The sequence below is a fragment of the Diabrotica undecimpunctata genome, chromosome 2, assembly GCF_040954645.1.
Source record: "Diabrotica undecimpunctata isolate CICGRU chromosome 2, icDiaUnde3, whole genome shotgun sequence".
In the NCBI taxonomy this organism is placed as follows: domain Eukaryota; kingdom Metazoa; phylum Arthropoda; class Insecta; order Coleoptera; family Chrysomelidae; genus Diabrotica; species Diabrotica undecimpunctata.
In genome coordinates this window covers 153,876,030-153,948,118 of record NC_092804.1, presented here as the reverse complement: position 1 = coordinate 153,948,118, position 72,089 = coordinate 153,876,030, and the positions used below count along the sequence as shown (strand labels likewise).

The 72,089-nt window shown below is 32.6% G+C and overlaps 2 protein-coding genes across 2 annotated transcripts in view; both read left to right on the top strand.

Annotated features, from left to right (window-relative positions):
- Positions 1-23,841, top strand: part of ENGase (cytosolic endo-beta-N-acetylglucosaminidase) — a 31,890-nt gene extending 8,049 nt beyond the window's left edge. The window contains exons 3-9 of the mRNA XM_072523787.1: positions 6,735-6,919; positions 9,546-9,703; positions 9,897-10,197; positions 10,518-10,683; positions 11,176-11,379; positions 16,382-16,860; positions 23,561-23,841. Of these exons, the coding sequence (XP_072379888.1) occupies positions 6,735-6,919; positions 9,546-9,703; positions 9,897-10,197; positions 10,518-10,683; positions 11,176-11,379; positions 16,382-16,860; positions 23,561-23,690 (1,623 nt within the window). The 3' untranslated portion in view covers positions 23,691-23,841. The remainder of the gene's footprint in view (positions 1-6,734; positions 6,920-9,545; positions 9,704-9,896; positions 10,198-10,517; positions 10,684-11,175; positions 11,380-16,381; positions 16,861-23,560) is intronic.
- Positions 23,842-43,732: 19,891 nt separating this feature from the next.
- On the top strand, positions 43,733-71,689 carry LOC140433513 (uncharacterized). Its single transcript, XM_072521497.1, has 3 exons — positions 43,733-43,860; positions 68,048-68,345; positions 71,377-71,689. The coding sequence occupies exons 1-3, from the start codon at positions 43,849-43,851 to the stop codon at positions 71,571-71,573; spliced, it is 507 nt and encodes a 168-aa protein (XP_072377598.1). The 5' UTR covers positions 43,733-43,848; the 3' UTR covers positions 71,574-71,689.
- The last annotated feature ends 400 nt before the right edge of the window (positions 71,690-72,089 follow it).

Genomic DNA, 72,089 nt, shown 5'->3' with positions numbered 1-72,089 from the left:
GCCCCAGGATGACAAGCCCCACTAGAAACAGCTAAACCGCGTGTCGCATTTGAAGGTGGCAGTATTATGATTTGGGGTGGTATTATGACTGGTACACGGACGTCACTACTGGTTCTGGAGAGAAGAGTCACTGGTGCTGTATACATCAAGGAAGTTTTAAATACTGTCGTACGTCTACTCCGAGAGGAAGTAGGTGATGAATTTGTGTTTATGCATGACAACGCACCTCCTCATCGAACATCAGCAGTACAAAATTTTCTTGAAGAAGAAGGAATATCTATATTACAGTGGCGCTCGAATTCCCCCGTCATGAACATTATTGAACATGCTTGGGACATTTTTAAAACACGCATCAAGAAGCGAAACAATCCCCCTATTACACTTTGAGAACTTAAAGATGCTGCACGTGAAGAATGGAAGAGATTTCCGCAAGCACAGCTCAACCAGTTAATCGGCAGCATGCCAAATCGCCTACAGGCTTGCATACAGGCCAATGGAGGAAATACTTATTATTAGTGTTCTTAAAAATTATTTTTTTCTATACTAATTTATTTTTAAATGTAAGTTGTACATTGTAAGTTTTTCACTCCAAGAAAATAAATATTTTTTTTGCATATCGTTTATCTGGTTTTGAGATTTATTTAGTATTCTTGATAATTGAAACAAAATGATGTTTAACTATTCAGATGATTTTATATATAAAAATCAATAAAAAGATGAAATATTCCAATATTCCAAACTTTTGGACATATGTGTATATATAAATACATACATATATATATATATATATATATATATATATATATATATATATATAAATACATACATATATATATATATATATATATATATATATATATATATATATATGATTGAAATTATTGTAATCTTCGTGACATTATTTTATTTATATTACAAGTATCTATAGCGTGTTCCAAAGAAAATTTAACACCCCAGAAACTCATAAACCAAGAGTTTCTTCAAAATTAAAAAAACACGTCAATTTGTATTGGGAGAGGGACGAATTTTCATGCAAAATTCATGCCCTCGAATGTAACCTCCTACTGTCCCGCATCAACCACCCCTTTTTTTTAAATAGCAAATGTGCTCGAGTGGCACATCATTTGAAAGGTATTTTTTTTCTCTATCTGACACTCTATTTTTTTTAATTTTCGTAATAACTTTGAAGATAATTTTGGATTTAACTAATTTATTGGTTGAATATCAGCAATAACAAGAAAAACGTAAAATTTCACCAAATTAACTAATTAAATATGCTTAGTGACCTGCAATACAATAATTCAATCAACCTACAAATCGATATCAACACGCCACTGTGCTGAAGATATTTTTTTTTTGTAAAAATATCACTTATTCAAGTGATTTTTTTTTAAAGATAATGAATCCTAGTTATCTTCTTTAATGTTTACCATGTTACCATTGGGATACCGTGGGATATTATAGTAAAGAAAGAATAGAATTTCGCCATAGAACTAATCAATCTAATAACGTACTGCAAATATATTATCTTAACAGACTCACTTAGTGCCATACAAAGCATCCGACAACTGTATCGAAAAAATCCGCTTTAAAAAAAAATTAAAACAGTCCTTCTTCAGGCTTATATCAATCATAATGAGATAAATTTCATCTGGATCCCATCCCATATAGGAATAGAAGGCAACGAAACTGCTGACCATAGTGCGAAAGACGCGATAGTGGCTTATATAAAAAAATCAATCTTAAGTGCGTGGAAAAATAAATGGAATGTGTCGAACTCAAAAATAAAACAAGTGAAACCCAGCATAGAGACATGGAATGTATTACCTACATCAAGAAGTCAAGAAATAATAGTAACGGGCCTCAGACTCGGACATACTAGGTTAACGCATGATTACTTAATTAAAAAGTGCGAACCGCCGCGATGTGAAACGTGTAATACGACACTAACAATAATGCACATACTATGTGAATGTCCCCTCTACATCAATAACGAAGTAACAATAAGATACCAGGAGCACTTCTAGAAGCTCTAGGTGCAGACTGTAACTTTAACAATGCTCTGAATTTCTTGAAAGACATTAATAAGTACCACAATATTTAATAAACCAAATTGTAATGCAGTAATTGTACCTAATGTAATTTGGTCGATGCGATTTTCTAAATAAAAAAAAAGAATAGAATTAGTTAAGCTATACTATGGAAATAATCAGTGTGCTAAAGCTATGGCAAGGATCTTTACTACGAATCACCCAGAAAAAAACGTAAGTTACCAATAAGTTAAACATTTAACTGATAAGTTAAAAGCTACAGGTGACGTTAACAACACAAAGCACGAAGTAGATGGTCGAGTACGAAATGAAGCAGTTGAAGTGGCGGTATGGGGTTATTTACAAATGGATAATTGACAGTCTATCAAACAACTATCTCGTGCATCTGGTGTATCAGCATCTAGTGTTTATCGAATTATAAAATCCAATAAATTTCACCCTTATAAATCACGATTACTTCATTCATTAAACGAAGATGATCCTGATCGTCGGCTTCAATTTTGTGAAGAATTTAGTGAAATCATAAATAACAACCAACATAAGTTCTACAATACGTGTTTTTCCGACGAGTATACTTAGAGTATAATAGAGTCCGATAGAGTGGCCGGCCAGAATACCAGATCTTTCGCCTTTGGATTTTTTTTTGTGGGGAAACCTAAAATAAAAAATATATGCCACTCCGTCTGCAGATCTTGCAGAGTTGTCACAATGAATTGTGACAGAATGCCGATTATTGACACCGGGGGTACTTGCAAATGTACGAAAAGGCTTTGAAAATATACTGTATTATTGTATGGAGGTCGCAGGAGGTCATTTCGAACATTTAATTGGTTAATTTGTTGAAATTTTATGTTTTTTGTTGTTGCTAACCAATAAATTAGTTAAATCTAAAATTATCTTCAAAGTTATTACGAAAATTAAAAATAAATAATAATAGAGTGACGTGTAGAGAAAACAAAAAAAACCTTTTAAATAATGTGCCACTGGACCACACTTGCTATGCAATATTATTTACTTTTACAATTATTAGTTTTTTTATGAATTCTACTGTATGACTACTATAATGTTCATTGAAATAAAAGCGTTTTGTTTCTATCTGCAAAATCTCAATCTTATAAACGTTGATTTGAAAAACGAAAATTTTATGCGTCCAGCTCGCCCGACCTAGCGAAAAATACCCGTCTCGAAAGAGTTAAAAATTCATTTGGTAGAACGTTTGCAACATTTACCAGACATCTTTGAAAAATAAAAGAAAAGTTATTGGAACACCACTGGATTTAATTTGCTACAAAATCTTGTCATTTTTTAACCTCTACTTAAAACCTTACTTTTTGTGTATCCTATAAGCAATCAAGTAATCAAGTTTTGGTTTTATGATGTCACGTACACTGGTTAAAACAACTGATTTATTCTTATCTACACTAATGAGATGTTTTTGTTTCTTTTGAATAAAAGTAATACATATTATATCACAAGGAATTTTGATAAAGATTTGAAACAAAATGCACTTTTTCAGTTAAAAACAACACACGCTCAAAACACTTTATCTATGTTGTAGATTTTGTTTGTTAATTCGCACTGTTAAATCATCAAAATTTAAAACACTGTTTTACTACATGAATTTTCAACTTTTTGCGAATCGATTGTATTGACTACTGTTCGGGTCAAATTTTAAACTCTTAATAATGTGATTACTGATACTGGGTGATTTATTTTCATCTCACTGACACAAAAATTCACACAGTATAGATAAAGTCTTTGATAATTGCAAAATTTTAGTAATTTATTTTTTTATAATTGCCAAATCTGTTTGGGAAGTATATTGGCTATATTCCTATATACACACAACCAAAGTTATATCGAATCATCTGGTATTTCTTATTATTTCAAGCGAATTGAAAAAAAAAAATAACATACGAAGTCAAAGAATATTTATTTTAAAGCAATTTAATCAAGAATACATAAAAATTAACGACAGTAATATAATATATATAGTGTGTCCGTAAAGCATGGAATAAATTCGATATTTCCTAAATTAAAAGCCTTTTTAAAAAAATCTAAAACACGTCGATTTTTAAATTTAATGTTCTACATTTTACAATAAAATTTCATTATACAAGATGATACACATTACAGTGATGACGTCATCGGCTCTTTTTTTAAATGTAACACCCTATATTTTAGGACATTTTTAGATCGATAAAAATGAGCTGATTTCAAAAAAGTATAATACTCGGGTCTAATGGATATAATTTGAAAGATATGCGCTTAGAAAATAAATTATTTATTATCAATTGCAAAAAAGTAGCCTAATTCTAGTTTTTGGTAAACTGTAATTATTTTTAGTAACATTCAATAACAATTAAGTAGTACAATAATTGTATTAATTCGTGAATGTTCTGTATTATTACTTAGAATTAATTTTAAGTAGAAATGAATTTGGGTGTAAAGCAAAGAATTGAAATACTCATGATGATTGGGTATGGAGACAAATCGCAAACTCAGAAGGAAGTGTGTAATTATTTAATGATAAATATCCAGAAATACCCATCACGCAGTCAACAGTAAGTAAGATTGAAAAGAAATTTCGAGAAACTGGTACGGTTGAAAATGCACGTAAATCAGGTCGTCCCTCTGTAAATTATGTTACATTAGATGTTCTACTTGCTTTTGAAGAAGATGCGCACACTTCTGTTCGTAAGGTTAGTAGTGATCTCGATGTTTACAAAACAACGGTACACAAAGTACGTAAAAGTAAGTAAAGTAAGTAAAATGCACAGTTCTACAGGAATTAAACGAGGATGATCCAGATAAAAGAATACAATTTTGCGAAATAATGATGGATAACAGCCACCGAAACCCTCTCTTGGTTCAAAATATTATTTTTTCTGATGAGGTTACATTCAAATTTATATGACGAGGTCAACCGTCAGAATTGTAGATACTGGACAAAATAAAACTCCAACTGGATGCGGGAACATCATACACAATACCCGCAAAAGGTAAACGTATGGGCTGGCATTGTAAGAAATAAAATCATTAGACCTTACTATTTCGAAGGTAATTTAAACGGGCCAACATACTTTCAGTTTTTAAGTGGGTATCTCGTACCTACTTTAGTTAATTTATTCCCCAGTACAATTAATCTTGGAGGTTTTGATAAAAGTTTATGGTTTCGACAGGATGGTGCGCCTCCGCATTATGCTTTAGATGTTCGAAGGTACCTAAACGACATTTTTTCGAACAGGTGAATTGGAAGACGTGGACATATTGAATGGCCAGCGAGGTCGCCAGACCTCAATCCTTTAGAATATTTTATGTGGGGTCATTTAAAGAATGTTGTTCATAAAACGAAACCTGCAAATATTGGAGACTTAAAAACGAAAATGCGTAAAGAAATAAACAATATTTCTCAAGAAAGCATAAACAAGGTTCTATAAGAATTTGTACAACGTTTAGGTTACTGTCAAATACACAAGGGCTACAATTCGAACATTTAAGATTAAGTCAGGTATTAATTACTGGATTACTTTCAAGTTATTTATTATAATTTGTTTATAATTTATTAATATTATAAATCAATAAAAATTAATTTTCTAAACGCATATCTTTCAAATTATATCCGTTAGACCCCTAGTATTATACTTTTTTGGAATCAGCTCATTTTTACCGATCTAAAAATATCCTAAAATACATTTTCTCCCATTGCACCTCTTCAGAGCCTAACTACAGTTTCTAGAACGAAATCAAAATACCTATCAGCTGTCAAAGTTGGTTGAATAAAAATTAAAGAATTTTTTTTCTGATCATAATGCCTCCTCAAAAGATGACACTTTCTCCTTTATATTTGTGAACAGATCTGGTAAGATCCGTTTTTGCTTGACTTCTTCGCTCACTAAGTACACGAATTCGCCGATCATCTGATTTTTCACAAATCCTAGTTTCGACTGAAAATAGCACATTTTGATAATTTCTAATGTTCCAGTTTTGGTGTTAAAGACACCAATTTAAGCGATCAATTAAGCTGTCTGGATAACTCGGGAACCCGTAACTGTCTACTGCTGTATAGTCCTTTAGTACGAAGTCTTTTTCTTATCACTTTAACTGAAACACTTACACCTATAGCTTCCAAAAGTTGCCTTTGGAATTGTGGGTGAGAAATTGTTGGGTCTCTCCTAGCTAATTGGTCAATGAAACGATCGTGGCGAGCCATTGTTACTTTTTGGCCACTTTGTCTTAGTCTATTCTTAAGCGTTACTAATTCCTGATACCTAGCATAAATTTTTAACACAACGTCCTGTGTTACGCCTGCCACTGCCGCTATGTTCCATGCCACTGCCGCTATGCTATAAGACATACTTTCTTTTTGAATGCAAAAGTAAGTTTATTTATTTTCGTTTAATGTGCAACTAAAGCACATAATCTATAACGTGTAGGGCTCTGATTGTTTTATCGGTTTGTTAATTTTCAATAAAAACCTTTATTCTTCGCAACAATAACGTTTTTTCAAAAGAAATAAATATTGGCTTGAAATATATGGTGATTCCATATAAGTTCCATAAGTTTGGTTGTGTGTATTCCTATTGGTTATATTGGCTATTGTAGCCATACTCCTTTGTTGTGTTAGTTTGTGATATTTTATGTGTTGGTCTAGATATCATGATGTCCATGTTTTGTATTTAGGAACCACCTGCTTGGATTTCGAGGGTGCAACCTCTACAACCCAGATCATGTACTGTAGCCAAAAATTACAAAGAAGATTGCCATTCAGAACTAGATTACTTTTCTGTGAGGCCTAGGATAGATGCAAGATTAGTACCAAAAATGTTAGTGTGCCATGATTACAAAGGGGGATATCAAGCTGACAGGTAACACAACAATAAAATCATATTTAATTTTACCTTATTGTGGCTATTCGAAATTATTACAAGCCCGCAGAAACATAATATGGTTGCTATGTTGTGCAATAAAGTGATAACAAAATGATCAATTATAGTGTATTCATTTGTAACTATGGAGCATAGTGTATGATGATTTATTCCACTCTATTGTATGACTGTCCAGTATGATAAGATATTATAGGAAAAGTAATATACAAAAGTAATTTATAAGCTTAAACTTCTTCTTCTTGATGTGCCTATCTGTGACGAATGTTGGCGACCATCATGACAATCTTTATCTTATCTGCAGCAGCGCGGAAAAGCTGCACAGATGTTGTGTTGAACCAGGTTCTGAGGTTCTTTAACATAGTATTTCCATTTCATAATTATTCCATTTTTATCTAAAAGAGTTGTGTTGTGGTTTGTTTTTTGCAGCCCTGCTATTTCTTTAACCTTTTTATGCAGGTTGAATAGGTCGTATTTGTTCTGAAGATCTTCTATCTCTTTACATTTTTCCTCATAGTAAGTTTGTTTTGCCTCTTATTATTTTTCTGATTTCATTGTTAATGATTTTGTAATTGTGACTGTCTTTGTTCTTGGCTTGTCTTCTTTGATCCATCCTATTTCGTCGGTCATCCAGTTGTCTCTCTTTCTTATCGGTTCATTTAATATCTCTTTGCATGGAACGAGGGGGCAGTTTTTTGAATGTTTTCCATTGTTGGTTTATCTCGTAGATGTTAGTATATAATTTATCAAAGTTTTCGTATATTTTCTGTCGGAGTTTGTTTTTTATATCAGCTTCTTTCAGTTTTCTAACATCTAATTTTGGAGTTCTTTGGGGTTTTCTAATACGTTTAAGCTTAAGCGTGACATTGGCGGTTAGTGGGGTTATGGTCTGATGTGACATCTGCTCCTGGATATGTTTTAACTAATTTGATGGTGTTACGATATCTCTCTTTAATCATTATATAATCGGTTTGGTTTCTTACCCCTTTTTCCGGTTTATCTGCTGGTGAGCGCCATGTATATAACCGTTTCATAGGTAATTTAAAGAACGTGTTTGTGATTATTGGACGTTGTTTTTGGCAGAATTGTTTTAGACGATCTCCTCTATCGTTACGTTCCCCTAGTCCTTGATCTCCCATTATTGTTCCAGCTCTTCCCTTGTCGACTTTTGCATTGAAATCGCTCATAACTACCGTGATTTCCCTGTTCTTTGTCATTTTCAGGGCATCTTCAATTTGTTGGTAGAATATGTCTACTTCATCCTCTGTTGCATCCGTCATTGGCGGATATACTTGGATCAAATTTAGTTGTGTATGATGTCCTTATTTGTAGTAGCATCACTCTTTCTTAGATTAGGAAAAAACCCTCTATTGACTTGTTGACCTCTGTATCGACAATAATTGTTACTCCACGTCTATGCTGGTTGTCAATGTTTCTCGAGTAATATAAGGTACCGGTTTCTGTCGAAAGGTATCCTGAGTTTGGCCACCATGTTTCGCTTACACCTACTATATTTATATTCATTCTTCTCATTTCTTCAAGGATGTTATGCATTTTAAAAGTTTAGGTTGATACATGCTTTTGACGTTCCACGTACCTATTTTTGCTTTTGATAATTTTACTTTGTCTTGTTTCGATGTTTGACAATGTTTGACGGTTTCGCCGGTTAACCACCTGGTGTCTGTTCCTCCCCTGTCGGATCTTGGGCTCCGATTCCCATGATCAGTTTCTTTTTTTCTTTTAGTACTCATTGCCATGATGATTGTACTAGAGATATCCAATTGGATCTTTAATGCAGTGGTTTCTCCTTGCCTTCTGCATCCTTATGCCGTTGACCGTTTACTTAATTTGTTCGCCTTTGGTGTCAATTTCTTAGCGCCAGGATATAAGAGTGCCATTCCACTTACCAACTCATCCGCCCGAAGCCGTTGTTCAGTAAGTGTGGGATTGCTTATACCGGCAATCGCTCGGTGAAATGTTCGCCATATCTGGCTACCCTCACTTAGTTTAGCCTGCAGACCAATGCAGTTGCCCGGGGTGTGGCACGTGGAGCCATAAGTGAGAGTTAGTTGTCTTATGAGGACCAGTTATCAAGAACCATCTCCCGTCTATGACGCTCGATGTGGTCGTCCGATAAAAGGTGCTACCTCTATAACACAACTCTACAACCCGTCTTACCCCTTTAATTTTCACCCTTGTATCACCAACCCCTATTGTTTAATAGCCATATTAGTGTCACAGAGTTAGTTGCTATACTCCTCCGAAACGGCGTGACTGATTTTTATAAAATTTTCTATGTATATTAGATAGGTCTGATAATTGGTCGTAATATATTTTTCCTATTCCTAAGTGATAAGGGTGATCCAACCCAAACATTTTTTTAAATTTTTTATACACAATTTTTTATGTTTATTTTTTTATGATGTGGCATTAAAAATATATACCTCTCTTAATTTTTACCCGAATATTACTAACCTCTATTTTTAATTGCCATATTAGTGTCAAAGAGTTAGTTGCCATACTTCTTCAAAACGGCTTGACCGATTTTTATAAAATTTACTATCTATATTCGGTATACATATTTAAAAAATAACGTGAATAATTTTAGGTATCTTCATAATCCAGATGAGGCAATTGTAGGAAATGGATACACATTTTACAATTGGGCCCAGATTGATATTTTTGTATATTTTAGTCATCATTTTATAACAATTCCTCCACTTGGTTGGATCAACGCTGCTCACAAAAATGGCGTGAAGATTCTAGGTAAATTTTGTTATTCCAGTCTATGGTTAATTGCAGTTTAGTCCAGTTACAAATTCTATAAATAGGATATTACCTCCGAAATATTTAAAAATAGAATAGAAAAAAAAAACAATAGATTTAAGCGTTTTATAGGAAGTAATTATGTTTAAATATGTCAAATGTTACCAATACACAGTGGGGATTTTGTTTTTAGGCACTTTAATAACCGAATTTGATTCAGGGAAGGATATTTGTGATAAACATATATTTCGAGATTTGGAAACAATGAAAACGTTTGCTCAGTCTTTACAAAAAATAACGAAACTGTTCGGTTTTGACGGTTGGCTATTAAATATTGAAAATAAAGTTGAAAATATGGAAGCCTTAAAAGAATTTGTTCCTTATTTTACTCGACTGTTACATGAAGACAATCCTGGAAACGTAGTTATTTGGTACGACAGTGTTACCATTCAAGGAGAGTTGCTTTGGCAAAACGAACTCAATAAAGAAAATCAGTAAGTGTACACATTTTTTAAATATATATTTTTCTGATGGGATATTTGTGAGTAGATTTTGTAACAATAAAATTTAGTAAAAAAAGAAGTATATCCTGGTGTTTAATATGGGCTGAGGTGTTGTATATATCGTACGTACCAAAAATGATTAGCATTAACATGTAAATAATTTCCAAAAGCTCTGGTCTTCTTTTTCTAAAGGTACATATCTTCTAGTGATGTTGGCGACCACATTGACCGATCTTATTCTATTCTAGGGTATATAAGACTCTGATATGCTTATATATGAATTAAATGATTCAAACAAATGTTTATTTCAGGTATTTTTTTGATTCCTGTGACGGAATTTTTCTAAACTATACGTGGAACGAAAAAACCATTATGAATACCGTAGCAGCTGCTAAGTATAGAAATTTTGATGTATTTGTAGGTGTAGACGTTTTTGGGAGGAATATGTACGGGGGAGGAAAATTTAATACGTCCAAGGTAATTATCCCGAACTTAAAATTCAATAGGATTGTGAGGTTATAGTTTCAAAAGCATACACTGCGGCAAGATCTGCAACGAGTGCAGTTCATTGGTGGCGTGTAAATTTATTATAGTAACAATAATTATGCAATTTATTTTTTTATTTTAAATATTTTCAATAGCAATATTAAAATAATTCACATTAGATCAGATTAAATTAAATTAATTAACGTTTGACTATAACTTTCAGTTACTAAAAGGAAGAGTAGTATATACAAATTGATATTCGTTATCGACAAAAAACTTCTTTCAATAGAATGAATGAATTGGAATTATTGCCGTATTCACATTTTTAGATAAATTCACATATACCATAAATATTAAAAACTTTATTTAAAAAATCCCTTATAAGAGGTATAATAATATAAAAGTACGTTTTTTTATAACCCCATAACATTGTAAAAAATTATGTTTTATTTATATAAACAATTAAACGCTTTTTTGTTATAGGCTGTAGAAGTTGCAGTAAAAAACAATCTATCTGTAGCTCTCTTCGCACCAGGATGGACTCATGAAACTTTAGAAAAAGACGATATATTTTTTGAAGCGTTCTACAATCGGGATTTGGCATTTTGGCAAAGTCTCAGCTGTTTTATGTATACACATCCTATTACTAATTATTTTACTACGAATTTTTATATCGGACTGGATAAAGTAAGTAGAAGTTTACCAACATATCTATTATTTAATATTAATTCTTTTATGTATGCAGTCCATGTTTTTCTTTCCTTGGTATATCTTTTCTAAATTAAATAATATGTTTATATGGGATTAAGCCACAATTTATTGTAATGAAAATTACATTTTTAACTAACGTTTGACTTTTCAATTTCCACTCCGTAAATTGTTTTCAACAAAAAATTATTTTAAAAATTCTGCGAAAATGTATAACCAACAAGTTGTTGATAGGTTATGTTTTTCAAAATTGATGATTGACTTACTTACCTCGATCTTGTAGGCAACAGCCTGGTTTTGGTTGAAAAAAATCTGAGGGTGGTGTTTTTACCTTCGGAATATCAAATGCTGACTGTTTTGTGTGTTTTTTTTGGTAGTATTTGGTTGTGTAATGTGTGTTTACGTAGTTTATATATTTGTGTACTCTGGGTTGCAAATGTATAGTGTATACTTCTATATGAAATGTCTGCGACTTCCTTTAATCCCTTATTGTTGGTATGTTCTGTTGACTTCTTCTTTTAGTATTGACAACCAAAGCAAACAACTCAACAAGACAAACAAATTAATATGAATACTAGGGGGTAACTTTAATTCAGGATCAGATGAAACGGATATAATAAATAAAATAAAGTAATATGGAGCGACGGTATTACAAGCAAAACTGAACAACAAATCTTTAAGACAATAGAGGAGAGCTGTTCCCTGTATGGTTCAGAGATGTGAATGACAAATAAAAGAATGAAAAACAGAATAAATACTATGGAAATGGTGTTTTGGAGAAGAAGCTGGAGATTAACACTAATGGACAAAGTTAGAAATAAGCGAATTAGAGAACTAATGAACGCGAAGGAGACTCTAAATGACGAAGTAGAAAAACGAAAATTACTCTGATATGGACATACGCGAAGGATAGACGAGACAAGAGTGCCGCTAAAATTACAGTGGAACGGACAAATTAAAACAACAATAGCAAACATAATATGCTGTGCAAAGCCACGAATAAGTAAGTAAGTACTTATCCATGTGTCGACATCCTTCACATTGAGGAGTACATTGAGCTTTGATAAGTTTTATTGGGGCATTTTTTATAGACCTAATTTTATTCCCGGAATTTTATTTTGTCCGATTAGTTCATGATCTACATTAGAGTATTTGTGAATTGGACCATCATAATAATTTGTGGAGGAAGTTGCATGTTTGCTCTTTTCTGCATTTTTCTCGTTGCTTATAATTCTGGTATAGAAAATCTGTATAGCAACCTTTTTCATACCAGTCCTTTTTCTTAAATACGTTGGAAGTTTTTATAGTATTCCGTCATATTCCTCAGCCTTATTTTATCCCAGATAAGCATTGCCGCCATACCTCAAGTGTATCTGTATTTTCTATAAGAACTCGAATTGTCATCTAATGTTTGTTTCTTTTTTTTATACCACGAGCCTGCGAGAAAAAGAATTCGTAGATACAGAGCTCAAAATGTATATATACAGGGTGTTTCAAAAAGATATGTCATAAATTAAATCACGCATTCCAGGGACAAAAATAAATTGGTTGAATCCAACTTACCTTAGTACAAAAGTGTACACAAAAAAAATTACAGACCTTTGAAGTTACAAAATAAAAATTGTTTTTTTACACTATTTCATAAACTAATTGACATTTTGTAATAAAATGGACACGTTACTTTCTTGTTCTGAATGAATTTTTTGGCATCATTAGTTTAGCACATTATTTTTAAAACTTTTTTGCCTCTTATCACTTTTTTCAAAAAACAGTTTTTATTGAGTTACGGCGGTTTTCATAAACCTTTAAAAAATTACGTGCAACTAAATAAATGGCTTATAAATGAATTAACACGTACAAAAAATGTCTATAACCTCTATAAATACATTACAATAAATGTTTAAAATGACTCCCATTTTCTTCAATACACATTCGGTATCGTTTTAATAAGGAAAACCGAATGCGCTGAAAAATCATATTTTTTTGACGAAATTGATTTGCAGCTTCAATTATTCTAACCCTCAATTGTTGTTCGTCCTCTATTGTTACAGAATACACTTTCTCTTTCATAAACCTCCAAAAGCAAAAGTCCATGGGGTTAAGACCTGGACTTCTGGGTGGCCAAGAAATAGGTGCGTCACGACCCCTTCCAATCCACTTACCAGGACTCTGCCTGCAAAGGTATTCCCGGACTTCATTACTGTAATGCGGTGGAGCGCCATCTTGTACAAACCACATATTTTGCCTTATTGCAATATCACTTCTTCCAAATACTCTCGTAAATCGTTTGCCAAGGACTGCAAATAATTATCACCATTTAAATTGTCGGGAAGAAATACTGGGCCTATTAGATTGTTATCCACAATTTCTGCCTAAACATTAACTTTGATAGTCTTTTGGTGATGAGTCGTTTTTTTGGCGTGAGGATTTTCGTCGGCCCAAATGTGCTCGTTATGATGTTTTTTTATTCCATTTCTACTGAAGGTAGCCTCGTCGGTAAACAAAATATTTCTAATAAAATTAACATTTCGAGTATTCTCCATTAACAACCAATCGCAAAATCCAATTCTTTTAGGATAATCTTTAACCAATAACTCTTGAACCGTTAAGTGATAGGGTTTAAGCAGCTGATCCTTTAAACGCCTCCAAACCCTTACGCGAGGAAAATTTAGTTGAGCAGCTATTACCCTTTTACTTGTTCCAGGGACTTCTTCAATGATTTCTAAAATGTCTTCATCAGTTGCATCCATTATTCTTCTTCTTCTCATGGCGCTGTCTTCTTCTCCTGAGGTCTTTCAGCGACGAGTTCTGGCGTCTTCCTACTGATCTTTTGCCCTGTACTTTTCCTTCCAGTATAAATTGAAGTAATTCGTATCTTTCGCCTCTCAACACATGCCCCAAGTATTGCATTTTCCTCTATTTGATTATTCTTAGTAATTCTTTTTGTTTACACATGCGACGAAGTACCTCAACATTAGAAACTCTTTGTACCCATGGAATTCTCAATATTCGTCTGTATATACAGAGGCATACATCTCAAAGGCATCCATTCTTTTTTCTATTTCAGAGTCCATTGTCCAACTTTCACAGCCATACAGTAAGACAGAAAAATCGTAACATCTGATCATTCGGATTCTAAGCTGCAGACTAAGGTTTGATCTTGTAAAAAATGTTTTCATGCTCATGAATGCTTTCCTTGCTTGTTCGATTCTTGATAGGATTTCTTTTTTTGGATTCATCCATTAGTGGACGACCACTATTGCCAGCAACTTGCGGTTAGAATGTACCCGTTTCCCGTAAACGACGATCAATGGTCAGAAATAATCGTCTATCGGGTGTATTTCGATTGGGGTATTTTACTGCATAACGCCTTCCGGCTGCTGCACTATTTCCTTGACATTCACCTACGATATTCCCGATAGTTTATTGAAATCATAATTTGATCTGATCCAACTTACCCAAAGTTAAACGCATATCTGCCATTTACTGAAATGTGTAGGCCATTGTCATATCAAAATTTTTAATATTAATCTTATTCACACAATAAGTGATGGCTTTAAATTATTGACTATTATTGATGGAACTGTTTGTAATTATTGTATCCGTAGAAACTAATTGTAATTTTATGGCCAACTAGGAGAAACTAGTTTTTCGAAAAAGTGATGAGACAAAAAAGTTTGAAAGATAATGTGTTAAACTAATGATGCCACAAAATTCATTTGATTTGAACGTACTCAAAAGCTTGGGGGGGATTTATTACTGCACGTCCCCCTTAAAATTTTTCTGTGCGCTTAGATTTTGTTGTTTCTTTTGTATAAAAAATGCTTTCAGAGCAAGAAAGTAACGTGTCCATTTTTATTACAAAATGTCAAGTTGTTTAGGAGATAATGCAAAAAAACAATTTTTATTTTGTAACTTCAAAGGGCTGTAACTTTTTTTGTGTACACTTATGTACTAAGGTAAGTTGGATTCAATCAATTTATTTTTGTCCCCGGAATGCGTGATTTAATTTATGACATACCTTTTTGAAACACCCTGTATATTTAGGGATTCTACAGTATTCACTGCCTTCCCTCGCTCAACCGTTTCCATCTATCTCTGTTGTCCCATTCTCCATCGTTTAGGCCTCTCTTACTCATGGCGTCGTCTACTTCGTTCCTCCATTAGGGGTCGTCCTCTTTTCCTCCTTCTTATGGGGCTCCATTCGGTTATTCTCTTTATCCATCTGCTGTCGCTAGTTCTTCTTACATGTCCATACCACTTAAATCTTGTTTGTTCTATATATGTTAGTATGTCTGTTTCTATTAATGTTCTTTGCTTTATTTCGTCATTACTTCTCCTATCCACTCTTTTTACTCTGCAGCATCTTCGCAGGCATTTCATCTCTGTTGCTACTATCTTATTGCTGTGTTTCTTGTTTATGATCCAATTTTCAGCCCCATATGTCATAATACTTCGCACTAATGTTTTATAAATCTGTGTTTTTGTCTTCATATTTAGGTGTCTATCCCAGCATACTGAGTTAAGTTGTCGGATTGCTGTTCTTGTTTGTCCTAATCTTTGTGTAATTTTTCCTCTGTTGTTGCCTTTTTCGTGATTATAAAACCCAAGTATTTGAATTTATCCGCTCAAAATGTACATAAGATTTAAAATCAATAAGCCGTGACTCTAATTGTGGCAGTTTCTTTTAGCAATGCAATTGCTATGCATCGTTGACTATGGAACAATACGTCTTCACCTTTCTTGTTGATATTCTCTTAATAAGGTCAGAAGTCTGCGTTGCTCAAATCATATTACGTCATGGAATAACAACACAGTACGCTGGGGTCATGCTAGTAAAATTTATTTAAAACATTTTCATTGGTCTGTTTATTGAACTGAAGAACCATAGTGAACTTACACTAGCTTTGTACTCCCAATTTGGTTTAAATTCGCTAAAGGGCATTCTTTAATCACATAAAAATATTATATACATTTTTAGGACTGTTACAATCTTTTCAGCCAAGAACTTCAACTGTCCAAGTGTCTCTATCCATCGAATCAACTGATTATACCAGATTTCTGTAACGGCAGTCAGATGATTACCGCATGTAGTTGCATACAAGGATCTCTTTTGGGCCCAAAGAATACTTGTTTGATCACCAAGTCCAATCTGAAAAAAGAAATTTCATACATCCATTATTTATTTGCCACAGATATTGAAATATCGGAAAATACAGTGGTGTTTTATCTTACTAAAAGTTTGGATGATTCAAATATTGTGAGTAGTATCGATGTGACATTATTGGTTGGTGGCTGCAACGGAACTGTACGAAAAATTGTCCTTTTGGGTGATAAAAAGGAGAATCTAGAAGAAAGTTACACACTATTGGAAGTTAACCCGTCTGAGGCAATGGATTCTTATAAAAGTCTAAGGGACAGGTATTATAAAAAGATCGTTGAAGAACGTTGGGTTCTCAGGTAAGATTTTTTTACAACTTTTTTCGTAATATTTGTAAAGTGTTTGAGAAATACTTAGAATAAGTAAATTATAGGAAATTATATTGATATTGTTTTAAAACATTTTTGTGCCGAAACTGAAGTACTCACTCTCTCTGCAACTTAATACTTCGATCTCTAAAACATGAAACTTATTTACAATTTAAAATCTACAAGGAAAATGAAATTCCTGTAGTTGACTGTATACCATGAACCACAAAAGTTTTATTTTTTTTTTATTATTTTAGTTTGATGGCCTTGACCGAGCCAATTAGCCAGACAAATTTAAAGACAAACAATTTTTACAATCAGAGGAATAAACATACAATCATCCGTACAATTTAACGGACAATTTTTAATAAATTACAATTTTTTTTCCTGCGTTAAGACATAACCCGATTGAACATCTCGGAGATTTACATCTTCCTTGTGATTTTTGAATTTTTTTTTATTATTTTTTTTATTTATATATACATATTTTTTTTATTTATTTATTTATTTTTTTTTTGCTATAATATAATATTTACTTAAATGTAAGAGTTAGTTTTAAAGCTACAATTTATATTTACAGTTTTTGATATGTAACAGTTAGTTTTAAAGCTACAATTTATATTTACAGTTTTTGATATGTTCGTAAATCGTTTTTAATATAAGTTATATTTAAAAATTCTTTATAAAAGGTATATAATTAAAAATACCCTTTCGGGCTACATCACAGAATGTTTTCGGGCTAAAAAGTCCATCATCAGTTTATTATCAGATGTACATGAGTCAAGCCACTAAAAATCCTTAAAAAGTTACAAAATTTATTATGCGTTACATTTTTGCTGAAAAGATCGTGTGATCTTAAAGTATTTGCAGCATGGCAATGTAAGACTCACAATAGTGGTTGCTGCTGATCCTCAGACAATGTCTGAATGGGTTCTAGATGGCAACTAATTAAAACGACAGTTTTTAAACTGAATGAAGACTCATGAACAAAGCAGTCAATGTAACTTGTAGTATGTGTCTAAATGTGACACCAGCCAACAATGTGTTAAATGAATACGATGAGAAATTTTAAAATTTGTTAATTTTTTGTTCCTTATAACAGTAGCAAACATCAATATATTGGGGTAGAAGTGTGGTATACCCTGAAAATTATGTTTAAACCTTGTGATGAAACTATTGTACGTGTGGAAAGACTTTAAAAATGTTTGAATATAAAGTAGGTTAGCATCAATACATGTACCTAATGGAACAAGGGTAAAAGAGATATTGATAACGCTCTTTATGTTATAAATTAACATTTGGTATCTGGAAATTAAATGGGAGGTATACGAATTATGTTGACTTATTAATTGACAAAGACAGATGGTTGAACTAATAAATACTATATATAAATAAACTCATAAATAAAAGTATGGAAGATTTATATTGTAATCTGGGGCTAATGTGTAATTTATCTTGAAAATTTGTGTTTGAAAATTATGTAACTATGCAACCATGTCTACTAAGTATTATGTTTTTTGTTTCATGTGAAAATATGGATTGGTTAATTTTTAGAAGCGAAATGACTTTGCCACCCACAATTTACGACTTTTCCTATTATTACCATTATCTTTTGTATTAATTGTAATACGACGATGGAGGCTTTGGTGACTGATATCAAAGGAATGTCATGTCGACATCCCAGAAGCACTGTATTTAAATAATGGTTTTAATGAACAATGATAACAATAACAAAACAGAAAAAAAAAACAACTTAAATGTAACTTAACCTAAGTACTCAAATAAAGAAAAACTACTAAAAAATACCTTAATACTTTGTATTGCCTCCCCTAGCCTCTATAACTGTCTGTACACGGCGGCTCATGTTGTCTATGAGGTTGCGAATATCATCTTGCTAGATGTTTTGCATTCCTCTTCTAGAGCCAAGCGAAGTTCGTTAATTGAGGCTGGGCGACGTCGCGACCTAATGTTTCTACCAAACGTGCTCTATTGGGTTCAGATCTGGCGAACACGCTGGCCAGTTTATTTTATTAATACCAACTTCCTCTAAATATTGTGTGACACACATTGTAGAGTGGGGTCGCGCATTATCTTGTATTAATAGAAAATCATCGCCGATATATAAGTCAACGAACCCTCAATAAACACCAATTCATTCTGCGCCTCTCGGGATATTCCTACCCATACCATCACCGAACCCCCCCCCCCCCCATGGCTACCGCGGGGAATGAAAGCACACTCCGCAAATCTCTCTCCAGTTCTACGCCATACTCGTTCTCTCCCATCTGATAAGTGAAGACATTATCTCGACTCATCCGTAAAAAGAACATTACTCCATTGTCCTAAATTCCAATGTAAATGTTCCCTGGAAAATTGTAGTCTAGCCACTCTGTGCAGTGGAAGTAATTTGGGCCCAGTTGCTGATCTGCAACTTTGCAAACTAAATTCATGTAATCTTCGACGAACTGTAAATACACTTACATTATTGCCTCGAACCTCTTGAAGCTGATTTCTTTGTTTGCACCGCTGTTAAATGACGATCCCGCAAAGCGTTGACTCGTATAAACCGATCATCTAAAGCGGTAGTTTTGCACTTCCTGTCACTTCCCGCTTTACGCTTGTTTGTTCCAGTTGATGAGTGTGTAGTACTCTAGCCGCATATTCATAATTTCGCCCATCTTTAACCAGAGCAACGGCTTTCGCACAATCTTCGATACTAAGAACCACGATCAATCATAGGTAAACAAAATGTAAGTGTGAGTATGACATAATGATAACAGTCACCAAAGCCACCTCGTAGTATTACAAAATAATCATAATTAAAAAAGTCCTAAATTGTGGCAAATTCATTTGGCTCTAAAAAATGGACCAAGGCATATTTTGACATGAAACAAAAAACACAATGCTTAGAAGACATGGTTGCAACCGAAAAATTAGCTTTTACGAAAATTTGCAAACGGAATTATTCCACAGTATGTTTTAAAGTTAGGATAATAAAACCACGTTTTAATTAACCCCGTACAATAAGTCAAATATAAGTCAATATAAATCTTTATAATCATCAAAATAGGGCTAAAAATAAAATATTGAAATACTTTGAATTTGACCAAAATTTTCTCCGTTGCGTTTTTTTGCATCTGAGTGTACAAAAGTAATAAAGAGACAATTATAATTTAGTCAATATATGGTAACGTGAGATGTTGCTGGAGTGTATATTTTGGATAGTAGTTAAATTGTATTATTAAACGGTTATTGGATTTTGAAAGATTTGATTATATTGTAAACAACAGTTAATTAAAGTTTAAGGTATGAAAGTATGTATGTAACACTATGCAGTCAGTTGCTGTTATAAAAGCTGGTTAATTGTAAACGTAGGCCCTTTATGTTGAAACATAACATTTGATACCTGGAAAATTTTTTTTATGTTGAATTAGGTGTACAGTTGTTTTGTAGTTGAATGTTGGGGAATTAATTGTTAACTGATTTATACAAGGCTAATTACATTATGGAAAAAATAACAAAATTGATTTCTCTGAAAGAGAACGTAATGAAGCTAAAGAACAATTGAACAAATGTGTGACAAGTTTTAATTGAAATTGTTGAAAGATCACTAGCTGGTGGTTTACAGTAGTAAGAATTGATTGAAAGTAAAATAATTGGTTAATAATAAGGCCCTTTATGTTAATAGACAACATTTGGTACCCGGAAAAATATTTTTAATAGTTGTGTGTGCAAAAAGGGCAAAATTTAATGTTTTTGTGTGTGGTTGAACCTCAACACTTTAATCTTTATTAAATAAAAAAAAAACAGGTTTTTTGTGAAATTTATTTATTTTAGTATATTCCTAAAACAAATTCAGTCAAAATAACAATGCTGATCCTGAAGTATATCCTGAAGGATGTAGTATTCTCAAGATATCAGCAGGAACATAGCGTAACAAAAAATTAAATGGGAAATAAAAACCAGGTAGCACTTCTTTCTTCCTATTCTTCCTATTGTTTCACATGGAACGTTGCAAAACAATTTTTGTCGTGTTTGAGACAAAGTCCGACATTGCAAGATGAACATTTCCACTCTGTTCTGCTAACATTTGCTGTCATGCTGCAGTTGGCACATCTCAAAGAAGTAGTTCTTTAGGGCATATGAGAAGACTTTGAATGGCGCAGTTTAAAGGGAATATGCCTTTTGAATTTACTCACTGGTTTTTCTACTGATGGTCTTCCCCTTTTTAATTGTTCTGAAGCTCCAATAAGGTCTCTAATCACAGAGATCCGGAATTCTTTGAAAGACATACTTTTGTATTGGCTGTTAAGTTGAAATAGAATGAATACATTTACGACGCAAGCATCCACAAAATAAAAAAATATTCTATGCCACCACTTGTGTGATTTACGATTCACCTCATAAAGACTTTTCAGCATGTCAAATTTGTCTATTCCATATGTGAGTTGTAGAGCACTACCATTTGTGGACATAAAACTTCATTCAGAGTAGCGTCTTTTTGTCTTCTATTTACAACTTCGTTTGTTGCTAGATTTTGGTAATTTGCTAAAAAAATCACACTTCTGCGATTCATCCACTTCAACGTAGATAGTTCATCTGTTGAAATACGGTAATCTGAATCTCCTCGATTCATTTGTTTGTCAGTTTTGAACTCTGGTAAATCCTTTCTTTTTTTTTGAATGGTTCCACTTGCGTAAATTCCGTCCGATAATAAAGATCTCTGAAGATCAATACAGTTGAAATAGTTGTCAAAGAACACTCGGTGGTGTTTATTTACTTAAGACTCTTGTTAGATCCTGTACGACTCGTTATTCTAAGTTACCTTTACCGGTATATATCTGAAACATGAATCCGCTTGAATCTGCTCTAACCTATACTTTGTTGCCACGTTTTATAGGTTTATTGGGCATGTACCGTCGGATACTGTTTCGACCATTGAATCGTGTTATAGACTCATCAATCGCTTGAAACTCATGTGGATTCAGTGCTGCAAGAAACGTTTCCGTGAGTTTGGCCAGTAGAGGTCGCACTTTGTAAAGTTTGTCTAATCCGGGATCAGTTTTATTGGCTGCACTGTATTATCAACCAGATGTAAATTGCCTAGTAACCAAGCGAATCTGTTACGTGCCATAGCCGAACTGCTGAAAGAGTTTCGTAATTCATCACGTGACAACCGATAATCTTTGTATCTGGGCATTTTCTTTATACCGATTAATAAATTTACTCCAAGAAATGTTTTGACTTCGTCTTCTGTGGTAGGTATAATTCCATTTCTTCCTCCGTGTTTTTGAACGTAATATAGGTTGGTTTGAAATACAATTAGGTGAATTAGATCCTCAGGAAATAGTTCTAAAAACACATCTGTTTGGTTCTCTGCAGAATTTTGAATGTTTGGGCCTGTAGTTTCAATAAATTAATTTGTTTGTGTTTAACTTTCATTTTGGGTCTAAAATATGGACTTATCTCGCTTTCAAACACGATGTCCATATTCCAATATCAAAGATATCCTCATTATTTGGTCGCTGAAATTCATTAACATCCAATTCATCTCCCAAGATGCTTTCAATATCAGAGGCAATTGACTCCTGGTCACTTGGAATTTCATCAAATAAGGCGTCAACCTCGTTTTGGGACATATTTTCCAAATGCCCGAAGCTCCACTTTTTAGAATTCTACAAACAAAATTGAAATGTATTCATGCAAATAAGAGTACTTAGTTTTAGTATGATGTTAGGTGGCTAAAATTGTAAGGGGAGTAAGGTTATTAGATGTGGATATAGTTCTGGAGAATTAACTGACGGGGAGAGGGCAAGGGAGTATAGGCTTAAAAACCAAAAGTAAGTTGTTGAGATTAGGAATAAATGGGGGGAGTGAATAAGAAAAATTGACCTAGCTATTATTGGGAATTGGCTGTAAGACAGATTAGGTAAATTAGAATATTTGTGAAAGGACAAAGAAGAAATAGTTAGAAAGGGATGGGAATAAGAGAGGTTGTATAAGATGTGGGATAAGAGAATAGTTGATGATGGAGATGCAGTTGTGACTTTTTTGTTTTTCTTTTATTATTTACAAGTCTTCGTATAAGTCCGATCTTATTTTATGTGGAATATTGTATATAAGAGATCTTCTGGAATGTTGACGGTATCTAATTTTCCCTAATTTTCGACCATTTTTTCTCAGGTAAACTTATATCATCATATTGAGCAAAAACATGCATATATGTCATGGGCAACGTGTTTTATTTAAAAAATAAATGAACGAAATAAAATATTTGTCAAAAACTAATTACTATTAATTGAATTAAAAATGCGACCACTTTTTGACTGCCAACCTATTATCAATGTGTTCTTCTAATTTTAAATGTATGTAAAAATGTGAGTTTGATGAACTACGTTAAGAACGTAGTAATCCTGCAGTTGGATCTTGTACTATGGCTACGAACCCCAAATACCAGTACGGATCTGTAGTTAGAGTCTAATAATCAGTGCATTATTCAAGTCCGAAGGTATTGCACTTTGGTCCACACAGAGATAAAAAAAAAACGTTATTTTCTGTTTAGATGGGCATTAGTGTTTTATTCATCTTTTATGGTATTATATCTTTTAGGTTGTATTTTTATTGTTTGATTTAATATTTTTATGTTAGAACTGTTAAACTATAGTCTAAAATAATATTATTTTTGTTTTAGTGTTTATATATTTAATACAACCAAATGTAACATACTAGAAGTAGGAGCAACCATTAACTCTGGAACTTCGGTCCTTCTAGGAGCCTTTGGAATCGAGGATGCTGACGGAAACTTTTTAAAGAACTTATAAATGAAACAATATAAAAACTTAAATTTTCCAATTCAATATACACACTGTAAAAGGTTAATTAATTTTATTTATAATATTTTACATTAATATAAACAAATTTAACAATGTCATGCCAATTTTAAATGAAGAAAATAAATAAAATACTTGATAATAACATATTTTGGAATTGATGTTATGTGTGCATCATAATTTCTGTCAAATAAAATCAAATAATTATTTTGTTTTTTTTTTGTTTTATTTTTTATTATTCCAAAAATTGTCAACTTTTTATGTTCTACCGAGCATTTAATCTATTTTAGTGTTTTGTATTTTCCATTACCCGAATTACAAGATCTTTACGACTAAGGAGCGACTCTAGAAAAAAACAAGAACTGACAAAATAAAACCACTTTTAGTCAACATTATTCTCAGAAAAACTTGCTTCAAAAACAACACTATACAGAAAGTAGCACATTCACGTCAACTAAAGGATGCTATAGAAAATAAATTGAAAGTCTGTTTACACTAGGTCTGAGGAAACAGACATAACTAGACGTGTTGTATGCCCAGTAAGGCTGAATTTTTTGACACCACAGACATTTTTTAAATGTGTGCTAAGAAATCAAAAATATAAGTATATTTTACATTTTTTATTGTGCAAAATTATAAGAAAGACTCTAAAGAAGTAGAAAAGAACATATTTATAACAAAAAAGTCAAATTTCTTCGGTACAAGTTGGCCAGGTTGGTCTTCTATGTTCGGCACACAGGCAAGCTTTGCAACGGACACACAGGTCTCTACCTTTTCTCTTGGCAGATCGAGAGAAAACTTGACATGTTTTGTGGGTTGGAGGTTGAGTTTCTTGAGTTTTGGCTGGTCCTATAGACCAAGAAGTTCCACACGCATGGAGCGCACAAATCTGGACAAAGTTGGTATTTCTAATCTCATTTTTAGTTGCGGAGTCATCATCTGTAGTGCTAAACGCCAAAAAAATCATTCCTGGGAGTAATTTTTAAATTTGGATCTGATTTGGTTCTATTTGCGCTATAATAATATAAACATTAATACCTGCATCAACAAACACATCATAAAAAACTCATGAAGAGGTCTTTGAGCCTTTAGGTCTCCTACCAGAATGATTTGCCACGCGCTTCCTATTTGTGAGATTTCATATTAGAGATTCTCAAAAAACTTATCTTTATCTCTTACTAGAGCATCCTCATTTACAGCGTAAACTTCTATAATAGTGACTTTACTTCCTAGAAAGTTTAGATTTAACTTAATGATATGCTAGCTGATTGCTTCCCAGGATGTTATGTATCTTCGTAGTCTTTTTCGAGTATGGGCACTCCTTGCTGGGCTGTTTTATCTTTAGGTATTCCGGAGAAAGAATGGTCGTATTCTTCTAGGTTCTCTGACACTTACGCCTTCTTTTTGATCTCCGTAAGTATTAAAATATCTATGTTAGCTTTTTTTTATGAAATTATGTCATTAATTTTTTGTGAGATACCTTGAACGTTCCATGTATCAATATTCATAATCCGTTTTCCTAGCTTAGTCGTCTTCAGATTTTTTTTTTTTTTTTTTTTTATTTAAAGAAACAAAGTCGCATCCACCCAAAGGTTATTAGCGACACTCCTGTAACATTTGTAATAATATTAAATTAACGTTTGTAACAGTCAATCATTGTAACAATTAATTACAATTTGTGAACAATTTAACATTTGTAACAATTAATTAAGTTAAATTTTGTGTAACATATTTATACATTTTAAGTAACCTAATAAATTGTCCGGAACTAAACTTTTGTTGAGTAGTGCTTTCAGGTTATTTGGCAAATTGTAAGACTGTCTTTGATTTACATATTTAGGACAGTCTATCAAGAAGTGCTTTATACTGTCTACTGTATTGCATGCTTCGCATTTTGGTGGTTCACTATTTGAGAAGAGATAGGCATGAGTATACCTACAGTGTCCAAGTCGTAGACGTGTAATAATAGTTTGGCATCTTCTACTTCTGGCTGTGCACTTCCATGAAAAAATATCACTTTTGATGGTTCTGAGTTTCGAACTAGAGTCACTCCACTCCCGATTCCACGCACTTAACACCTTATTTTTGAAATAAACTTTTAGATCGCCTGCGATACTCCGACACTCTGTTTCTGATACGTCACTGGTGATAGCGTTACGCGCACTAGTATCTGCTTCTTCATTCCCTTCTATGCCTATATGAGATGGTATCCATAGGAAGTGGACTCTTCTAAAATTTTCTTGAGCTTTCATTAATTCGGCCCTGATAATTTTCTCAATGGGGTGTTTAGGGTATACATTTTGCATAGCTTTGACTGCGCTGAGAGAGTCAGAAAGGACTAGACAACAAGGGATGTTTTTAATATTTACTTGCTTGATGGCTTTGAGCAAACCAAATAGTTCTGCAGTATAGATGCTTGAATTTAGAGGAAGTTTAAATTGAAAAGTGTCATTTGGGGTTACCACTGCTACTCCAACGCCAAGTTCCCCTTTGGATGCATCTGTATAAATTTTAATCCACTCATTGTATTGTTGATCTAGGATTGAATTTAGTTTAACTTTAAAAATAATAGGACTAGTTTCATGTTTATTATATATGCTTAACGCTGTAATGACTTTGGGCTGTTCAATAGTCCAAGGTAGATAGTTATTGGTATTCGTTTGAAATACTGTTGGGAATTGAATGTTCAGTCTGGAGCTATATAATCGGATTCTCTCGTAATAAGGTTTGGGAGCACGGGGCTTATTATTGTAATAATTAATATATTTGTTACTAAAAGTATTACAGTAGAGGGGTTTTTTTATATTTGAGGCTATAGATGTAGCATGCGCTAGAGCTAAGTACATTCTTCGGTAATTTAGAGGTGGTTCGCCGGCTTCGCTCAGTATGCTTTCGGAGGGAGTTGTCCGGAAGGCTCCGAGTGCAATTCTAATACCAGCGTTGTGTATGCTGTCAAGTTTTTTAAGTAGTGTTTTTGAAGCAGATGCATATGCAATTGATCCATAATCTAATTTAGATCTAATTAGTGTTTTATATATTCTCAACAGAGTTTCCTGATCTGATCCCCAATTTCGGTTTGCCAATGTTTTCATTAGATTCAGTCTTTTATGACATGTTAAAACTGTTTGTTTTATATGTTCTTGCCAAGTAAGTTTTTGATCAAACCACATACCTAAGAACTTTGCCGTTGGTTTAAATGGTAGCGTAGTGTTGTATAATTTTAATGTAGGGGGCATTGATGAGACCTTTTTGGAGAAGAGTATACCTGATGTTTTTGTTACTGAAAATTTGAATCCGGTCGTTAGAGACCATTGTTCTAATTGGTTTAGAAAACATTGCAAAGCGTTTGTCATTGATTCGGTGTTATTTCCTTTGATATAGACAACAAGGTCATCTGCGAAAAGTCGAGCCTTTAGAGGTTTAGTAAGGTTGTTAATAATATTATTTATTGCCACTAAGAATAAAGTAGGGCTTAGGACTGATCCTTGGGGTGTTCCATTTTCTTCACTTTTCTCCTCTGAGTAAGTATTATGTACTCTTACGCAAAAAGATCGGTTCTGTAGAAAGTTTTTAATAAATTTCAGGCAATTTCCACGAATATTCCATGAATGTAGTTCTTTCAGAATATTGAATTTCCAACAAGTATTAAATGCCCTTTTCAAGTCGAAAAATATTGCAATACAATGTTGTTTGGTTGCTAGCGCTTCATGAATGTCAGATTCTAGATCAAGAATATTGTCAATGCCCGAACGATTTTGTCTGAAACCGTTTTGTTCTGGAACTAAACGATTTGATAATTCTAATGTCCACGTTAATCTAAGATTTACCATTTTTTCCATCAATTTGCTCATAGAACATGTTAAGCTGATTGGTCTGTATGAGTCAGGTTCTAGGATTGATTTTTGAGGTTTTAAAAAAGGTAATATAATAGCTTTAGACCAAATTGATGGAAATTTATTATTTTGCCAAATTAAGTTAAAAAGTTGAAGAATAAATAATTTTGCTGAGTAAGGAAGATGTTTTAGAAATATTGCCGGGATATCGTCTAGGCCCGGGCTAGTATTTTTTAATTCGGATAAAGCATTTTCCAGTTCTTCAAAAGTGAAAGGTAGATCTAATGGATCATTTAAATTGTCATTTGCAAAAAGATCAGTATTCTCTATTATTATTTTCCTTTCAAGAAATGTATCACTGTAGTTACTGTTTGAAGACATTTCTCTAAAAGATTCAGCTAGGGTATTAGCTATTTCTTGAGGAGAAGTTGAAATCCTATTGTCAACTTTTAATTTAGAAATCATTGGCGTGTATTTCAGACCAGAAATTTTTCTTATTTTTTTCCATACTTCGCTGACAGGAGTTGAGGTATTTATTTCTGAAACATACTTGGACCAGGAAGCCTTCTTAGCTTGTTTTATAATAAGTTGTGTCTTAGCTTTAAGTGATTTGAACATGGTTTTATTTTCAGGTGTTTTATGTCTTTTATATTTATTAAATGCAGTTTTACTTGCTCTAATAGCTGCTCCACACTCTGAGTTCCACCAAGGTACAGGAGTCTGATTATTCTTTGTCTTTTTTGATTTTCCAACGAATTGCTCAGCACTACTTATGATAATGCTATTCAAATTGTGTAAGGATTCATCAATGCTTTCAGCTATTTTACAGTTCGGCATTGAGTTGTCGATATAATTTTCGAATTTTAACCAATCAGCAGTTTCAGTTTTCCATCTGGGTATGAAAACGTCATGGGTCAGAGCCATAGAGTTTTTTATTACTATAGGATGGTGGTCGCTCCCATAAGTGTATTGTAAAACTTCCCAAAATAATCGAGGTGTGAGTGCAGGGTCACAAAGACTTAGATCAATTGCTGAAGAATTTCCGGTATTAATGTTAAATCTGGTTGGAGATCCGTCATTAAGAAAATTCAATTGAAAATCTGAAATTATATTTTCGACAATGTTTCCTCTAGCATTTGAATAAGAGGAGCCCCAAATAATATTATGGCTATTAAAATCTCCCACGATGATGCGAGAGGATGGTATTTGATTGAATAACTCCTTTAAATCGTTGTACGTTACTTGGCGACTGGAGGGTAAGTAAACGTTGCAAATAAAATACCTGTTTGATGATTGTATTTCCACGACTACAACTTCCAGATTTGTAGTCACTGGAAATTCTTTCGCCGATAGTGATTTTTTTACTAATGTGGCTACTCCGCCTGAAGAAAAATTATTATTTGTTATCCTGTCTTTGCGAAAACAGTCATATTGGTTGGAGTTATATTTTTTTGGGGGATTCAGATTAGTTTCCTGTAGGCATATTACATCAGGAGATTGTTCACCAATTAGATGATGGAGCATAGCAAGGCGATGGAAAAAACCATCAATATTCCACTGAAGTAGAGACTTGAATTTAATGTTGACTTAACTGAGATGTGTCACTTTCCGCTTCCGATGTCTCACTGTTAAGATAATTATAGATTTTTTTCCTTATGGACGTGAATTTACGTTTTATGGATCTTTCCTTTAAATGGGGATAAACTTGACTGAGCATATCGGACAAAGCTGATAGGTCTGTGGTATATTCTTTAATTGTGGTTATAGGATCTGTTGACCCCGTGATATTCATTAGGAGCATGTTAAGTTGATCAACGTTTAGAGGGAAAGGTAGAGGGTGATTTTCTATGAAGTTTTTAGCAGGGTCAAGTAAGAGAGAAAATGAGCATTCAGAAGTGCTTGCTGAACTAATTTTAGCTTTTTTAGATTTTGCTTGGACTTTAGGTGGTGGAAAAATGTTACATTCTTTTGAAGATGGATCTGCTTCAGGTGAAATAATTTCATCAAAGTTTCTTTTTGGTTGATTAATTATGTGACTGTCCTTATTTGATGCATCTACTTTGTTCGGTATCTCCGGGATGTTAGAAATAGACATTTGTTCACACTGGGAAGGGTTTATGTCATTGGATGCTTGCAAGGATATATTTGTTGCGCTGGATACCGATGCTTCATTGTTTTGGTTGGGGTTTAGTTGAGCTAGTGGTTCGGAGCACTGTGAAGCGATGTGTCCTGGCTTCTTGCATCTAAAGCAAACTAAACTGTCTTGAGAAATGAATATTCTATATGTCGTGTTGTCAAAAACAAGAGTAAATGACTCTGGTAGTGTTAGATTGTGTGGACTGATATAGATTTGTCTTCGAAAACTAAGGATGTGATTGTATTCAGGCATAGAAGCACTTATTTTGAGAAAGGTCATGGGGGAGACAGGAACTATGCCGATTTTTTGTAACTCATTGATAAGCAAGTCGTGCGGTATTGAAGGACACACGCCGGAGAACACAAGTCGTTCCGCTGGTGTAACTAACCTTCTTGCTCTGACAATTTCACCTTGTATTTCTATTTGACCATGATTATTCATAAAATCGTCCACTATTTGTTTATTGGATAAATACATACATATGCGATTATTAGACAATCTAGAAGAGAAGATTATATTCTTCGGTTGAATTATATTTCCAAGTGGGAGAAGGTAGTCTTGAAGTTTGGTGTTTTCTAAGGCACTAAAGATAATTGCTTGGGACTTTAAAGGAAATTGCACTCTCGACGCTGCCGATGAGTATGACTGTGATGTGTTTATTTGTTTTTGATGGTCTTGTATTGTAGAACTGTTGTGTGATTCCATGTTTAAATTCATTTCGATAAACGTTTATGAAAAGTAAGTCCGACTCTGTACACCTGCTAAAACAGGTATATCGGTCTTTACTAAAAGCGGTTATTTGCTGGTAAAACTGGATTTGTTTATTGACAACAATAACAAATAATTGCAATTTGCTGATTTGAATGCTAATTTAACTGGATATTATGTAAAGAGTTTGTACACTTACAGTTTATTCCAATATATCACTAAGATTCACAATTTATAACTTACATTAAACTTTGTTAATGTTAAAAATATTCGGAGCCCACATTGAGTACAACATTATAGTTATCGATGCAGAACCGAACTCCCGTCTTCAGATTACTGAAAGTTATTTACGTTACGTTACTTTACAGTCTCTCTCCTAGACTGGCTGCCTTCTCTCTGCAGCTTAAAGAGACCTGTCTTTCCTCCTTTTAATTTATATATATATATATATATATATATATATATATATATATATATATATATATATATATATATATATATATATATATATACCCGGTATTTGGGCGACACACGCCCTTCCGGTAGGGATCTATGGAGGAGTATCACCAAGCCGCAAGCCCTTATCTCTTGCCGTACTGCTCCACCATAGGCCGATCAGATACCATCATATTCTAGACTAAGCGCAGATTCATTTAGAATTTTAAACTGCTGCGTTAGCCTTTTTGTTTTCTGTACACCGAGCTGGGGATTGAACTGACATCTCTCGCAGTGAAACGAAGGAGAAGCCAGCCGCCCAGCCCGCTTGGCTATCCGATCGACTTTTATCGCTTTTTAATTTATACCAGCCCTAAAACCAGAGGGCTGCTACCTCCGCCCTTCAGACCGTAGTGAAGGTTTTATTCTTCGCCATGGACGCCGTTGTAGACGTCATTCGTGATCCTGGACGAGGAACTCTTAGCAGGTACTAGTTTCCCGGGTCAGGAAACACCTGGAATCCGAGAAAGGCAGGAATTGATTCACTTCTTTTGATAGGACTATCCAAAAGGAGTTCATACCCGCTACCCACATCAACCTCGAAAACCATAATCCAACCGATAGAAAGCGATGGATGTGAATTTAATTGACTCAAAAATCTGTATAACGCATGGACATCTTTGAAAGAAAGGTACCGAGACGAATACTAGGCCATATAATAACTAATCTGTAATCCAATGTGGTATCATGACAATAAAACTTATCAATCTTTATATAACCCTTAAGTGGTCGTTAAGGCGTAAAAAGTACGCCATTCTTATTTAAAACGTCATAACTTTACATTCAGATGTTAAATAGGCAAGGCCGCTCGTGTATCCTCCTACAACGTATTCTTCTACGTTAGAGTTTAGTCTAAATCTTTCTCACTACAAATTTAGTACATACTAGAATTGACGTCATTATTGATGCGTGTTACTAAGTTCATAAAGTAAAGTATATAAAGTACGCCAAGCGACTATATAAGTAACAATAATTTTTTGGTTATCTGCGCAAATAATTAAAAAGTATAGTTTATTATGTTGTAATTATTTATTTTAGGTATAACGTACCATACAGTTATAGGAAAAAACTTACTAACGATGAGTTAAAGGACAACGCCAGAAAAATAATGAAAGATGATGAAGAAAAAGTACCTACGCGACGCGTGAAATATGGTGTCAAATAAACGTCCTATTGTAAGTAAATTTGTCAAAACTCCCTCAAAAAATCTTGTGAAAAAGAAATTTTATTACAACAATTCAAGTAGGGTACACAAGGGACAGAGATGCAAAATTAACGCCAGAGGAAATCCTTGCACTTCTTGAAATTTTCTTCCTTGCGGGTGTAAAAAGTTAAGCCACACTGATTTTAGAGAGATACGGGCAACTGATGGCACAGGAATCCAAACCTTTCCGGCATGTATGGGATATAAACTGGGTTTCTGTTTCTCCTTGGAACACTTAGGTTCGACGACAAAATAAATCGTAAAGAACGGAAGCAGACAGATAAATTAGCGGCAGTGCGAGAAATTAAAGACAAATTCATAGACAACTGTTGGAAAAATTTTCCGCCCCGTTGAACGTATTACAATTGACGAAATGTTAGTTCTATACCGTGGTCTTTGTAGTTTTGTACACTATTTGCCTAACAAGCCCAACAAATTGTATGGGATAAAAATATTTGGATTGTATGATTAAAAGACGTTTTATGTCCCAAATTTAGAAATTTACTGTGGCAAGCAGCCCGAAGGTAGATATAATCTACCAAACACTGCAACAGATATTGTACTCAGATTGGTCGAGCCCTTCAAAAATTTTAAAAGAAACTTGACCACTGATAGTTGGTACACAGTTATCCTTTGTTAAGAGCTTCTTCATCGAAAAATTACTTTGGTTGGTACTTAAAAAAAAAAAAATAAGTAAAAGAGAAATCCCTCCGGAATTACAACCAAGCAAAACTAGACCTCAATTTTTGCATTTCAAAGAAACCACCCTTGTATCTTACAGTGGAAAAAGAAATAATTATTATTGTCATATTACTTTCTACGCAGCAAGCTAATGATTCTGTAGATAAGAAGTTAGACAAACCAGACATAGTACTATTCTACAATGAAACTAAAGGGGGTATCGATGTAGTCGTCCAAATGGGCAGCAGCCAGCAATCACACTGTTCAAAGATGAACTAGACGGTGGTCATTGGTCGTATTTTATCAGCTTATGAATATTGCAGGAATAAATTCCAATATTTTATTTAACACTACTAATTGCGATAAGGCCCTAAGTCACAGACATTTCTTAAAAAATTTAGCGGTTTCTCTAATGACATCTCATTAGCAACACAGGGCGAATATCACCAACCTATCTGTTGGCATCAAAAGTTACTTAGCTCCATATAAGAGTTCCGAGACTAAGACTTCAAAACTACCCGAAAAAACAAGAGGAAGGTGTATCCAGTGCGGTCGAAAAAAAAAAAAAAAAAAAAAATAGAGCAACCACAATAAAGTGCCAAAGATGCAGTAAACCAGCATGTAAAGAGCATGTGATCACCACAGACATTTGCTTAGAATGCCAGCATCATAAAACTCCAGAAAGTCCTTAAAATGTATCCTTTTTGTATCTTTTTATGTTCATCTAAAAATTCTTTTTAATTTTTGTATTTTATACTTTATTACATTTTTTACATAAAATATGTGTTTATTAATTATTCCTATGTATTTAAGAAATGTAGAGTGTTAACTTAAATACATCCTTATTTTTGTCTGGTGCAAAAAGTATGCCAAGCTACCACTAGTGTAAAAAATATTCTAGCGACCACTTAAGGAATAATAAACTAAATTGTTTAAAATTACTAAGTTGCAGAAGTCGTACAAATACAAGTACCTATAACGAATTTTCTTAAATAGCTAGCAAAGAATTAAAATATTTATAAATTTGTATCAAACATTAGTGTACTTTTAGCTGTATCAAATATTCAATTTTGGTAATTTGACAATGTCGAATATCATGACCTATATTTAAAACAACCACAAACTAAATGTATCTAGCGCAGATTATTGCTTAATTATACAAAAAAAGTGTAAACACACTTTTTTAACAATATCTCCAACGGCTTCTTACGTAACTTCTGTGTTTGTTCTTGAACGCATATCAAGTAAAGCAAGTCAAATAACAGGAAATATCCATCTATAGCCGATGTTGTGGCACCCTTGACATACCTATTTGCAAACAATCAACATTATTTTACAAAATATTAGTACCACTAGACGGGTAAAAGTAGTTTTCATTTTACAAGGTTTATACTAAAACTGATCGTAACAAACTACGAAAATATGTATGTAAACTAGACTAATAATAATAATAAGAGAATGTTAATAATATAAAAGGATTGTTTAACCCTTTCCAGCCAAATTTTTTTTCAATAAATATTGTTGAAAAAATTATGTTATAGACAACGTTATAGAACAATTGATCCCATGTGGAATCATCTGGCGTTGAGTTATCCAGTTATAACACTTTGCTATTATAGTGGTCTGGTAAAAAAGTGACTATAATAGGAAATACGTTTGTTATTGAATTTATGCTATGAGCAATTTAATTTTTTACATAAAAACTATAAAAATAATTTTTATTATTGTTTGACATAAAAACATGGCACTAACAGGGCCCTATTCCGACACTGTTACTCACAAATTTTAAGGACTCAAAATGGAGGTAGCATCATAAATAAAAATTTCGGTGCCCAACCAAAACCCTCCGACAGGAAAATTCTAGGTACGCTACTCATGTAGGTACCATCAAATCGAATGTCTTGTACTGGATCAGAATGCAATACCTGTCTCCTATTTGGTGTATTCTCTGGAGAAGGACGTCCTTGTTTCTTACTTGTGTCAGTATTTACAGCTTTCAGTAACGCATTTTGAACTTGAGATTTAAATTGTAGAAGGGTGATGTGTCTTACTTGTTTTTGTTTGCAGAGTCTTCGGTAAAGCAGATAGGAGTTGACAATACATGTATCAATAAGATGAAATATTATTCTTAAATATAATCTTTTTGGCTTGATTTGAGCGTATATAGTTTCACAAGTATGTCGTGTAAATCAACACCTCCCATCGAAATGTTATATTCTTTGACAATTGCTGGTCGTTCGATCTCTACATAGGTTTTTTTCTTGATGCCCCATCTCTTCACTTTATCAAGACGATATTTTTCTATATACCATTTAAGAGCAGCAATATTTGTTTGCTGCCTATTTTTACATCAGAGGATCCACTATCTTTTGTCATTAGAACTTTGTCTTCTAAAAAACGAGAACCTGTCAGCCGCCCACTTCTTAAGTCCCCGCGTAAGGAAGCCCTTTTTTTCAGAGTAACAAGTGGATTAAAGAAAACCATAAATAAAAAAAAACCATAAGGAAAAACTAAGCCAAAGTACCAAAGAGCTAATAGGTAAAAGAAGACAGCTGACGGAAAAATACGGCTCCAACTTCACAACAATGAAGACATTAAATAAAGATATCCACTGGATAATCAGAAAAGACGTGAGAGAAAACAATACAAGAGAAATAACTAAAATCATTTAAGAAAATAAAAGTTTATAGGCAACAAAAATATGTACAAAATAAAAAACTAAGATGGAAACATTACTACTGATAGAACCAAAATCCTTGAGGTTGTCAAATAATTTTCTCGCGAAATGTATAAGAGCACCGACGAAAAGCAAGATCAGCCCCTGCTCAAAATCACAAACAAGGGACCAGAATTATTGCGAGAAATAACTCCATACGAAATCAAAACGGCACTTTTAGAAATGAAAAATAACAAATCCCTTGGTTTGATCGAAGCGATGAAACTAGGTGGAAATAAAATTATCCAGGTTTTAGCCAAGCTATTCACCGAATGCATCTACCAAGGAAAAACTCCTTCTCAATGGAACAATGCAGTCATTATTACACAAGCAAGGAGACATACCAGATGTAAAAAACTACCGTCCTATCAGTTTGCTTTTACACATATAAACTTTTCACAAATATTATCAAAAAACAACTGGACGCTAAATAAGACTTTTTTTGTTATTGGCTTTAAGGTAAATACCCACACAGCCAGACACAAATTTTTAAAAACAGATACAATACAAGGATTACACTCTTCTCGCCCAGGGGCCGATCAGGGCATTTTTATAAACGATAAAAGGTAGGTCTCGGGCAAATAGGTATACATACATTAAGGAAAGACAACAGGTATCAACAAAAGTGGTTATATTTGTATATTCGTTGTTCTGACGAAAGACAGCAAACAATCGTAAATTTCTTTTCTGTCTAAAGCAAGAAGATGCATTATATTATATGGGCTTTCAATGTTTAATTTTAAAAGTTTTCTGAAAAGCTCATTGGATTGAGCTCTATATTTTAAACAATCAAAATAGATAAATTAGACTTCTATCAGCCTAGAGAACAAGCTGGATTTAGTTCGGGATACAGCACTAACGACCACTTACCTACTAATTATAAAGAACCTGATAGAGAACTCTGCAGAATACAACAAACCATTGACACTGATATTTCAGATAATCAGAAAAAGCATTGACAGATTGCCGAATAGACTATCGCTATACTAACATAATCAAATATATCTACGAAAATGCCACAGCTAGCATAAGACTATCTGAACAAGAAACAAATAAATTCTGCATACAGCGAGGAGACACCGTTTCTTCAAAGCTATTCACGATGCTTTTAGAACATACTTGTACGGAGAGAAGCTCAGTCATAATGTTTGAAAAATTAAATCACGCTTCCTTGGAGGTTGGACTAAAGATTAATATGAACAATACGCAAATAATGACTAATCTGGTGCTAAATCGAAATATTGCTGTTGATGGAAGGGATAGGACATGAAATTCGGTTGGGCAGAGATAACCAGACATGTGAGCTCCCACGTCGCATATTATTAGCCTGGCCAGCGTGTGGTAAATTAAACTATGTATTTAAATCGGATCTACCCATATGGCTTAAAAGAAAAATCTTTGACCAATGTGTGTTACCTGTACTCACTTATGTGGTGGAAATATTAACACTCATAAAAAAGGTAGTGAATAAGATTCGCGTGACTCAGAGGGCTATGGAGCACCAGATGTTGGGTGTCTTTCTGAGGGACCAAATCCCAAACGAAGAAATACGTCCTAGAACGAAAACAACAGAGGCCATCGAAAAAATCGCTTCGCTAAAATGGAATGGGGCAGCATACGTCGCCAGATTATCAGACAACCGATGAAGAAAACATATTGTCGAGTGTAGACCAAGACAAGCGTGTTAGCAATAACTGGATGCAAGCAGCACAAGACAAAGACAGATGGAAAGAGCTGAGGGACGCATGGACCTCCATGTCCAACAGTGGACGCATACATATTGATGATGATGATGAACAAGTGGATTACAAGGTGTGAAACAATTATCCGCGAAAATCTTAAAATTCATGTGGTTTGGCAAATTTCTGACCAACTTCAGTACTATTTCCCCAGTAATTCCAAGGCCTACCTGATTCATCTTGCACTGTTTCTTTCCCCACATTTTTCTCAAAATTCTATAGTAGATCGTTGCTTCCTGCTCTTGCAAAAACTTTTATGCGCCATTTATGAGGTTTATTTTTTATATATTGCTTTGGACTGACATGTCCTTTGAATGGTATTATAAATTCATTGATGCTGTTGAATTCCTCAGGTTCTATCTTATTCATATTTTTTCGCACTTTATCAATGAAAGGTTTTACTTTATATAATTTGTCATTGTTGCTAGACGAAACTTTCAAATTATCGGTGACGTGAAAATATTTTCGCAGTTTATCAAAACGATTGCGTGATTATGACTGTTTAGAAGTTACCGAAGATTGCTCCGACACTTTGCCTATTAAAAAAAAAAAAAATAAATAAATAAGTAGAAGAGCGGATAGTGAGGCCCCAGACTATCAGATCATCATCATCATCATCATTGGTGCTACAGCCCTATAAAAGAGCCTCGACCTTCCCAATTGCCAGTTTGCTGCGCCTATTTGTCTACCATCCTCATCTACACCATCCCTCCATCTGAGTTTTGGTCTACCCCTATTTCTACTTCCCACAGGTTGTGACATAAGGATTCTTCTAGGAGGGTTGTTCTGCTGTGATCTTGCCAGATGTCCTGCCCATCTTAGTCTTCCTATTTTTATAAAGGATACTACGTCTTTACCACCAAATATATGTTTATATCTGTGATATATCTCGTAGTTGTCTATCAGATATATCTATTAAAAGAGGGACAGATAGCAGTCACAATACGATTATACCCTTACAATTCAAGAATAGACCTAATATACGAAGAAGAAAAAGTTTTTAATATATTCTGAGTAAGATATTTTACGAAGTTTTTGAATCACCCTATTTTTGTACCTAAACTCTAAAACAAAATCAGTGTACTTTACATTTGTACTGATAATTATTACAAAACCCTCGTAAGGCAAAACATATAAGTTAATTACTAAATTGTTTGACGAATTAATATTTATTTTCAATTTGGTAAATCCTAACGAAATCCTATTTTCTCACTAGTTCTTTTGTGTTACTCATGTTCGTCTATATTTGTCCTTTGCCGATAATCAAATGTTATATAACGGATGAATTCGACATTGTTGTCTGTGACACTGCATTGTACTACCTCATATTGTGAGATGTTTCGGTTACGTTTATTTGGAAAACATAACCAATCAACTTAACACAATAATCTGAGCAGATGACACGAAAACTATTTTATATCTGTAACGATAGACAGTAAAGTGTAGTAAATCATTGTTATTTTAAGAAACATTACGAAACATAGGAATTAGGTATTCTTTTTTTCGCGAAATGAACTTTAATGTGGCGAAATATCTACTGGAATTGTTGAAGATTATTCAATATAAGAAAATCGAATAGATATACATTATTTCTAAGGAATTAAAATACCTTACACCAGTGGTGCTCAGACTTGTAGTGTCTGTGATCTATCACAAAATATTTTAAAGGTAAGCGATCGACTATAACTAGACTGGAGCCTAGATACTAAAATACGTATATTTCTGACAATGCTTATAAATACAAAATATAATTAGGGCATCTAATAAAGCATCTAATACTAATAATTGTAAAGTAATAATTTTCTTAAATCACTAATTTGCTTTCGATGTAGATGCATGACACTGCCCATCATCAACAAATTGTTTGTAACATGTTTGTAAGACTGACATAATGCTCCGTTACCGCAGCTTGTTATACAAGAAACAGTCACTCGAAAACAATCGGTAAAATTTGCCAAACGTCGCGCGGGTACAAAGTCCCAGAAGCCTGGAATATTTCGATGAGGACCTGAATAATTCTAACTTCTTTTGCAATCGACACCAGAAGCTGTCGTGATAAACCGGTCGATCGTGATCGACTGTTTTGGTCTACAGTTTTTTTCGATTTTCCGGCAAAACGGTGCATAATTTCTGGCAACGTGTTTAGATTTTTTTAATCAGCAAGTCACCCTTAATCGAAATAATTCAAATTTTAAACAAAATATACACTTTTAATTTTCACGAAATTTTCAGCAAATACAGACATCCAAGTGGACATTTTTCTCACGAACCGTTGGATGTAGGAAAATTCTGAGTATGGCAGAAGAACGAGCGGCCAATTTAATGTAGGAAATGTGTATTCGCTTGACTCTCGGACCAAAATTGACTCCAATATAGCCGATTAACCAAATTTGATAAAAATCCAAGGGTACCCCCTTGGAATATTTTTTCCAAATTTTCCAAATTTTCCAAAAAAAAAAATTTTTGTTTAATGTTTTGGTACATGTACTTGGTCCAGCTTATTCCAAACATGTGTTTTTTTCTGATCTCTTAACCCCAGTTTGCCGGAAAAGAGGAAAAATCGAATTAAAAAATCCTCAGTTTTTTCGATTTTCCGGCAAAACGGTGCAGAATTTTTAGCCGCATGTTTGGATTTTTTTAATTAGCAAGTCACCCTTAATCGAAATAATTTAAATTTCAAACAAAATATACACTTTTAATTTTCTCGAAATTTTCAGCGAATACATACATCCCAGTGGAAATTTTTCTCACGAACAGTTAGATGTATGAAAATTCTAAGTATGGCAGAAGAACAAGCGGCCAATTTTATGTAGGAAATGTTCATTCGCTTGACTCTCGGACCAAAATTGACGCCAATATAGCCGATTAACGAAATTTGATAAAAATCCAATGGTCTACAGTTTTTTCGATTTTCCGGCTAAAGGGTGTTGAATTTTTAGCCGCATGTTCAGATTTTTTTAATCAGCAAGTCACCCTGAATCGAAATAATTTAAATTTCAAACACAATATACACTTTTAATTTTCACGAAATTTTCAGCGAATACATACATTCAAGTGGAAATTTTTCTCACGAACAGTTAGATGTAGGAAAATTCTGAGTATGGCAGAAGAACGAGCGGCCAATTTTATGTAGAAAATGTCCATTCGCTTGACTCTCGGACCAAAATTGACGCCAATATAGCCGATTAACGAAATTTGATAAAAATTCAATGGTCTACACACACTATACTTCCTCCAAATAAGTACCGCTATTTTTTCACCTAACGAATCAAAAGAATTGAGTTCTGAGGATTGTTTTAGTGTTATCGAGCCCAAGTCAACCAGGTAACTAGAGTAATTCTCACAAATTTTGTGAAATCCTTTAGTCTCCTTACCAAAAAAGTTCCTTACAAAATAATTAGCTATGTATATATACTTTACTAAAATTTGTGGATTATTCCCAACAAAAATAGTAAATTTTAAAATAAACAAAAGCACCAAAGGATAGAGATAAAGTTTAATAAGACCATCTTACCAATATTATTCCAAGATAAATTTCTTGGTAATGAAAAGAACAAAACAAACTTAATAGACGTTCTTAAAACTGCTCTATCAGAAGTGGGTTTTAGTGTCGACCAGGCTGGATCTGATGCGGATACAGTTGTCATTCGTTCTGCTCTTACTGTATTCCAAGCCTATGATTCTGTGACTGTCAAGAGGACATTGCCATTCTTGTCTGTTCACGGCAGTAGGAAGGCAGTAGTCCAATGTTGTGTGTCCAACGGATCCAATTTTTTAAATCTTCAAAAGGGTGTAAGTTATACTGCATCAATTATACTGTCCTTCAAATTTTATATATGGCGACGTCATTGCAGAGAATTTGTTGTTTCTCTATGCTTTTTCAGAATGCGACACAACATTAGTAGCTTACAAGATCGGCAAACTTAAATTCATCAAAATTTTACAGAAACCTCCTCAGTTAGCTAGAACAGCATTATCTCTCAGTGAGAAAGCTGAGCTATCTTTGCCTACTGTCGTTGGCGAACGTTTTTTCGTCTCTTTACATGGTGAAAATAAAGATGATTCTCTAAAAGGATGAGATACAAACGATTCGCCAAGACAGTGACCAAAATAACATTTAACTTATCATCGCTTACGCCAACACAAGATGCAGCTCGTTTTCGCAGTGTTAGAGTTTATCACCAGGAAACACACTGTGATCCTAAAGATTGGGGCTGGAAAAGAAAGAAAAAAATTGAATAACAATCAAAACTCTAGCACCCTTGAACCCCCGAACTAATTTTCTGCAGATGCAGGGAAATTGTGAAAGTATGTGTACTGTGTTCTTCAATATGCTGATGATGTTGTTTTATATACAGCAGGAAAATTGTTAAGTACCTGTGAGGATAATTTGAAAGTCACATTAGAAATCGTAAATCAGTACTATGAAGAAATAATAGAGATAAAAGAAACATAGAGTTCCACAAGAAAACCTTAATGAGGGAAAATTTAATTTCCCTATAAAAAATTGTATTAAGTATCTTGGTACCTATTTAGACAGGAAATTGTTATGGAAAGATCACATTCATCAAAATGTTAAAAAATCAGAAAACTCAATAAACATTTTAAGAGCTTTTTGTAAAACAAATTGGGGAGCAGTCCCAAATATTGCTTTGATGTTTTACCATAACATGATCAGGCCGATTTTCGACTATAACTGTCATTTATTTGGATCAGCGGCCAGTACACATCTAAACAAACTTGAAGTTCAAAAAAATAAATGCCTGTATAAAAATAAATTCCTTAGCGACAAATTTACAGTCCGAATTATGCCCAAAAATTGTAAATACCTTCAATATCTTAATGAGCTATCAGTTTTAGACCTCACCCATAGGTACTGGAGAACTAAAAAATCTATACCTTTGGTAGAAAGCTATCTAAGTACGGTCAAATATAATGATATTCTCTATAAAAGGCAAATTCCGCCCTACTACGGTGAAATGGCAAAACAATATTTTCTAGAAAGGTTAGGATATGTTACTTAAACTCACATTTACTCCCAAATATGTTTGATATAATCATTAAAGAAATAGACAAATTATCAGTAAATTTTTACTGATGGGTCAAAAGATACAAATGGAACGGGGTGCAATGTTCCACGAAAATAAAAATTACCATCACCAGTATAGCTTACCCAGTGAATGCTCAATAAACACAGCAGATATGATGGCAATAATGTTTGTTCTTCAGTATGTAGTACTCAATCCGACAGCGACAGATGTTGACACCGTCAGTAGACAAAAACTTAAAAATAATTGGCATTTAAATTACAGAGAATGTAAGACTGGCTTAAACTTCTATCATTGTAACACTAGGATACCCTCAAGAAGATGGTTCTACACATAATCTAATCGACATTTTATAAAGACCATTAATCGGCTGAGAGCAAATCATGCTCTTACGCCGTCTTACATGCATGGAATCGGCTTATCAAATACTCCCAATTGTACTTGTGGCAAAATAGGCGATCTAACACATATTATATTAGAATGTGATTTACAAATTAATAATATAAACAAACTTTATAAGGAATTAATAAATTCCTTATAAAGTGTTGTTTTAAAATAAACCTTAATCTTTTAATATTTTCAAATAATATGAAAATTCTTCATTGCATTTACAAACATGTTAAACTATGTAAATACAAGTTGTAAATAGTATATAGGCATAATCTGTTAATATGGATTAAAAAAAAAACAAACAAAAAGTATACTACAAATTAATACAAAAAAAAACATAAAAAAATTAAGAAAATAGAAGTAGAACAAAAAACAAAAAAATAAATATAAAAAAAAACAAAACAAAGCAAAAAATAAGAAAAAACAAAAAAGTGCAACAAATAAAAAAAAAAGAAAATAAAACAAAAAAAAAAAAACAAGAAGATAATAAAAGAATAAAAAAACAAAATAAAAATATCAAAACAAAATTTATGTATCCATAAAAATATTAGGTATATGTAGTACTAACATTGATAACTGATAACAAGAAAATTTTGACCATGTATCTGCAATCAATAATTATTAAACTTCAGTCGATTTTAACAATTTTAACACAAACAAGTCTGGTTAATTGGCTCTGCCAAAGCCATTTTTCAGAAAAAAAATACCCCTCATCTATCTTTTAGAACTTCCAAAATCCTGTATAATGATTTTTACGTGAAATCAATGATTTTTTCACAGATGGACTGAACTATAATCTTTACTAATTGAGTAAACAAGAAGTTTTTCGGTCATCCTTCATAAATTCAATGATACTAACTAGACTTTTTTATGAAACACAATGCACAAATCCTAATTATGTAAAACAAATATTTTTCGGAAAGACGTAAAAAATAACTCGAACATTGGCAAGGACGAGTGAATAATATTAATTAAGAAATAATAAAAATGTATAATTTTCAAGGGTCAAGATTCATCGTAGGATGCGTACCGACAACTTTTCGGTCAATCGGTCTCGTTCCAATGAATTCAAAATAAATCTCTTACAACCGGTGGGAGACAATAAACAAGGTTGTACCTATATATAATACTCCCAGTATTGTTAACAATAAAGTACTTTACCAGATCTCTCGTGGGTACTTGAACTATAAGTGTCAGAATGCAAATTGTAGTAAGTAATCAATTTATTATTTTAAATATTTGCAAAGAGAATAATGTTAGAAAAGCAAAATAGTGAATAATATGGCCAATTTTGAGTTAAAATTTAAAAAATAAAAGATAAAAAGATGTAGTAATTATGTCCATAGACATAATGTTATTTTTTAGGCTATATTTACGAGATCTATTTTTTTTCTTGTTACTATTCTGATAAATTACAAATGATTCTTCTATAGTTGCCACGCAAGGCTTATTTTTTCTTCACATATTCTATAATTTTTGGCTTAAAATTCTTTTGCTATATTTTTATTTCATACACTGTATAATTTTATTTTTTAAAATTAGACACTTTTATTACAAACGTATCGAGATTTAATAATCTTCTAGCATTGTACTTCTTTCCTGTACAATCTCCGAAATAGACATAATTGTCTATACTATCGAATACCTAATAATAATAATGTATAATAGCGAATATATCAGTAATTTTGTGTTGGTAGTATCTATTTACGCCGACTTTTAAATAAGAAACACATATTTTTATACATCTTTATCTAGAATTTTCAAAAAATTTTGATTAATAAAACTAATTATACTTTCTTTCTAAAAAAAAATGCGGATTCTTAGAGAACAAAACACACAGCAACATACTATAGTTTCTTGTCCTTACTTCTTTTTTTTTAACTTATGTATACTTCTTCTTAGTAAAGTACCACCTTATTTCTATTCTATTCTTTTTGTATTTTCTTTACAGCCGTTCTGAAAAGCTCCATAAAGTTGAAGAACACTTGAACCATACTCTGAGATTACGGAGCCAAGACATTTTCTCTTCTTCCAACGAATTATAACTTGCGGAAGCTAGTATTTTGTCCCTATCATCAAATGGCCCAGATATTGTAATTTTTGTATCTTTATTTCATTGTTCAATTTTGTTTCGTTCAAAACTCTTCAAGATATTTTTAATATTGTTTAATAAGTTTATTTTTGACGTTTCGATTTCACTTGGAATTTTTTTTTTCGAAAAAAAAAAAAAACAAATTTTGTTTTTTTGTTACTTCGTAAAACATTTTTCTAATAATTTGATTTCATCCGACTCATTCATATTGACAATTCAGACTGAATCTGATTTTATATGTATATTATTTCAAAACATAGATGATGTATCCTAGATATATCATTGATTTACTAATAATGGTATTTTCTTTTTATCGATTTTCATATAGGTAGCATAATTAGAGCCGCTTCTTTAATTTTTCTCTTTTTACCATCCGTTTCTTTCAGGACTATATCGTTCCATTCAATCCTATGTTTATTTTCACATGCATATTTACATATTTGAGATCTATCAAATTCTCCATTTTTATTATAACATCAATCTTATACTACGTTCACTTATTCTAACATTTAATGGTCTTATGTTTCACCTAAATAAAAATGATCGCATTTACAAGGTATTTTATAAATACAATTCTTTGTTCTTTTTTGTTACCTGTTAGGTTTAGTTTTACATAAAACAGAATATACAGAACTTTATTCAAATTTAAATATTATTTTACCAAATTATCAAACAAGATTAATTACATCTCATTACGGCAAGACAACTCATTTTTATGAAGTACCGAAAGTTCATAAAGCATTTACACCAATTAGACCTATTCGTAGTATCATGAATTCTCCTTGTAGTGAACTGTCAAAATTTTTATTAAATATTATTTAACCATTTGCAAATAAAAAAACCGCATTTATATAAGGTACACAACATTTTTTTAATAAATTATCGAATATTAAATTAAATTCAAATAATATTTTTGTAACTTTTGACATAAATAGTTTATTTGCAATTTATTAAAGTTTGTTAGATAATTGAGGATGATGATACATTGGCAACTATAACAAGACTAAATGTATCAGTTATAATGTATGAGTATAATGTATAATGTATAAGTTCTTGAGATTATGTGCTGATAATACCTACTTTCAACTAAATAATTAATTCTATAAAAATACAATTTTGGTCTAGCAATGGCCTCTAGTTTATCTCCATTATTAGCCAATACATTTATGGAAGATTTTGAAACAAAATTTCTAAACAAAATTTAAAACCCACAGTATGGTGGAGTATGTAGATGATATATTCTCAATATGGCCTCATGGATCAGAGTTGTTGGAGACATTCCTGAATGATATAAACGATAAAGAAGAGACAATAACATTTACAATGGAAAAGGAATATAGTAACATACTACTTTTTCTGGATATTTTAATCTCAAAGAAAGATACTAGATACGAGACTCAGGTGTATAGAAAACCAACACACACCAACAGATATCTAAATTGCAGATCAAATTACAACATTAATATTAAAAAGGGAATCATTAAATCCTTGTTCGAAAATTACTTGTTCTAACGAAAATTCGTTTTTAAAAGAGAAACATCTGTTTTATTAAAAAATGATGTCTTTGTCGTTTATAAATAAGGAATTTTTAAAAATCAACCGAATGGAACAGAAAGGGATCCTACAGCATCCACAAGGAATATTACGAGGCAAATAACAATACCATAGATAAAAGGATTATCGGAAAAACTTAAAACGATAAAAAATAAATTTAACATTTTAACAAAATTCAAAACAACAAACACATTGAGATCTATTTCATCTAAAACTAAACCTTACCATAAACAAGAAAGAACAAAGAATTGTATTTATAAAATACCTTGGGAATGCGATCATTTTTATTTAGGTTAAATATCAATACCATTGAATGTTGTTAAAAAAGAGAAAAATCAAAGAAGCGGCTCTAATTATGCTAAATGAGACCAATTTCGTTGAAAATTCCTCAGCAGAATGCAGGAGGATCTGGTTGTAATCGAATGAACTATCTTACAATAATATCGTCCCAGGAAAGCAACTCAACAATATTGGCAGTATCATTTTAAAGTCATCTACTTTAAAATATATAATATATGTCTGAATTGTCAATATGAATGAGTCAGATAAAATTAAATTATTAGAAAAATGTTTCTCCAAGTAACAAAAAATTAAAATTTGTTTGTTTTATCAAAATTTTGTATTTTGAGAACGATTTCCGAAATGAAAATCGAAACATCAAAAATAAACTTGTGGCTTATTCCCAATTAAAATAGTAATTAAGATATTTTTAGTTTTCTTCTGTAAAGATACATCTTAAAAATTCCCAACTTTTTCATCATCGCTTTAGTCAGCATAGCTGCTTCTATGATAATAAGTATACCAAGATACTCAATATAATATAATACCTCAACATATGCATTGTTAAAGTTATTTTTTAAAGTTAAAGTAAATTTCAATTCGTGTTCTTAGTTCTTGCTCTTGGTAAATATGAGACACATGATAAAACAATTCTCATAAAATCTGAGATAACATGATTAAAGTAACAGGGTAGTCTGAGTCAGAGAGCGGCGTGATCAGCGCCATGCAGAATTTAGGGATACTATTTAGTTGGGTTATAGACTAAATTTTCGCACTAAAGGAAATATAAAACTCTTATTGACATAAAACCATATCAAATGCAATTTTCATAAATCTATATTTATAAAAATGAATCGCCGAAATGTTTGCACGGGCGTCACTTCAGAACGACCTCACCAAATTAGGTAATTATTTTTTTGTTGTGTTTGTTATTATTAGGAGAAGTTTTGTATAAAACATAATTTTTAAAAAATTGTACGGAACGACTTCAAAAACAGTTTTTTTCTTATCGCAATATAACTAATAGATGACGCCATACTATGACTAACAAAGGAAACTAGGATTAACAAAATAAATGTTGTTCCACCACATTGAATATACCGGTTCTCGTTCGATTACGGACATCAAGCAATATTGGTTGCGGTTAGTACTTGGATGGATGGCCGCTTGGGAGTACCGCATGTTGTTGCAATGTGAAACCTTCCTTCTTCGAAATGGCTGGACCGATTTTTATGAGATTTTACATGTGTATTCTGTAGGTCTAAGAATAGGTTGTTATCGATTTTTCATACCCCTAAGGGGTAAGGGTTTCATACCCCAAAATTTTTTTTTATTTTTTAAACAAAATTACAAATACATACAGCCCTTAATTTTCACCCCCTATTAATAACCTTTTTTTTTAATAGGCATATTAGTGTCTCAGAGTTAGTTGCCATACTTCTTCGAAGCGGCTTGACCGATTTTAATGAAATTTTATATTTAAATTTGTTAGGTATGAGAATCGATCGTGATCTATTTTTTATACCTCTCAGGAGCAAGGTTGGTCCATTCCAAGCATGTTTTTTTTATTTTTCGAACACAATTTTTTTATTTTTTTTTATGATGTGGCATTAACAATACATACAACTTCTAATTTTCACCCTTCTATTACCAACCCCTATTTTTTTATAACGAAATTAGGGTGACGGAGTTATTAGTGTCACAGAGTTAGTTGCCACACTCTTTAGAAACGGCTATTCGATTTTTATGAAATTTTATATGTATATTCGGCTGAATACTCTGAAGTTTCTTTTAGGAAAGTTATTTTCATACAAATCAGTTGATACACATAAACTACTAGTAAAAAAGAAGAAATGGAAGAAAAGAGAAAGGAGTACCAAAAAATGTAAGGAAGAGCTCTGAATAGAAAATTGTAATTGTAATAATTGCAATTCTGTAATTTATAAGTTGGATGAGTATTTTGGTTTTAGTATTGTACAGTTTGTATATTTAAATTAAAAATAATTAAAAGTATTTTCATTTCTTCTTCATCGTACTTCTCATTTGATTTAGAAGTGAATCACATAAGTAAAAATATAAAAAACGGGAGTATATAAATATTGGAGTGTATGTATTGAACATAATATATTGTTAATTATGTCGTTGTTCTCCTGTAAACTCTTCAAGGTCTTCGGATATCATAAAGATGTATAGCATATCATAAAATTTGCATATACATGCAATATATTTGCATTTTACTAACAAAATACTCCATTTAAATTAATACCTGTACTCTTTTAATAGTAATCTTAACTAATAATTATAATTTACACGATTCTCTACGGTTAGACAATTAAATTAATTTCATAATATAGACAAATTATATTTATTTTTATTGCCACACCCAAGATTGTTTGTACTATTTTTTATTTAATTACTTAATTTGAATGTCTTGTTACAAGGGCACAAGAGCAAGAAGTGATACGCGAATTTAGATTTATTCTTACTTATTTATTAAAATTATTGTCAAACTCTGTTATATGACTTTTATAACTCGTTACAACGTTTACGTTTACCAAATAAACAAGAACTATAAGCAAGAGTACAGTACAAATAAAAGGGATATGAGGATGATATAACCATAGTAGCAACAGATAAAAGAGCATTAAAGAAAACCTTACAAGAAATATAACGAAGCTAAACTGAGAGGACTGGAAATAAATGAAAATAAAACAAAATACATGAATGTTAGCAAGAAAAAGATGATACAAATGACAGTACTGACAATATAAGCATACAGTTTCGAAGAGGTTTTTTTTAATGGCATAGACATTAGTCATTCAGCCAATTGCAATATATTCTCCAATCAGACAAATGCACAACCCTATCCCTAATAGAAAACTAACGGATAATTAATATTAAAGAGGTTGAACCATTCAAATATTTGGGTGTAGTAGTCAACAGAAGAAATTAAAGTGTAGATACAAAATAAAGAATTAAAGCAAAAAAAAGCGTTTTATAGAAATAAAAAAATGTTTAGAGAGTTTAAGCCGAAACACAAAAATGAAAATCTACAAAACAATCATAAGAGAACATAGTTAGAGCAATAAAAGCACAAAGAATTAGATGATATGAACACATAATGAGAAAAGAGAAGAGCAATCCGTTAAGAGTTATAAAGGAATGGATACCATCAGGTAAAAGAACCAGAGGTAGACTTAAACTAAGAGGGAGACAACAATCAAAGAAAGAGAAGAATCCCCCACACAAATAGGATCATTAAGTGAAAACAGCTTCAGCTTCTTCGGGAACATATATATATATATATACATATATATATATATATATATATATATATATATATATATATATATATATATATATGTTGCATACTATCAAGACAGGTTTAATGTACTACTTCCATTAATATAATAGCAAGAGCTCCTAATTACCTTTTAATCACACTATTTTTGTTTTATTTTCTGTTCTCTATGGATCAGTCAAAACACGCCATTAAAAGATGTCACTAACAAAATTTTAACTTTCCAACTAAATTTTAAAATGTATTTTGTCCATTATTTTACATGTTATATTTTATATGTGTGTTTTTAATATTGAGTGTCGTAGCTTTACACAAATAATCTCAATGACTAGTAAGTTGTAATGACAATTTGAGATATGTTGTAAATATTTACACTTTCTTCTAACTACAGTGTCTTGAAGAAGGAATAAAAGAATTCCGAAAGCTCGACCAAAAGTCAAAAGAGTGTTTCTATAACATCCCCGCCAAACCTACTGACTGCAGCCCTAATAAACTGTGTTGTTTGTTTATATCGACAGTCAATAATATCCAGTATTTCTTTATATATATATTTCGTTACAATTTTCTCCACTCATTTGGATTTGTACATAGGTTCCTTCAGTTTCTCACTTACATAATTTTGATATCTCTGATGACCCGGTTCCCTCTTTGATAACCTGCTCCATCTCTCTCTAGGTCTTCCGTTTGGTCTTTCAGTTTCTTTTTTTCTTCTCTCTATGTATTGCAGCCATGTCAGTCTCTGCGCTGTAATAAATCTAACTATATCTTCTTTCTTTATAGTGTCTCTTATTTCATGGTTCATTCTTCTTCTCACTTCTCCGTTTTTTATTCTTATTGAGCCCATAATTTTTTTGAGGATTTTTCGTTGGAATATTCTTAATTTTGCTTCATTTTTATCTGTGAGGCACATTGTCTCAGCTGTGTATGTAACTACTGGTCTGATTGCAACTCCTCTGTTTATTCTTAGTTTCATATTTTTCAAGTTCTTGTCCTTCATTTAGTTGCCTGCTAGTATTCGCCCCGTTACTTCTTCACTTCTTTTATTTTGCCATTCACAATTACCCCGAGTATTTAAATTAAGATTTCTATCTTGATTTCTCTTGACTTGTTATTTTCTTTTCTAGAGCAGTTAGATATTTGGTTTTTCCTTCGTTAATTTCTAGACCTCTTCTCCTTACTTCATTTGCAAGATTGTTAATGCTTTTTTTAATCGTTCCTTATCTCTTCTCATAAGAATTATGTCATCTGCATATGCTACTATTTGTGTTACCTGCCTATCTACTATTATTTCCTCTGTCCTTGACTATTCACTGCTATTTTGAATAGTTTGGTTGACTGGGAATCACCTTGTCGCACTTCTCTTTTTATTGCAATTGTGTTTGGGCTATCTTCTTCTGTTATTTTAGCTCCAGATCCATCTATAGTCATTTTTTTTAAATCTGATTAGCTTTGCCTACATATCTTGATTTTTCATTTTATTAAATAATTTGTTTCTTCCAATACAGTCAAAGGTTTGTCTGAAGTCTACGAAGAGGGTGTGGAGTTATATGTTGTGTTTATGGCATTTTCGTTTGTTTATGTAATTATGAGGATCGTATTTCTAATGGATTTGCTTTCCATGCATCCTTGCCGGTAGTTCCCAATTTTTTTCTCTGTAAATTAAGTGAGTTTTTGTCTGATAACGGTTGCTAGAATTTTGTATGTCTTTTCCAGTAGAGATATTCTTTTACAGTTGTTAGAGTCTGTTACTTCTGCTTTCTTAAATATTGGTATAATTCTGCCTCTTTTCTAATTATGAGGCATTTTTTTTGCTTCCCGTATTCTATCTATTATGTTGTAGAAGCTTGTTGATAATTTTTGCCGTCTGTACTATAATTATGGTAAAATATCACAAGGATGTATAATCCTGAAATCTCGTTTCTCCTAGCATCCCAGAAATATCTGAAGGTTAGTTGGCTCTGTGACATTACCGTCACGGCTATAGTACTAATATATTAGTCAAATTTTCTAGGAGGTGGTGAGATATGGCCAGACTTTAGTAAATTAAGATAAATTTTGAAAAACAAAAGATGTCCACATTTTGTAAATATTTGCTCGAAGCAGCAAACATAGAGAAAAGGTAAATGTTGCGTATAAAACTATTAAAATCGAAAACGAGAAAACGAAAAGAACCACAACAACGATGTGATAAAGCAACAGAAAGGAGACAAAGGAAACATTAAGGAAATTAAAAAACAGAAAATCGCCAGACAAAATAGAGAATAAACTCTCCGAAGTACGGAGGACCAGATCTGACAAAACAATACTAAAACTAATCCAAAAAATAATAGAACAAAACCGAATTTTTCCAGAATGGAGATCAAGCATCCTAATACATCTTTTCATAAAAGAAGACAAATCGGACCCGGAAAATTATAGAAAAATTAATTTATTAAACACAACACTAAAATCAACAACCAAAGTGATAACAAATAAACTGAATGAAAACACAACACTAGCAAAAGAACAATAAGATTTTAGGTCGGGAAGATCATGCACCGACGCTATATTTATAGTGAGCAAGTGCAAGAAAAATCATTATAATACAACAAACCGGTATATCTACGTTCCGTGGATCTTAAGAAGGCGTTTGACTGGGTCAAATTAAAGGACTTCTTCTTCTTCTTCTCGTAGCACTACAACCCGGGGTGGGTTTTGGCTGACTGCACAACTTGCTTCCATCTTGAACGGTCGTCCATAATAGTTGTGTCAGTGGGCAGCCCTATTGTTCTTAGATCTGACCATATATTGTCTCTCCATCGTATTCGTGGACGTCCTAAGGGTCTTCTTCCTGTGGGGGCTTCCTCCCATATTAATTTGGCAAGGCGGTTATTAGGGAGTCTATGGACATGGCCAGCCCATCTAAGACGTTGGGATTTAATCTCTTGGACTATATCGCTCGCTCTATACATCGGCTTGACCTCAGCATTTGTTCTCATTCGGTATTGGTTGCTATTAATGTCGTGATAAGGCCCAAAGATTCTTCTGAGGATTTTCCTCTCAAAAATTAAAGTACGTGATCCACTTATTGGACGTATTGGGCCTTTAGGAATAATCAAAACGATTAAAAATATCTACCAAAACAACACAACAAAAGTAAAAGTAGAAGAAGAACTAACTGACCTTATTGAAGCTGGCAATGGAATAGGATAGGGAGATTCCTTGAGTCCTCTATTGTTCAACCTGATTATGGATGAAATAATAAAAAAAGTAAGAACTAAAAAGGATACTAAATGGGAGAAAAACTACTTAAAATAATCTGCTATGCAGACGACGCAATACTACTCTCTCAAAGTGAAGATAATTTACAACGTATGCTGCACCGCCAGAAAATTTAACGTGTTAATTTAACGGTTTAAAACAGAAGTGGAAGATCAAGTAAATAAAGCAAACAAAACCGCAGATTGTCTGAATGAAACAATATGGAGAAATAAAAATATCGGCAAAGAAGTGAAAGGCAGATTTTACAAAACAGTCATCAGACCAATAATGACATGAGCGGCAGAAACACGACCTGACACAGAGAGGACAAAAAGTAAACAGCAGAGATGAAAACACTTGATGGTAAAACACTATGGGACAGAGCTAGAAGTACAGATATCCGACCTAAATGCAAGGTGGAGAACATCAAGGACTGGGAGTATAGACAAATAGAGTAGTAAAGACACCAAGAGACGGTTCTCCAGTAGGAAGACGATCAGTAGAAAGACCACGAAAACGATGGAACGACGACTTATTGGAGGCACATTAAAAAACAGACAGAGTGTCTACATAAAAAGAAGAACAAGAACTATTTCATGGCGCCGATTTTAATTCTTAATTGTTATAAACAAAGAAGCTGGGATAACGGTTTTTTTTATATATTCTCGTATTGACGAAGTTGCTACTTTTAAACCGATACCTAAACTGTCGGCAAAAATAAAACACAGACGTTAAAAATAAATCGAATATAGTTTAATAACCAGCGAATCTTCCTTATTATATTTTATATTCAATTTATAGCATTACCTTCAAACGACGTGCGACTTTTATTTAATTAGCCTTTATTGCTTTATTGTGTTAGTTTCCTACGCCATTATTCATAATTATTAGAATAAGTGTAGCAAAAACCCTCTCATTATTTTTATTAATGACCAGAAATATAAACAAGGAAAGGCATCAGGGACACCTGTGTTAATAAACAAACAAATAAAATGTGATGGACGAATGCTAGGTGAAGAACGACAATTTATTTTCAAAAAAGGTTTGCTAAACTTATTAAAAATAATTTACCAGCATTTGTTGAAAAATATATAATCATATTTTTTATAAGATCAAATAAACAATTTTATTTGAAAATGAAATTATTTTTTCTTCGATTTTAATTATAACTAATTGCTATACAAAGTTTTGTTAAAACGTACTTTACATAAATTACTTGATCTTGTACAGTGTGAATATTGTTTTAGCATTCAATAAGTTGATTCTCTTGACATTTTTCTTTTCCCATTTATCGTTCTTCTTATTGCGTTCCTCTTCTCCTTTGAATGTTACCGACCAATATGACAAGCAATTCTAGCTTTATACATATAGCAATACTAAATTTGAAAATCACTGAGCGCGCATATTTTACAGATAATCAACAGGTATAAATAGGCATAAAAAAACAGATTTCTTATAACTTTATTTTGTTGGTATCATACATAATGATACATATAATTCAGTGTAAAACTTGGGTTTCCATATTTTCAGCTAATTTCTTATAATTGGGAATACATTTAGAATTCCCGGTCCTTAAATAATTATATAAATGTTAGTCATTAAGCTTTGTTAGGTATTTAGATTTCAAATATTTCATATTTGAGAACAAAGACTTGCAATTGTATGTTGTTGCACAATATGAATAAATTTTTAGCGCACATTTCCTTAAAATACGTTACTTATTTTCATCGTCTAAGTTCCAACGCATTTTATCATTACTATGCCCTTCTAAAATAATATCACTTTGCAAGTTTATTATTTCTAATTCTAGGTATTCGATATTACGAAGCTCGAAACACTGAAACTATTTCAAAGACATCATCGTCAGTAACATTGAATGGATTTATGAAAAATCTTAGAACGGGTTCTAACGCTGCAAAATCTTCAAATCTAGAAAAAAAACTCTTCCATAAGATTATCTATAATTTCTAAATATGATGTAGCAGTAAAATTTGTATTATTCAAATTTAAACTCTCAACAGTATATTTTATATTTGGGAAATGTGATACCTGTGATAAATTGGCGAAAAGATGATGTGTAGATGGGATTTCAACAACACTAACTTGCATTTGAATGCATTTATTGCATTAACCATGTCAGTGATATGCTGATTTTTCTCTTGTATTTTTAAATTTAATTCATTCAAATTTGCCGTTATATCTGTCAGAAATCCGAGGTCGATAATCCGATAATTATTTTCTAATTGCTCGTAAAATTCGCCTGTTGATGCAATAAATTCCTTTATTTGTGGCAAAAGCATTATCGCTCAAGTATTTTACCTCTGCTCAGCCACCTCACTTCAGTATGTAAAAGAAGATCTATGAACTGAACGTCCTCATCTTCTAAAAGTAATTTAAACAATCTGTCTTGCATAGCTCCCGATCTTGTGGAATTAAAATTTTTTGTTACTATTGTAAATACGTGTTGAAAACCGATTGTTTTTGTGCCTAACATTTCCTGATGTATGAGGCAATGATAAGGAATACATTTCTGGAATAAGGAATCCTGTCCACATAAGGCAATAAATCCCTTTTTTTACAAGTCATCGCTGGTGACCCGCCTGTTGTAATTGACGATAACTTTTGTACAGGTAATTTTACATCTGTTATATACTTTTTAAAAGTAGAAAAGATATCTTCTCCTCTGGTACTTTTCTTTAATGGCGGACCTTTAAGGAATTCTACCTTTGTTGTAAAATCAGAAAATACCATCTTCACGAAAATTACTAATTGTGATATATTTGTCACGTCTCTCGATTCATGCATCTGTAGCGAAAAGAAAATACAATTTTTCATATCATTTGCTAATCCTGCCTCCAAATTCTCCGCAATTACTTCAATTCTTCTAGTAACCGTTTGTGATGATAATTGCAACGTGTTTATAGCTGAAACTATTTCCTTTTTATTTTTAAATTCTTCAACAAGTGAATCAGCAGCTTCTAACATGGCTTCTTTCACTAATTCTCCATCTGTAAATGGTTTTTTATTCTTATCTAGCAAATGCGATATTTTATACGACGCGATCGTTACTGCTTTATGTTGTTGCAGTGGTTTAGTAAAAAAACTTTGCTGGTTAGTTATTGAAGATCTTGAAGGAATAATTTTTTTTTCTTCTAATTTTAGAGTTCATTGGATAGTCACTATCAAAATTGATATGAACCGTCTTAAAATGTCGTTCAATATTACTTCTCTTGGGAATCGCAACACTGATATTACACAGCAAACAAATACACTTCCCTTTGTAATCAACGAAACAATATAGATGTCCCCATTAATCGTTGAAATAATATGTTCTTTTTCTTTTACATTTTTCCATGAAGGGTTTTGGAAGAAAATAATTATTTCGGATTGCTTGGTAGTTTTAAATGCACGGTCTACGCGTGGTCTATTCGAAATACGATCACACACTAATGTTTGTTTTTTAACCAGGAGGATCTACTACTAACACTTATACGTCGCTAAATAGTTATTTTCAGAACTATTTAGCGATATATTAGTGTTATTAAGATAACAATATGAATTTAATGCCAAGTACTAGTGGTAATTAGCCTTCCACCTAAAAAACGCCGAGTAGATTTGGGTCATTTGTCATCAAATGAAAAACAATGCATTATAAACATGTACAAACAAATAAAAATTGATAATCCTAGAATGAAAATAACAGCCATGGTAGCAAAAATAAAATCAAGACTTACTAAAGTAATGTGCTAATTTTAGGTGTTGCGAATTCAACTATTTGAATAACTTCTACATAACAATCCAACATTTTTTTATTGTAATTAGAAAAACAAAAAAATATATACTGGAAGTGAATTGGAAAAAATTATTATTCAGACATAAACAAACAAAGTTAGCTTGAAATGACCTAGACAATCAATTAAAAAAGAAGATGTATTTGCTGACTTATCTAGTAACTTTCGTGGGTGTGAATCTGTCTTTTTAGTTTACTCCTCCTGGTTAAAAAACAAACCATAACAAAAAATACGTGCATGTTATTAGATACATTCAACGTTAGCAAACTGTTAATCTATGCAAAACCTTAAACTTAACTGACTACTTGCTGAATATCGCTGTATGTACATTAGTCTAGTCCAGCGAGGGCGCATTAAAAATCGATCAGGGGCGCAATGGCGCCCGCGGGCCCCGCGTTGCCTACCCCCGCTTTAGATAATGGTGTGCTAAAGAATCCTCTGATCAAAGTTCAAACCATTCGCGCAGATTGTACATCCAGGAAATTTTACACTTCTTTTACTGATAATTTTACACTGCATTAGAAGGTGCTGTATACCAAATTTTAGATTATTTTTGGAAATATGTCTCAGGATTTTAATCTTTCTTTCGTTGACATCAAATATTATTTCCATTTCTTTTACTATTCCATATAGCATCTGATTCTTTGTATCTCAATTAATTAATAGGATTTTTAAAATCCGCCTGGATACCCACATTTTGAAAGGTTTCAATATTTTGTTGTTTATTTATTGAGGATAATCAATAACGTATCACTACACCATTCTAATTCTTTTTTTAGAGCAAAAGGGGGTTTTGTTGATCATAACATTTTGTGCTTTTCATAAAAATTGATCAGGCTTGTTTTGTACGAGACATATTTTTCTTCATAATATAATAAAGATTCTCGCTCAATAGTATGGTGTCAAGATATATTCCCATCTGTAAACACGAGCACGTGTTGATATTCGCCCTCTCATTCGTCAAGAGGCTATTAAATATAATTTATTGCCTTAAGCCAGACGGATTCTCATGTTACAGATCCAAACTTGCCAGTCTGTTTAAATTCAAATTGTAACGTGTTGCTTTTTTATTCAAAATGTTTACTTCGTTATGTATCTTTCAGTTAATGAATATTTTATCTTAGCACATTTTCCTTCAATGGAACATTAAATTTTGCTCACAGTGATTAAATTTCAAGAAATTCTTACACTAATAGTTTCAAAAGTAAATATTTTTAAAAATCATAATATACCCAGTACGACCCTGTTTGGCTTTCACGTGCGTTTGTTGACAGATGGGAATATGTAAAACGAAAGAAGTTTAGTTGTTTTCTATAAATATTACCATCTTTGTTGTTTTCATAATAATGTTTTGGTAATTATCTTACTGATCTGTTGTTTACTTGTCTATGAGAAGATCTTCTACAGTGTGAAATTAAAACAGTATTGTCAGCATTGTCGGTGAAGTAGCCAAGCAGGCAAGCGGTCGACTCGCAGCTGTAGTTGACGCGGGTTCAGATCCTGGCCCGGTGTACAGAAAAACTAAATGAATCTGCAAAGTAGACTAGAATCTTTGGCTTACGGTGGAGCAGTAATATATTGACATTTTAAAACAACGAATTGTTGAACAATGTAGGGCAATTTCCACCGACACATTTGAACGAGTACGACAAGAGCTTAGAAATAGGATGCATTACTGTCAGGAAGTAGATGGAGTACATTTTGAATCCTTACCATAAGAACTGGTTGTTAAATATTTATTAATTAAATGAGAAGCTACAATTTTAGTATTTATTTAATTTATTCATCAAAATGAGCTTAACAAAATTATTATGACTGAATAGGTATTTTCAATACCTTTTAAACGAGGTATCACTTGCCATAAGATCCCATTTAAAATTACCTGTCACAGTGGCGCTTTAACGTTATATATCACTATTATGTCAGCTGTTATGACTAAAGCTCGGATTTATAGGCAACAAAAATTGAAGAAAAAGGCGCCTATATAGGCAAAGATGTTTATTAAAAAAGGCAGGAATATTAACATTTAGGCAAAATATAGGCAATAAAGGAATATAACTTATTATTTATTGTACAAAGTGAATTAACGTAATATTAACTTAAGGCAGGTATATTTACACATCATAATCATAACATTAGTATAAATAAACTAGTAACTAAATAACTGTAAATTAATAATTAAACATTGTAACCACGTAAAATTTTATCATTAATAGAAACAACTAAATGTTTTTCAATATTTTCTGTCTTAAAACTATGTCTTCGATCACTTAAAATTAATTTGTACATTGAAAACGAACGTTCGACATCGACAGATGTAATTGAAGCATATTTCAGAGCGGATAATAAATCTGGCATAATTTGAAATTCCCTGGAAAATGTCCATTCAAAACTTTAGCAACATTAGATAAAAACCAAAAACCTTCATTCTTGTCGAAAACATATTTCATTTTTTTTTAAATTAATTCACCGTTACTTCCAGGTGCCGATTTAATTTTCGTCTTTAAATTATCTATTAATTTTACTGACTCACATAAATTTATCTCTTGTTTTTCTAATAAGGTAATTGTGGTAACTATTAATTTATAATTGTCATTGATATAAGCGAGTTCCTGTTTAAATTTGGGATTTTTTAATATTTTTTTTGCTTCTCGAATGGCTTCGGAAATATCATCATCAAATTCTGACATAACTAATTCTATTTAATTGCAGTGTTCAAAGTAAAAAAAAAACTGCTTCGAGCCAGGTTCCCCACCTTGTAATTACTGGTTTAGGTGGCAAAGGGACACCGGGAAGTCTTTCTTTATATATTTGCACCCTCAACGGAGCCTTTACAAAAACTTTTTTCATAAAATTTATAAAATTATTTACCAACGGAAACAGATTTCTTATTTCTTCAGCAATTCTATTTACCCCGTGGACTACACAAGTGCAATAAATTAAATTAGGATAAAAAATCTTTAAATTAACAGCAGCTTTTAACATATATGCCGCAGCATCTGAAAGCATTAAAACTATTTTATTCACTGGTATAGCGTTGGGTAAAAAGAGGTTTGTTAAACTATCTTGTATAAATCGACTTATTGTTAAATTGTTTGTTTTTTCCAATTCTTTAACGACAACTAAATAAGGTTTTCTCGCAAAGTTTTCGTTCAAAATTCCAATCATTAAATTAGCTATATACGTGCCGCATACATCTGTCGTTTCATCCGCGATAATATACAAAAAATTGCCCTCTAACTCCCGCTTAATTTTTGAAATACATTCCACATAACACTTTTCCACAGTATGTTTTATCAATGTACTCTCGTTCGGTAAGGATTTATTAAGATATTTTTCGAAAAAGCATTTAAAACTAGGGTTATTAACTTTCTATAGAGGAATGTTGGATGCAATTATCATCTGGCATAAATCAAATTTAAATGCGTCTTCCTCCTTTTTTTTTTAACTGCTTAAACTATCCCGCAGAGATATTTGGGCTAACTTAAAGGAATTTGATTTTTCCAAATTACGTGTATGAAGTGGGATTCCACAATGCTGGTCAATAAAATACTTTTTTCTACTTGAAATCTGAGAATTAAAAAAAAAAAAAATATAATTAGAATTCTAAAACCGCTTTAGAATTTAGTTATGTTGTGGGACGAGAAAAAATAAAACTTACCCATTTGCTGCATGGTTTACAAAATGCTCTATCTCCTTCTAGAGAAAGTTCCGAATAAGGTGCGATTCATAGCCTTAATTTAGATGTCATCTTTTCACACAAATGTCTAAAACGTTTTAAAACGTGTTCTTTGCTTTTCGGTATACGCAACAAAACTAAACTAGGATATAGCAATTTGTGACTAAACTCTGATACAGTAACCGACTGTGCAACTGATAATAAACTAAGAAAGCTTAGGGATTTCCAAATAATGAACCCTCAAGTCTCGATCAGGTACATTTTCCTAGAAATCTGTTATATAAACAACCCATTGATATTTTATTATTGACCCAAAATTTTATTATAGAATGGTTTAGTAATAGAATAATGTCATGGGTAGTAGCATGAAATTTTAAAAAAGGCACAAATATGCGGAATTTACGAAAAAAGGCAAAAAGTGCAAAAAACAATTATAATAGGCAAAATAGACAAAAAAGGCATTTTGCTATAAACCGAGCTTTAGTTATGACAGTTCAGAAGCCTACGTCTGTTTATTACCTCCCTACAAATTTCACTATTATAACAATGACCTTTCAAAAGATACCCGGGGGGGGGGGGGTGTAACAACGGACTTTTGACTAGTACTGTATATAAGACTGTGCACTATAATAGAGATCAAAATTATATTTCGTTCTGGTCTTCCGATTGAAACCCCTATGTTTCTGATCGAATTTAACACTGTTTAAAATAACGTCCTGCTATACAATAATTTTTACGTTGTCCGCAATTTATATTTATTATCGAGGTATACCTCCCTTTTTGCTTCCATTCGGAGTCTATTTTGTAGTTGGTTTATTTTCTTCCTGAATCCACTCTTCTAATATGTCCGCACTAGGTTAGTCATTTTTCTTTATATAATCGATTATGTCGGAGTTAGTGTCCATTCGTTTTTGAACCTGTTTGTTATTTATTTTATCCCATTTTGTAACTTGAAATCTTATCTTCTCCTCTGTTGCCCTTATTTCGAATTTACCAAGTTTTACTCGTCGCCAATTTATGTTGTGACCGAGGAGCAGAAAACAAATGGGCTCTAAATTAGCGTTTGGCACTTTATTATTAAATTGTAAAATACAAAACTAACTACAACTAAGCTTCTACATAAGGAGCCAAGTTAACCTCTCATTCTGTCGCTTGGCGGGAACCATTCCTTCTACTTCTGATATATTTCTTAAAGCTAAGTTTACACGAAGTATTTCTTAAGATACTACACATCCCACGTTTTTTTTTAACTATATACTGCTTCGTTTTTATGTAAAAAGTAATACCGTTTCCATTAGTTCATTACTAATATTAGCCGGTTCTGCTTAATTAATAGGTACAGTTTGTATCATACCAATAATTACTAAAAGGAAATGACCAAGGATCGTTTTCTTTCATTGAGAATATGTGTATAATACGTATATGTGACTCTTTTTGTAATCTTTAAGTCAAGCATGATAATAGAGTTGTACGTTTTAAATAATTTGCCCATTAAAAACCGACAACAATAGCAGAAGAAGGTCATAAATATATTTTCACGGATGAATATTTATTTGGAAATCTAATATGCACTTAATGGAAATGTGATGTATCAATTACGGATATAATAATCGAGAAGGAAATAGCAGAATAGGCAACAGCAAAGAAATAAGGGTGGTATTTGTTGAAATATTGATATCAACTAAACAAAATTTAAATATTAGAGCTATATGTCATTTACAGTAAGTTAAGGTTGGTACAATGTATGTAAACTGTCAATTGTATTTACTTTTGGAACAAAATAAAGTCAGTCCTGTATACTCTATTGGTTCGAGCCATTTAAAAGTTTTAACAGTATTAGATATATTTCCAATGAGACATAGAAAATATAGAAAAAGATCACCTAGTAATATAACCAATTCAATTTACACGAGAATAGAAAATGTTTTTTTAATAAAAAAATCACACCCTGTTAGGTTCAAGCACACAACGGTCAAAACTTTCGTGTGTGAGGTAAGCGCTTGGCTCATTCCGTCTTATCGGTACGATCAAGGTCACTACTTAATTAGGGATATGCAGATATTATAATAATTACTGAAAGTCTAAAATATTCCAGGGTAATCAGTGAAATAAAAGGAAAGAAAAATATTGGTGAAGTGAACTAATTTACAATGAGATAAAGAAATAATAGAAAATGAAAAAGGGGAAATAAATAAATTTTGGAAACTTTAATTTGCAAAGAAATCTACACTCGAACTTAACGCATGGACAAACTTTCCTAAAAACTAATAAGGTTGAACCTTATGTGATTGAATACGTTCTTAATCCAAAATGTATTACAAAAATTTGTTTTAATTTTTTAATTTTTTATTTTAATTAAACATACTACTGATACGCGAGCGAGTGTCCATGCGCTTTGAAATCTTTTACTGCCTTTGATAACTTATATCAGCGTAACATATTTCCGTCCAAAGTAAGGACTATTCTAAGGTTTCGGTAAAGAAGATATTCTAAGCGACTACCAATGCGGCTCTCTTGTCGGAAGGTCAACTGTAGATCAGGTATTTACCATCCGACAAATATTAGAAAAAAACTGGGAATTCAACCGCGACGTGCACCAAATTTTCATAGATTTCCAGCAAGCATATGATTCCATAAAAAGAAGCAAATTGTGGATAGCAATATTAAAAATGGGAATACCAAGAAAATTAGCGAATGAATTAACGCAAATGTGCGTGACAGACTCATATGCACAAGTAAAGATAGAAAGCATCCATGCCATTTGGTATAAATTCAGGACAGGAAGGGAGACCACTTGTTACCGTTGCTGTTTAATTTTGTTTTAGAATATGCAATAATTAAAATATCGTCTGAGCTGACAGGAGGATTTGCTGATCAAGAATGAAAACTGTTGCTGGTCTTTGCTGATGATATAGATGCAATCATGCAGTCACGCACTCTACAAGAGACGTGAGAGAGGTGTTTTCACAGCTCGAGGAGGAAACAGGTAGTCTGGGTCTCCGAATAAATGAAGAAAAGACGAAACACATGGTAGTAACCAAAAATCCAAGACCAAGACCTAGGCAGAACATCATAATTATTGATCACAACTTCTAAGTAGTAAAGGAGTTTAAATACCTGGAGCGATAATCACAGCGGACAATCACATAGAAAAATAGGTCTCAGCAAGGATAGCTGCGGGAAATAGAGCAATATACTCAAATTTCAACATTATTATGATCGAAGCTGCTAAAAAGAAAATCTAAATTAACACTGTACAAGTCGATTATTCGCCCAATTATTACATATGGCAGTGAAACATGGACTCTCAACCAGCGAGAAATCAATAAGCTTCTAGTATTTGAAAGAAAGGTTTTCAAAATAATATTTGGCCCTCAAAGAGATGAATTCACAGGAGATTGGAGAAAACGCCGCAATGCTGAATTGGCGACTTTGTATGGAACTGAAAACATAGTTAGACATATCAAGGCAAACCGAATAAGATGGGCAGGTCACGTGGTACGATCAGAGGATGACAGAGTGTTAAAAACAGTGTTTTTTGAAAGACCAGATGGTAGAAGATCAGTAGGCCGACCGAGAAAAAGATGGAAGGATGATGTTGAAGCCGATTTATCTATAATTGGGGTACAACAATGGGAAATAGAAGCGCAAGATCGTAGAGGATAGAGGGCGATAGTGGATGCGGCGAAGACAAACTCCGAGTTGTAAAGCCAGTGAAGAAGAAGAAAGAAGAAGAAAGTAAGGACTATAGAAAAGATCACCCTTTGAAAGTGTAGGGGTAAATTCGAAAACGTCCAATTAGACACACATACGTTGTCCCATAAATTTTAGTGTTGTTTTTTAAACCAATGGATTCCGATGGAATTAGGAAGCGTGTCAAAAGCGGAATCCTTTGATATACTGTCAGGTTTAACTTTAACAGGAGGGCAGGTGTGATGGGACGCTGAAAGATGGGCGTTTTCAGACTGTCAAGTGTCAATTCTTCTTTCTGGTCTGACGTCTGTGTTAATTATTCTTTTATTTTTTCGAAATTTTTTTCTGACTTCTTCCTTCTGTGATCTATTGATTTTCCTTTCAAGAAAAAATAATAATGCTGTAAAATATTTCCTAGTAGGACTATTTAGAAGTATTAAAATTGGACATATTTTCTTATTAAATAATAGTTTCCAAGAAACCAGAATCCGAACCTGTATAGATGTAACTCAAGGAAATACGTATGACTCAGTTTATTGTGTTTGCATGTCTGCTACACTTTTTTATTTGTCAACTATGATTTGTAATATGAACTGTTTTTATTAAATTATGACTAAGCAGATTATATAATGAAGTTATAATTATGCAATTTAGTTAATTGTCGTGTGTTCATGGAATCGTTTAATAAATTTACAGCAAAGTGTAAGATATGCTAAGAAGTACTTTTACCCCAGCCAAGGAAAAAAAAAGCTGAAAGAATCTTATACAAATATTTGCAGGTTCTAAAAGGTATAAGTATAAGGGGTAGCTGATGAAAAATCCGTGAAGAAGTACAGCTAATTTTGCTGTGTTTTCTTTAATAATTTTAACCTTTTCATGGGCGTGAGCAAATTAAATAGTTTTAAACAATTTTCTTTGACTGGTTAACAATGATATAACTACTCCTAATGATTCATAGTGCCAAAAAAATTTTGCCCCCTCACCTATTTTATTAGGATGGTAGGAATAATGTAAATTCAAAAAGAAACACTTTAAACTAATTTTACTTTATTTAGAACTTATAAAATACAGAATATGTATGCATAAACGAGTAAATACATCTCATTGACCGTGAAATTTCTTAAACAGGGTATTATGCATAATGGAAGATTGCAATAGGTGCAGATATACCGAGTCCTTTTCTCATTTTGCTTAGTACTCCACATCCTACACTGCCTGTAATTTTTTTCCCTGTTTCGCATATGTCTACCAACTTCCGTTAATCTCACTTCATTTGGTCTACTTATCTTTATTAGTATGAACGAATTGACTATATAGCCAGATTGACTAAATAGTAGAAAATTCTGAATCACCATTTGGCAGATCTTCGTTCAGTGGAATATCTTTTCTGTCTAACTTATCGACAGCGCCCATTATCTGGTTATAAACGCGTACAGCTTGGGGCATCACACATTTGTTGTGGAGCCATCTTAATTTTTACGACTGACAAAATCTGTATCTCGCGGAGAGAAACAATTGCTCAAGATGTTGACTGGTTTATTATCCATCCACTTTATTGCAGCTACTTTTTGTTTTGTACTAAACATAAATTCTCCACAGTGCATCTTCGTTTTACTTTTATACATATCTGGTAATCCCTTTCTGTGTGATCTCACCGTATCAACAGCATAAATATTATCATTCAATACCTTTTTCATAAGAGGAAAGGATGTAAAGAAATTATCAAAGGCTATCAAACATCCTTTGTTTTTTAGACGGTTCTTTAGAAACTAGTGTTTTTTTGGTTTTTTGTTACGTCAACGTCTGCCGACTTTTCAGTGTAAATATGGAATTTGTATATATAGCCTGTAATTGAGTCTGTCAAACACAATATTGTATAGCCTTGTTTGACAGGCTTCATGGGCATGTATTGTTTGTCATATCCAGGTTTTCTCGAGGCACTGCATCTTCATTGTTGTTTAGGTGTAAATTTTCAATTAGTTTTTTGTACCTTTTAGATCCAAACTGGGTATCATTTAAAAGAATTCTATTTTTGTTTTTTTTTCCAACATTGTTTTATAGACTTCTGTTTATTGAATCACATACCATTCGAAATTAATTATTGTGTATATCTTCATCGTATCTCTAAGTTATTGTTAACAACCATATTAATTTGATCTTACCGATTCATATGCTTTAAAGTGCTATTTGATATATCCGTAAATATAGTTTTTTATCGACTCGATCTAATGCCTTTTCGGAAATTATTAACCCTATATCGGTTTCAAAGTTATGTTCACGGCTTTTCTTAATCGTGTGATTATCACTGCATCATCTGTCTTTCCTAAACCCACATTGTTTTTCTCACATCAGATTTTCAAAAGATCGAAGTCACTTCGTATTCTTTTCATTGTTTTTTGTTTATTTTGATCTGAAAAGGTATAAAAATTTGTGGAAAACGCTTGAACCATCTAAGGTACGCTGATGACATCGCGTTGATAACCGGTAAAAAAGAAGAATTATTTGAAATGATAAAAGAACTGTACGTAGAAGCTGGAAAGATAGGCCTTAATATGAATTACAGCAAGACCAAAATCATAACAAATACAGATGAAGACATCACAATGAGGATCGGACAAGATGAAATAGAACAAGTTCAGGATTATATATATCTAGGTCAAACTATAAAACTTAACAAAGAAAACCCAACAGCAGAGATAAAAAGACGAGTTAGACTGGCATGGGCGGCATTTGGCAAACTAAGCTGCATTCTTAAAAACAAAAGATATCCACAGCATCTTAAGACCAAAGTATACAATCAATGCGTACTTCCTGTTCTCACTTATGGTTCCCAAACGTGGACATTTACAAAAGCAAACATGGACAAAATCATAAAAACCCAAAGGGCAATGGAAAGACAAATGTTGCACATAAGACTAATGGATAAAAAGAGAAACGAGTGGATAAGAGAGAAAACAAAAGTGAGGAATGTTAGACAAGAAGTTGCAAAATTGAAATGGAGATTTGTAGGACACAATATAAGACAAAAAGAAGACCGATGGAACAAAATTCTTATAAGTTGGAGACCGTGGGAATATAAACGAAGCAGAGGAAGGCCCCAAATGAGATGGGCAGATGATATCAAGAAGCACGTGGGCTCTGGGTGGATGACTATAGCGACAGACAGAGAAGAATGCAAAACGATTGGGAGGCCTATGTCCAAAGATGGACCGAAGAAGGCTAATTAGATAGATAGATAGATCTGATAAAAATATAGTTTGGCTTTAACTAAATGATAGTCTGATGTACTTTTGGTTCCTCTATAAACTCTTAAATCCATTATTTGAATTAATCAATTTTGTTACATCATTCATAGTCTATGATGGATTTTTTATTATTTTGTTGGATATGTTCGTACGTGTGTGAAAATACCTTTATATTTTTAGAAGCCATTCATTATGTGTAATTTGTATTCTGCACATAAGTTTATCAATCTTTTGCCGTTGCCGCTCACTCCATATATATATATATATATATATATATATATATATATATATATATATATATATATATATATGTATATATATATATATATATATATATATATATATATATATATATATATATATATATATATATAAGACATCTTCTAAGAAACAAAAAATAAATCTATGAATTATTCATACTTATTAACCATAAATAAAAAACTAGACTACCCATGCACGTCCTGTGTATTATTTTTCGACTTATAAAACTACTTTTTTAAAAAAAGTTTCTTTTTTATTTTAGGTAATTTGCCTTTGCCTTTTTGTGGCAGCAGTCCATGCAGGTGGCTATGGTTTACTGAACACGAATAGCTACTTGGGAGGTGGTTATGGGGGATACAACGGTTATAATAGTTTAGGATATGGTGGTTACAACGGCCTTTATGGAAAAGATTATGGAGGTTATTCTGGAGTTGGAGGCTATTCCGGTATCGGAAGTTATTCAGGTTACGGAGGTTATGGAGGTTATGGAGGTTATTCAGGTTACAAACCTGGTTATTACAGACCTGGATATGGAGGCAACTATGGAAGTTATAACCCAGGTAAGGAAATTTGAAAGCAGCACCCTTCACCTACGCACTGCCTTCGTTTTTTGTTAAGAACAGGTATAATGAGATGGTTAATACCATCGTACCTAATGTCGTCAGAGATTCTGTTAAAAGATAGACTATTTCTACTTGTTGTTGGTCTACCAGGTCTAATGGGAAGGTTTCTGAATTTGGTAAGGCAAGTAGTCGCGATTTCACGTCGAAAATTCAAATTAGTTGTCGATCTTCCTGAACACTTATAAAGTAAACACGAACTTTGCACTGCAGCATCAATTAACCATGTAAGTATAGACCGATACGATTTCTTACTACGAATACTTATACGGTATCTTGTTAAATCCTCATCTATTCTATCAGTGCCTCCCATAGACTTGTTATACATTCCAACAACATGTGGGCGAGAAACTTGGACAACTTTTTTTTCAGAATGTGAATAACGTTTTACTTGTTGAATAGGATGCACACCATATGAAGTTGATGCCATTGTTACGAGGGCGTTATCCATCCATCTTGTCAACATAATACCATCTTCCTTGTAAATTTTTGAAACCAAATAACCTCAAGTTTGTTTGGACATAATTTTTTTATCGACAAGTGGAACATTTTGTGGTATTCTGTTCTGTCTTATTGTTCCTGTGGCACCATATCCTTTTTTTTAAATACACCATTAAATTGAATCCAGTAAAAAGGTTATCTACATAGATTTGGTAAGGCAGCTTTTGTTGTGGCAAAGTGTCCAACATCGAGAAAAGGGGAGCGGCTGCCTTTCCAAATGCAAGTTGGTAAAAATTGTTCGAATTTGTACATTTCCATTGATAGATCTCAAAATTTACAAGGTAACTAGTTTCGGAGTTAAGGCACCATACTTTATAACCGAATCTTATCGGTTTTTCCCTAGTGAATTGTTTACAATTATGGCGACCATAATATTTCACCATAGACTCATCATAATTAATATTTTCAGTTGGTTGAGAAAGGAACTCTGTAATTTTTTGATTACTGGTCTCAATTTCCACATTTTATCATTTCAATCCATTTGCGTATTATCAGCACAGTGCATGAAACGCATTATTTGAATAAACCTTTCGCGACGCATTGCATCCTTCACTATTTTATTAGAAATGTCGGCTACATTGTCCCAATAAAACCTTTTTCCAGGAAGACAGTTGTATCCAGACACATACAAAATACCTAAAAAACATTAGAGCTCGTTCGAGGTAATCTTCGGATCAGGACAATTTACAAAAAGGGCGTATTTTCTGGTTTCGTCTAAAATATGACCTAGCATTCCGTTATCGAGAAAGTACTCAAATAAATTTATAGGGCTCATATTTTAAAATTGTGAGTAGTCTGCTTTGGAAAAGTCAGATGTTTTTACAAAATCTCCTTATATCTAAGTTCTTTTAGTATACTTTTTTCCCCTTTAGTGATTTCAAAAAACTAGTATTAGGTTCTGTATCAAGTGATGACATACGTGGTGTTTGCTCGTCTTCCATCTCATTAAAAACACTATTGTCTTCTGGTGCACCATCAAAATAACCCAGCTCGTCTTCTGCTAATAATTGTCTTCGGGACATCAAACAATTTACTTTGAAAGTGGAACCAGTTATAATGGAAATCGAATCCGTTAGATTACAGTTGACCAGTACGATTACTCGTATAGTAGTTTACACAATTATTATCTCTACTCATGTTGAATGTTTTTCTAAGAATTACGTTAGAAGTACAGAAATAGTCAAGTGGAAGTTTAAATGTTCTACTAAATTAATTTAACCACGTTTAACAATTGTATCGCCGTCTCACTGTGTTAATTAGAAATATGTAACTGCGTATGTCGTGGATAACATTTTTGCTTAGTAACAATACTTAATAATCTATCTCTCGTTTGTTATTTATAGAAAAATACAGCAAATACAAAATATGTGCTTGATATGATCGTTCATGGGTAATCTTTCATTTTTCTGACTGTATTTCCCTAGTTTTAACTACTTTTTCCGTCGACCGTCCATTTATGATCAATTTTAACACCCTCAAAATCATTGATTAATGACCCCTATTAATGAATGATTTTCTATTAATGAACCATTTCATTATAGGCAACACAACATACATTGCTTGCATAAATTAATTAAACGCTCTGTGATTGGCAGTGACCTGTGGTGTAGGCAACCAAACATATACCTATTTATATTCCCACTAAAAAATTAATTTAAAATGAAGTAGCCGCTGTTAGTACTAACTGTCATTGTATGTCATTATTTATTTTATTGTTTAAAATTCTGTGTATTTGAAAAATCAAAGGATGGATATTGACGAAGAGTTTAATTTAACTCCACCAGAATTTAACTTCTTCTATCACAGAATTTAGAGAGGTCCAAGAAGACTTAAATATAAATTTGTCAAAATGCTATACAGCAGATAATCATTTATCAATATCTTCCTTTAATTTCAGTAATTGTACCATTTCGAATATTAATGTTTACTATAATAAAACTACCACTAAGGAAACTTTGAATAAAGCCAATGAAAGCTGAAAAAATTGTTGTTTATCGTTAAGTAAATAAATATTTAAACTAAGATATCTTTATTTCTGAAAAGTACGGTCGACGGAAAAGTTTTGTAACGAACTCGTGAATTAAAATGGCGATTAACAATCGCGAACATTAACGCGCTCGCTTCGCCCACGCGTTAAAATATCTCAATTGTTAATCGCCCTTATTAATACACTTGTTGGTTATATAACTAATAAAATGCTTTACTAATGATGGTTCGACAAGACATTTGAAAACCGAAAACGTTTTGAAAAACAAACTTTCAATCATTTTGTTAATTTTAAAAATTTTATAATAAACATACATATATCATCATACATCAGAAGTTATCTTATGTATTTTAAGTTTTTTTTTATACTTAATTAGTTAAGAAAATGATTATAATCATAATGAAAAGTAGATTGGGTCATCAATTCCTTTTATAGTTCACATAACTTCGGTTAATTTTTAAATTAAAATAAAATCATTTTTAGGTTATGGAAGTAACTACTACCCAGGCAACAGCGGATGGAACAACTATAATGACAATGACTACAACGGATACAGAGGATACGGATCTTCTTATGGAGGCTACGGATCTTCTTATGGAGGCTACGGAGGTACAAACTTTTTGGGAGGCGGTTACAGACCATATAGCGGCTGGTCGTCATCAAGCAAATACTACAAATGAGTCTTTCTCTAAGGACTAATTATTTGTGATATTATTAAGTATAAGGTTAAAAATATGTTTATATGTTAGTGTTGTATACCAAAAATATGTAAATAAATCAACTTTTGTTAAATTTTTATTGCATTTTATTTGAGTCCTCTTCCACAAAAAGGACAGCCAACACGTATGACAAATATCAACCAAACTGCAACTTTATACAGTTTGCCTACTTCTTACAAAACGCAACACAATTTACCTGTCCGACATAACAAAATGCTGAAAATATTGAAAACTGAAAAGTTGGACAAACTATACTGGCATCAAACAAGTGGCAAGAGTAAAAGTTGAACAAGAACTGTCAGATCAAATAAATATAAAAAAAGAGTGAGATAGGGCTGTATACTACAGAGTTTACTCTTTCTGTATCTGTATCTATAGAGTATGGAGGGCGAGTTAAGTTTCACAAAACTTAGGCCATAATAATTTATCCATTTTGCATCCTCCCAGTGAGCTGTCATCCTTAGATCATTGTCCATC

Bases quoted from the DNA above. Each gene is read 5' to 3' on its own strand.
- LOC140433513 (XM_072521497.1), top strand. The intron at 68,346-71,376 runs GTAAGGAAATTT...AATCATTTTTAG, and splicing joins CTATGGAAGTTATAACCCAG to GTTATGGAAGTAACTACTAC.